Here is a 72,089-nt window from a genome sequence, read left to right as displayed (position 1 = left end):
TGGTGCCTGATGCGACTCAGCCTGATCCGGACCTGTCGGACAAAGCACAGGGCGATCAGGACAGCGAAGACCAGCCCCGCTCTGTCAGATCCTTTCACAACCGGGTGCTGAACATGATGTCTGTTGGAAGTCTGGGAGAAACCACACTCTGAACTGTTTGTCAACAAGAAAAATGACACGCGCTACAGGCTCCACTCTTTGGAAGAGGTGGCCTTAGCGTTGTGTTTGCCCCCACCCCTCCTCCATGGTAGTGGCAGCAGCCACTTTGCAATCCAGACCTGCGACATCATCTTCTATGACTACTACACAGGTTCTCACCAAAGAGAACAAGCTTCTTGACTCCCATGGGGGGAAGATTTTCGCTAATTCAGCCCTGCAGCTGCGTCAAGCCAATGCAGAACTGGTGTTAGTGGGGCGAATATGAAAATGTGGAAAGGTCTGTCGGAGTTTGAGGAGTTTATTCCCACTGAAAAGCTAGAAGATTTCAAAGCGGGATTGTCAGATGCCAGGGTCCTGGCGCAGGATTTGCTGGATGCAGCGGCGTATCATGTCGACACCTCGGCCTGGGGCCTTATGCTTGGCATGCATACCTCTCGTCAGGCTTGGCTGCATGCCACCAAATTCTCTAAGGAGGTGCAGGATAAGGTTTTGGACCTGCCTTTTGATGGCAAGGAGCTCTTTCATTCTACAACAGACATGGAGCTGACCAAATCTAAGGACAGCACTCCACATCTTTGATGTCCTGGGTGTTAGTGTTAGCAGTGCACGGTGGCGCGAGTTATGGTTGCTTATTTTACCATCACTGGCGAATTTCAGGGGTTTTTCGGTTTTACTTTGAACCATAACGTCCCTTTAACAAAGTTTTTTCACTGAATATATATATACATATATATATATTTTATTTTTTATTTTTTTTTTCTCATCAAAAAACCTTAGGTGCAAGGATGTTAAGGTGAGAACTTAATGCAGCAAAACCCTGGAAATTGAGCTAAAGCCACCTTAACTTCACACCCCCTGTTGTGCAGACTATAACCACAATGATGACCTCACAGATCACACAGCATTTAGGGCCATGGACTGTCTGCCATCAATGCAATAACCGGGGCCGACCCTGCTTAGTTTCAAAGCGAGGAAGGATCCAGCCCCCTCAGGCCATGTTTCTCTAAGTGTTCTTCTAAGGGGGGCCCACATATTAGGCAACATGTCCTTAGTGGGCTGACCCCTTCCTCACTTTGAAGCTAAGCAGGGTTCTTCCCAGTTACTGCAAGGATAGGAAACCCACTGTTGCTGTACAAATACCAGAATCCAATTCAGCAAAAGGCAAAACATTGTCTGAGTGCACAACCTTCCAGGTCTGACAGTAGCACAATTTAAAACAAGTAAATGATTCAGATGCCCATTTGGTCGCCCATCCATGCAGTAACCGGGACTTACTGTGCTTAGCTTCAAAGCGGGGCTGACCCTGCTTAGCTTCAAAGCAAGAAGAGGGCCAGCCCATCCCTCTAAGTAGTGTTGTAAGTTTTGTACATTTGGCTCATTTATCAGGCGACATGGCCTGAGGAGGCTGGCTCCTTCCTCACTTTGAAGATAAATGTGCCCACTGGCCACAACCACCACAGCATAATACGACCATGCACCTAAGAATCTGGCCACAACCATTATAATATGCCTACAGAAATTGTATCTCGCCACTGGATACATCCATTTTAATAATGTGTATAGTAATTACAGCTAGTGTACAGGAAGTATACACTATTTGTAACATGGTGACATAATACAATTGAAGTGCAAATAGTACTTATGATTGCTGTACCATTGAGGGTACAGGTAGTCCACCGGCAGAGGCTTGCCGGACAGCTTGAGACACTTATTTGGTGACTGAAAGTGGGCTTGGGTGGACAGCTTGAGACACACATTTGGGGTTATTTTGTGACTGAAAGAGGGTTTGGTCAGGGTGGGGGAGTGGAATCTAGATGATATGGGGATATTCTCATGGGTGAAAAATGGGGTTGGCGGTCCATTACGATGTCTGCAGACATCATTTGAATTGGGAGGTTCAGGGTGAGTTGTGGTGTGGTGGTTGTGACCGTACTATGGTGCGGTGCTTGTGGCTGGTGGCTAGATTCTTGGGTGCATGGCTGTCTGGCCACTGGCCACAACTATTTAATAATGTGTACAAAAAGTGAATCTGGACACCGGATACAACCATTATAATATGTTTATAGTAATTACAGAGAGTGTACGGGCAGTATACAGTATTTGTAACATGGTAACATAATACAATTGTAGTGCGATACTACTTATGATTGCTGTACCATTGTGGGTACAGGTTGAGTTTGTTGTACATGGTAATGAAGGAGACATATTTGCTTCTTTCTCTGTTAGGCAAGATAATGTACACTTATTGCAAACAATGTCACATATTCATCTACTTTTTAGACCCTCATAATTAGTACATTCCAAGTACTATGTTTGGAACAACATGACTGTTCTGCACAGTTTCTGTTTCTGTTTGCATAATCATTTGGGCATTGGGAAAACAAATCCATACAGGATTTTAAAAAACGTACTATATTTATGTGACTTTACCTTCCACAGTATGTTTGTCTGAAGTGTGCAGTACTTAAGGGAAATTTTAAAGTGCAGAAATAAGTGTGTTTGTTATTACAAACAGTGTTGCAATAGGAAGAATCGTAATGGTGTATTTGCAATGAAGTTTAATGAAGGATATTTTTGTAGTACTTAGATACCAGTTGGTGTATTCTAACTGTTTTGTAGTTCTGAAGGGTATTTTTGAAGCAGTTCGATACCTGTTGGCATATTCTATTTTGGTATTAAAAAGGAGCATTGCAGTATTATGGGTGCAGTTAGATACCAGTTGGCGTATTCTAACTGTTGATAGTTTCATAGTTTTTTAGGGTATTTTTTGAAGCACTTCGATACCAATTGGTGTATTCTAATTATGTTGTTTATCAAAAGTAGCATTGCAGTACCATGGATGCAGTTAGATACGAGTTGGTGTATTCTAACTGTTGATAGTTCTGTAGGTGAGTGACTAAACCTTGTAGACCCTCATAATACATACATTTTTATTATATTTGAAACAACATCACTGTGTTCTGCACAGTTCATGGTGCTGTTTGCATAATCAAAGGGTCATTGGGAAAATATCTATACAGAATATAAAATAACGATACTACATTTATGAGAGTTTAACTTTCACAGTATGTTTGAAGTGTGCAATAATTAAGGGAATGCTTAAAGTGCAGTAACTATTAATAGTTTCACAGGTCAGTGACTACAGTTATGTTTAAGGAATATTAAGTAAGCATTTGTTGGATTTGCTGATAATCTCTGTTTTACAGTAACGGAAGTGGCGTTGCATTCAACTAACCACATCTTTTTTTAATGTATGCAGTATATCACCTACAGTGGTTGTGGCACCAGTGTGGTAGATTATGCCTTCTGTTGTGAAGGTTTTCTTGCCAAGAAATACTTGACCGTGTGAAGCTAGTAAGCTTGCAGTTGTTTTTGGTACCATCTGCGTTGTACATTAAAAGCATTAGTATCAGATATTGGCTATATGAGTTTATGTGCAAGGTGGAACGATTGTCTGAATTGCAAAAGTGCATAATATGGCATGATTTGCATTTTGCACCAGCTGATGAAATGGAATGGATTCATAATTCGGTATAGATACATACACATATCGTTCATTAGGGGTGTGCTCTAGTGAAACATGGTTGCAGAGAGTGCATATGTGTTTACACGTGTATAAATCTGGAAGATTTCATTTATAGGTATGTTTTTGGTTTCCAGTAATTGCAGTAAGTACATTAGAAATTCCTGTTGCTCCTCCTGTTTGTTTATGGTGCATTTTACCATTCCTGCACAGCAGTCCAATTCTTGCCATATTCCTGAGACACTAAGTGTTGTCAGGATTATTTGTGACATTTGCAAACGCAACTGGTCTGAGCCATTCAAATAAATGTTTTAAACAATTGGTGGCAATTGGAACAGAAGATTGATTGCAACATTTGCATAGCAATTACACGGTTGTGTTGGAAAATTTAAATGGACCATAGAGTTCTGTCTCTGTCATTTGCTGGAGCTCCACTTGTTATTTTAAAATACATATTTCTCTGCATATCTGTGTCATGGTCATGAAGTCAGGGGCACATGCATGCAGGGGTTGCATGCACAGGAGACCTGGGTGGACACTGTCCTGGCGCCTTTGGCTCATGAAGAAAAGTAAACAAGAACATCCATTTAAGACCAAAAACTTTTTATTATGGACATAGCACTTCAGATGCATTAACCTTGAACACTCCATTCATTAAGCAGGATGCATTAACCTTGAACATTCCATCCATTAAGCAGCCCCAAGTGTATTCTTGGGTGTGGCTGCTAATGGATTGCCTTCACACATGCTCACTCTCTAGGAGTGGCAGGGTGTGGCTGGTAAGCCGGCCCTAATGGGCGTGCCCACCATCTCAGCTATAGAAGCTGCCCTGATCCTCAAGTCAGACGCTTTGCCTTATTCTGCAATTGCAAGCACCGTCGCCTGAGGTCAGATTTACCTTTGAAGATCCTGCTTCCTGGACATCCTGCTTCCTGCCAGCAAACTTACCAACTGGAGGAAGCTGTTCTTACCTGTACATCTCTTCAGCGAACCAAGTATTGATCTTTACACTTTCCGGAATGCCAAAATCTTCATCTTGGCACCGCAGCACAACATGCTCCATCGTCAACAGCAGTGCCTGCAAGGAAAAAACAGAAGACAAGGATTGACATTGAAAAAATTGTCAGTTTAAGGTTGCACTTCGCCATACTTCGCGCTTTTCCTTAAACCATCACTTACCTGCTGTCAAACATTGCGGTAGCATCCATCTTCCATCTGGCCGCGTCTCGCATCTCACAGCTGCATTGATGCCATATTTCCATCTAAGAGAAGAAAACAGAAGAGAGACATTATTGTGGGCATAAATAGGAGCAACATATAAAGACATTAAACAGAACGAACAGTATCACAAGAGCTCAATAAAGACTTACCAATCATAAGGAGAAGCATAGTTGCAGCTGGACTGGACAAATCCTTATCAGGGATCAGTGAAGGAACTAGATCCCATTCGACGCACCCCTGTCCGAAGTAGCAGACTTCCATAATTCACAGGTGAGCTTTATGGGCCGGCGTATGCTCACAGAAACCGTACTTTGGGGTGAAGGGTTCGAGAGGTACAACAATCACAGATTGGCGCACTCACACACTCTTATCGCCACGCAGGAGTAGTATCACCATGTATCACCACTGACAGCTTTTCTACTGAGGCAGAGGCCTGAAGGGGGTGATTCAAGTCCAGGGAGCTCTGCAACCGTGCCTCAATGCCTCCGCGGAGACCAGGTAAGCATAACAATCTGCTGATGGATGTGCAGTTGTGTTTGCAGTAGATAGTTTTGTGGTTGCACTATTTGATGAGTAGCATTTGTTTCTTGTTTCTTTTGTGGTACTATTGGGAGATCTCTTATTAGTTCTGTTTGCATTAATATTCTTTTTAAAACTGTACCTTTTTGAGGAAAAGGGTACATATCAAGATCGGGTGTGTAGAGTGCACATGGTCTGTTGTACTCTAGGATGCAAGGAATGTCAGCCTTGACTTTGTTTGCATCAAAATTGACCTTAAATAGTCCTTCGAGTGTATATAGACGTGAAAGTGCTACATAACTCATACCTTTTTTAAAGACTGTGCTGCCAATGTCAATCAGTGCCTGATCTAGGGTTAGACTTTGCGATGTGTGAATAGTGACTGCATATGGCAGAGAGAATTATTTGCTATGTACATACATGTCTTTGAAAAGAAGGAATTGTGCTGTTGAGCATCCTATTCTTTTAACTTCTGAAAGTTTGTCAAAGTGGCTATTGACCAACTGAATGTAGTTGTCATGTGGATATGTCTGAAAGTCAACAACTGTACCAATTGCTCCATTGACTAAACCTTGCTCCACGTCAAGGTTACATTTTAGAATTACTCTGCAGTTTAAACACATTAACATTTTCTCTAAACCAGCTGTGTTGGAGATACATTTTTCTTAGCTATTTAGTCATGCTGTTGCTTTTTGACACATAGGGAGTGTCATGCCGTGCACTTTTAGTTTGTCTGTGGAGCTAATATGCACTATTGGATGCATTTCTTTTTTTTTACATTGTCTCATTGAATTGCACACAGCTTGCGAGGGTTGGCATTAAGGACATATATTTTACATTTTATTGTGCTAATAGTTCCATGAAATCATGAGCAGATGTGTTTCGCCCATAAAGCTCATGGATGAGTCTATTTAATATGGATTGTGCATCTTTAGAACGAAGACCAGTTCTAATGCTTTTTAAAATGTTAACATAGGTGAGGTCTACAGACTGGCGCATGTTTTGAGTCAGTTCTCTGTATTGGAAATGTTGCCAGAGATTGTGGCACTGTTTGTGTCCTAAGGTTTTAAAAATAGGTGCACCTTTCACTGGTGTTCATTGTAGGAGATCTCCAAAAACAAAAATCTGTTTTCCTCCAAAGAGTTCTTCGTAGTCTGTTTTAAGGACTTCTTGCAATCTAAGGTGAATTAAAGCCAACATTATATTGGAATCCATGCTTACCTCATCTATTAGGAGCTTTTTCATTTATTTCAGAATTCTGAGTACTTCAGTAGCTGCTTCTGCTGATAGTTTGTAGTACTCCAATTTGTTTTGGTGTTCTACTGGAAGGAGCAGTAGTCGGTGTTAAGTGGCACCTCCTATGTTGTAGGCTGCTAAACCTGTGGGGACTGTTACAACAACCCAAAGGTGGTTGTTTATTATGTTTTGGAGGAATTTGCTGATGATTCTAATTAAGAATGTTTTTCCAGAACCAGCCTTCAATCACATGTGGAATAAATCTTTGTTTCTGATGCTGACACACTGGACATTGCAAAAAACACTGTTTTCACATGATACATCCACATGATACATGGTCACTTTATTATGCATCGACATTTTGGCAATATCTTGCCACAGTTCTTTTCCCCATAATTCTTTTACATGAATCTTCCACCCATTCTTCTGCCATGTTGGCAGCCAAACAGCTAGTCCATTAGCCACAGACCATGAGTCAGTGTACACATAACATTGACCAGGTGCTCCTTGCTTCAATGCCTGATACACTGCATACAAGTCCACAAACTGACAACTCTTTCCCTTTCTTGATGTCAATATTTTCTTGTTTTGGGATTGTATGACACTGCCTTTCAGTATCACTCGGTCCCCACATATTTAGCTGAACATCAGTGAACCAAGCATGTTCAAGTTGTTAAATTGTCAAATCCCCATAAGGGACTCCCCATTTTACAGGAGACTCACAGATTTCGGTCACGTCTGGTGGTTCCAAATCAACTGGTGGAACCCCAGCCACTTGCTTGTATAACCTCACAATTCCACGCTTCCCTGTTTTGGCACAATCTTGAATGTACCATTTCCATTTAATGAAACTAGCCTCTTGAGCATGTCCTATTCAATGTGTTTTAGGAGAGCTCAGAACCTATTGCATGATCGGAATTTCTGGTCAGATCAGTACATCATGATCCACTGTCATTTGCTCTCCGTCTACAAGAGCCTAAAAGCATGCCAACAACTGCTTTTCAGAGGGAGTGTATCTGTCACCAGCTTTGGGTAACTTAAGACTCCAAAATCCCAAAGGAACATGCTTCCTCTCCTGTTTTTGCCATAAACTCCAATTGGCGTAATTGTCATGTATAGACACATTTAATTCAACTTCTACTGCTATCAGTGACCACAAGTCGAGCACTTTTCGCTAGCTGAAACGCTTTCTTCTGCTCATCACCCCATTCAAAGTCACATTTTTCGTGTCGCTTTGTAAAGAGGCAATAGAACCTATCCCAAATGTGGTATATGCTGTCTACAAAATCCAACCCTATGAATTGTTGAGCTTGTTTCATATTCACAGGTGTAGAGAACTCAAGAATCTTTGGTTTGGCCTTCAGCACCATTTCACGATGCCCATTATGCCACTGAATTCCCAGAAAAATCACGGTCTCTGCTGGACCCTGAATTCTTGTTTCATTAATTTCCCAACCTTTTCTCAGTCCTTCAATAATTACTTCTAGGTGTGGCTGCAAGCTCCCCTCATCATTTCCCTGTAGCAATATGTCATCAATATAGTTTAAAATCATCTGTACATCAGGATTGCATGGTATCTTATCCAAATGCTCTGCCACCAGCCGGTGACAAATAGTTGGACTCTGCACATATCCCAACACATATTTTGGGGCCAAAGGAACCTGCACTGGTGGCATCTTCAATTTTCCCACTGTGACGGGGTTACACATCAATGCACTCACCCCAACTGATAAATCTTACCTCCTAGTCCTAAAGTCAATCCCTCCAGAATATAAAAGCCAATAATATATTAAGGAATGGGAACAATCAACACTTGATATTTATTCCTTCTCAAATGACTAATATTCATATCAACTTTTGTTTGAACTGCAGGTGACTTTCCCTCCAAGTCCAGTTATGGTAAAATGTCTACCATTAAATCTCAAAGGATGACCATGGATCAATGAGGCCTCCGCTCCGGTACACATCAAAGCTCAAACCTCTTGCATATTCCCCGATTGCCAGAATAGTTTCACATTCACATGAGGCCATCTGTCTACCTTAATCCGGGCAGACGCTACCGGAGTTTGACAACAATCCTTTTCATATTTTGAATGCATGTATTTGGACTCTGTCTGCAACATCGCACTCACCACTTTTTGCAAGTCTGCATAAGTCGGCTGATATGGTGAAGCCGTACCCAAGGACTTCTCATCCATCTCCTCTTCAGGCGACGCAGAAGGGGACTTGTCCCCAGCTGATCTGTTCACATCTTGTCTTTTTACCTGTTTTTACCGCTCTTTCCCTTCAAGCCCTTGCTTTTTATATAGCTGGTACATTTCCTGGGTTTCAATCCGGTCAATGTCTTCTTGTGGCACTCCATCTTTCAGCAGCGCCAAGAACATGTCTTTTCTCGATACACGAGAATCCCTGCAGTCGGATTACTTTCCAGGAGTCCGTTGGTCACTACGCCCCTCTCTCGATTTCTCTCACAGGGCCTTTCTTCCACTTTGTCCCATTCCCCCCTGTCTGCTAACTGTCTAATAGCATCAACCACCTCATCCATTCATTTACCTGTCATCCCCACCAGCAAAGTCATGATTACATTTTTATAAGTCGGTGGAGCAATTCTAATAATTGTATTTCGGGCTGAAACCGATAATGTCACCACCCCCATATGTTCTGGATCATCAATATCAATAGCCTCTTTCCTAGCATGCTCCCTAAATCTTTGGATTGCCTAGCTCAGTGTGTACCACCTCTTCTACTCGCTAGGCCAGTCTGACGTAATTGGATACTTGTGATTACACCCTTGAGCAACTAACTGAACAATGACGGTGTTGAATCTCTGCCGTGGGCATCAGGAGGCATCCCTGTGAACCCATAGGACGTTTATGCAAGGTAGCGCTCTATGGGATGATGGATGGGGATGCAAATTTTACTCTGACACCAATAATAAGACTGACTCAGGAAGTTGGCAAAACATAATTGTTTTTAATTACAATTGTCTAAAACAGGGAGTACAACGGGCATCAACGGACATCCTGCAGCATAAGTCTCAATGCATTTCATAAAGAACATTACTTTTATAGCAAAAACTCCTCATACGTGACGTCATACTATGTGGCAAAATAAGAAAACCTACTTGGAGTCGTGATAGGCTTAAGGGGAACATCTAGGTATGCTTTCTATGGGGAATAGGATTGTGATTGGATCTTTGAGGTCAGGTAGACAGCTAGGCCACCTGATAGTGCAAGTCATCTTCTGTGTCATAAAATACACAATCTTTCATTGGCTTTCAAACTGTAGGGATTTTCACTATATGGCTCTCTGATTGGTTGCCATGCGTGTACCCTTCTGGAATATTTCACTTGCTAGCAGCACGCAAGCTTGTACCCTAGGTGCTGGAGGGTTGGACTTGACCATACCTCCCAACACAATTAGCCCATCATCACTCCTGCTGTCTGCAATTCGATTTGTCTTTGACCTCGGCCTTGCAAAGGATCCCTGTGCCTGAGAATAAAAGGGAGTGTGAGCATAGTCTTATCTTCACATCTCAGTGTAGCTTGCCCAACGTCTATTTTCATCTTAACCATGTGATAGAAGACCGTGTTTTGAGCTCCTCCTTTCCATTTAACACTATTAAATTAATAAAACCTTGCACTTATTGTGTTTTTCTATTACACCTCAACAGAAGCTTGCCTCGCTTCTCACCTTCATTGTATCTTCTCAAATAGATAACCAGTTTATTGGCTGCCTCAAACCTTGACACTGGGCCAGACAAGCCTTCTTGAATCTTCCCTAGTTTGTCAGCTGTTTTCTTCTACTGCGCCACACTTTCATCCCTTCTGGTCATGGGGTTCTAGTTTGCTAATATACGTCGTGGAACATCCAGATTCTATACACACTTATATATATATAGAGGTGGCACTGCCTGCAGTCTTTTCACTATGTATAGCCAGCCTCCTTATTACTTAGTCAATTGTAAAATGGCTTGCATTTTCTTCAGTGCTCTCCTCATGTGCAATCTTCTTTCTGCACATGAAATGTTACTCAATTATTCACTTCACCATCCGATGTTATAAGGTCTATATACTCTCTTCATCACCATCTCCTCTGAATGCATCATTTCTGTTTCATGTGACATCACCAGTCTTCTCTTTCATTCATCTTGACACTTCTTCCAGAACCTCCTTTAAAATGCTGTAATTTCTCTGCAGGTACATCATATAGGGTTTTCTCAAAGGATACCTTGTTTTAAGGACTCTTAGTGGTATAGGTACCATCACTGGCATTGCGCATGTCGCAATTTTTGGTTTCCAACATATAGGCAAAATGGGGACAGGACCGCAGTTAGAGGCATTTGGCTCCTCGTCCACACTCCCCCCTCTGGTTGATTCATCAACCACTCTCCCATCAGTCTTCACATCTAGACATCTGCATCTGAAAAAGCACTTCTTTGGAGTCCATATCTTAATTACTCCTTTCAGAGATCCTGATGATGTTACTTGTTCATCAACACTCCAGGTCATGAGACTACATTGTCCATTAGGGCTGCAGTAGATCCATCTTCCTACATACTTCTTGTGGTTTCTTGGATACAGAAACGTTGTTCCCTCAGGTGCTAGAATACTTGCTTCTGTATACTTTCTGATTTCTTCATCCGTCGGCTCTTTGGGTCCAAATCCTTACTCAACATTGATCATGATCTTCATTCCTACTGTTTTCTTTTCTGCCTTCTTGCACTGTGTGATTATTATTCTGGTCACACAAAATCCAAACATGATCATCACCAACAATGCTCCGAGGAACTTGAAGATGTTCGCCACCCATTGTGGAACCCATCAGAAGATCGATGCAAACCAGCTGTCATCTGCAATGTCTTCTACTTCATCTTCCATCTTGATGTTCAATTTCATGAACATCGTTATGGCCTCTGTCAAGGTCCCATTCTCTTCATCGTGAGAAGGTATGAATATGCACCATGATTCTCCGATTTTGGCACAAACACCTTCATCCATATAGCTGTAATCATGTCCAAGACACATCTATTCTGCAGGGTTATCAGTGTTATGGCTCTCAATTCTTCTTTGATAGCATTGGATCCCTTTATGGTAGTGTTGATCATCTGCAGGAGCTCCCATCTGGAAATCTGTAACCATTTGGCATTAGTCATCATCTGGATCCCTGGCATGAAGATTGTCGCGAGTACTGCCAAAGTCTGACTGAACAACCTGTGTTCATATGGAATGGAATCAAAGGCCTCTATCGATTTAGCTGAAAAGTAGTTCTCCCTCTTGGTTCGATTGAGAAATTCAACTGACCTCCTTTTTCTCAGGTGAGCATTCTCTTTTGGAAACTCTCCAATGTTCAAGTCACTCTTTGGAATCACCAACGCTGGAACATGGACAATTACTATGGAACACAGCCCTCCCCAGTCCTTGGCCAACTTCATATATGCTCTGGATCCACAGGACCACTAGTGGTTCATTATCACTACTGTTCCATACTGCATTCCTGGTACATTGAAAATTCTATCACACTGCTGATTCATTCCGACCTTTCTTGTGCCATTGTTTCTGAAACATAGTTCTGCACTGGCTGGAGACACTATCTGCAGCGGTCCTCCTTTAGCCTTGACCCATGTCAGCAACTTTGCAATCTTTGACCAATGCTATTTGCATTAATTCTCTGCATGCCACACAATTGCTTCAGGTTGTCCAGGTTAATGCTGGTGCTTTACACACAATCAGGCATTCTTCCCATCCATCTGGAGAAAGTACTGTTCCCTTGATTTGCAGCTGACCTCTCTCCTTGGATCTTTTTATTTCTTCAGCATCCTTTCCTTGACATTTAAGCTTTTTGTTTATCTGCCATCTGATTCCTGCTCCCTTCATTCAGGGCAGTTCACATCATATCACATGATCTCTGATGTGTGCTCTCGCTCTTGTCTTTGAATCTTGCACATAATCATCATCTTCTGGAGCTGTCCACTCAGTCACCCATACCGAGGATGCTGTTTGACCCTGAAACTGACCTCTCGATGGCAGAGTGCAAGATGCTTCAAGCAGTGAGCTTTCTGGGCTTCTACTTCTATAGCTATGAAGATTTTGGAATTTCCCATAGCATTAGGTAGGAGAGCACAAACGTAGCAACTCTCCTTTGAGGTTCTTTCTCCCACCTATTTCATGTGCTGATACTACATGCTATTCCCCAAATGTTCTGTACTTTCTAGATAATTATTTAACTCATAATCCTCTTCTCTTGTGTCTCCCTCTTGCAAGGAGGGTGTGTGCATAATGCTCATGAAGTACATCAATAAGCGTCCTTCCTACAGAGGGAATTATAGGAGCACTTGTCAGAGAAATGGGTGACCTTACATGTGTCGCTGGTGTAACTATAATCACAAATGGCCTTGGTATTTCTGCAACAGATATTTCTGAATCAGTCACCGAATTTGGAAGAATCAAAGGGACTTCTACCTTACTTGGGCCAATGAAATAGACAGTATGGATTAGCAAAATCAGAAAAACAATGATAAATGTAGAGCATGCATATATTATACACCAGTACATCAGTCCCCACCATTTGCGATTCTCCACACGTCGTTGAGTTTGTTCACTTTCTGGAACTGTGCCGTTCTCAACATTTCACATTGTGCCTGTTTGCTACTTTAGGGAGGAAAAAACCTTTTTAATCAGACAGCCTTGTTAAATGATCAGGTAACTGCAGGATCTGTTCCACTATCGCCACAAGTATCCTCCTAATTGCAAGGCCATTTTTAGGATCTTGCAGAAAAACATGTATATTAGTACTAACCCCAACAAGAGCAGACTAGGCTCGGAGTATGTATACAAAGACAGCAAGAAGTAGTCTATGGGCATCGACATCTGACAGAACCATGAGATTAACCAAAGAGAAACTCTGTGAGGAAGTAATCTGGAAACTGCTCATGTTTTCAGTCATCAAACTCGAATTCCAGATTTGGCATACTTAGTACATCAACACTTTCTAAAGTCCAATTCAAAGATTTCTGCGACTTGAGAACTATGCTTTGCAATCCTGCTATAATATCTATAAAGAGTGTCTAGGGTGAGTCACAGTCCAAATGCATACTTTATTTATTTAGTCAACAACGTTTGCGTCCTTCTTCCTCGTCACCGCTCGAGTCTGCATACATAGCTCTCAACTCACCCGCCTTGCAAAGGGCTGACTCACCTGCCAAGCCTCCTGCATGCCCATTCATTCCAATGGGTGTCTCACCCGCCAAAAACAAAATCGGGTGATTTCACCCGCCTTTGCAAGACAAATGGTTGAGAGCTATGTGCTGAACAACTTCTTCTTGTCTTGCTTCCAAATCAACGGTTGGGGGTGCATCGGTCTCACCAGCGTAGGGGTTTACATCACTTAAGTGGATCCATGCACGTCTCTCTTGGACTTTTACTGCTGAGGGAGTAACATTTTCGACAATGAAGGGACTACTAGAACGGGGTTCGTGCCACCTCCTTGTGAAGTTAGGCACTAGGACTGAATCTCCAATATGCAGGAAATGGTTCTTGAAGTCTGGTTGCTGAATGGTTTTCATCTGTGTCCTGAGATCGACACCCCTTGCGCTTCAGTTGATCTGAAATGACAGAGATACTAGCAGTCATACAAGTCAAATGAGCACATAACACATTTCCTAACATTTCTGCAGTCTTCTGGGCATCACTTCTGCTCCTCGACGGAGGAGACAAAGGCGTTCTTATTCGCCTCACTGTCACTAGCTTGTGGGGTGTGAGGTGATGGTCCGACCCAGGCTGATTTCGGATCTCAGCACCTCACATAATCCCCATCTGGGAAAGAATTCTCAGATTAAAAACTTTGCTACGCAAGTGGCATTAGGGTGTGTACAAGGACCTGCTTCAATCCACCTAGAAAAGGGACACACCACCACTATCTTATACTTGTATCTACTACATACTTGCAGCATATCAACATAGTCAATATGCAAATGCTGAAAAGGACCATTCAGTGGAGGAATCACTCCTCTGATCGTTCGCAGTGTATGCCCAGTGGTCAACCTTTGATATACGATGCAATTTAGTACATAAATTGCAACATGTTTGAACAGGTTCGGTATGACCCAGTCCTCCGCAATAGCTGCTGCAATGTTTTCCATAGTTACATGCGCAGGGTAGTGCAGCTGTTCAAGCGCTACCCTTAACAAGGTTACAGGCATCACCGGCTTTCCAGTGCTGTCCTGTCAGCACAATGCTTCAGAGAGGGATAAAGATCACCCCCTTCACTTCCACAATTCTTGCTCTTCCTGTGGTGCACTGCATTTAACCTCCATCAACTGTTATTGATAAATGATTAAACCATTCATTTACAATCATGAATGTCACACATTTTTCTTTTACATCTTGAGTATCAAAACTTGAAACATCTGGTGAATATGCAACCCTTTTGACCTCTTCATCTGCGGCTTTGTTCCCGTGAGAGAGAGTAATTTTGCTTACTATGTGCTACGCATTTAACTATTGCGATGGATAATGGAAGTTGTAGTGCCTTAATAAGCCTGTTCAATAATGCTGCGTGTTGCACTGGAGTGCCATCTGCTCTGAGGTAGCCCCTTATTTTCCAAAGTGCTAGCCCAGCGTGCAGTGTTGACGTCACATAGGTAGAGTCACTGCACACCGTTACTTTTTGCCCTGAGTGTTTCTCGAGAGAGACAATGACCGCCACCAATACCGCTACTTGCACTGAAAAGTGATACAGTAGTCTTGCTACAGCCTCAATTTCCCCATTGGCACTGTGTTTTACCACAGCTGAACCTGAATGCCTTTCCCCATCAGTTTGATTGATTTTTGTAGACCCATCAATAAAGAGAATCTCCCTCTCGTCCACTGATGCATTTTCCTTTACACGTGGTATGTCGTCATAGAACTCCTCATAGTTAGCTCAATCATGCTCATGTTCACCCTCTGCCACAGGCTCAGCTACAAACGTGGCAGGGTTCGCTATTTTACACCTGACTATTTTGATTGCTGGATTCAATATAACTACCTCATATGCAGAAGCCCTCTAAGATGTCAATGCACCCTTAGGTTTCTTCAAAACAGCAAACAAAGCATGCTCAACAAACAATGTCATAGAACACCTCATCACAATACTAGTAGACTTCTCTATTGCAAACGCTGCTGCCGCCAGCAATTGTTCGCAAGGAAAGTGGCCTCTCATAACTGGATAAAATACCACTGTAATATGCCAGGGGTTTGTACCCCATTGTAGTCCTCTGTGTAAGTACTGCTGTCATAACTGTCCCATTTGTATGCGAAAACAAAAAGAATTCCTCATCATAGTTTGGAATTCCTAAAACTGGAGCTGTTCAAAATGCTTTCTTTAATTCTTCAAACCCTCCCTCCATTTCCACAGTCCATTCTATTCTTTCCTTTTTCACTTGTGCTTTCTTCAAAGCCTGCAAAAGGTGTCTTTTGTATGAACTATAATCAAATACCCATGCTCTAACATAGTTGCATAATCCCAAAAACTGCTGCATGTTTTATCGTGTGCAGTTTTGCTGTTTTCATAATTGCCTAAGCTCTTTCAGTTGTGACTTTCTTCCCCTTATGTGAGATTAAGTGATCTATAAACAATACCTCTTCTTGACAATATTACAACTTCTCCTTGTCCACTTTAAATCCCTTGTCTGCTAAAATAGTCATTAACTGAATCGAATCTTGCCTGCACTCATCTTCTGTAGTACTACAAACCAAAATTTCATCTATGTACTGCAGCACAACACTTTGCAAATCAATGTTGCTTAGGTCCATCTGTAGGACCCTTTTAAAGATCGATACAGACTCACAATACCCTTGGGCAAACAAGTGCTCTTCAGCTTAGTTTGGTGAAACATAAATGACGTAAGGTCTTGGGAGTCTGTATGCAACAGGATTGAGAAAAATGCATTTTTCAAGTCAATCACTGTGAAATATCGTGCCTCTGCTGGGATACAACATAGTATCAACGCCGGATTCCGAACTAAAGGAAACTCTGCCTCTACAATCTGGTTGTCGTTCTCATATCTTGTATTAATCTCCACGACCCTCCCTTCGATTTCTTCACAGGATACACCGCAGTGTTACATGGTGACTCTGACATCACTAAAATACCTTGTTCCATCAGGGCTGAAATAGTGTTAAAAATACTCCTATCCACCTCTTAAGACATTGGGTACTGTCTTGCTCGAGGTAGAATTGCTCCTGGATTCAGCTTAATCTTAACCTCTCCTATTCCCTTCAATAGGCCTATGTCATAGGGGCCCATAGTCCATAAAGAATTTGGCAACTTTTCCAAATCTTCATTAAATAATGCTGTACGCTGCCACACTATCACCATTCGCTGTGGGATTCCTCTTTTCTCTATTCTGATCCAATAGATAACACTAATCTCGAATATTACTTCATCATCTGATGGATCATCTCTAAACATATCTTCGTCAGTGACGTCAGTCAATCTGTACCCTTCCCTAATGGCGATCACTGTTCTCCATGGCCTGCCCTCGTCATCTGTTCCTTAGAGCATGGCCAATTCCCCTTGCACTATGGCTGCATTTACATCTAGGGGAATACTCTGTCCCCCCTCTTCGCCCATAGGTATCTGTGGCCTGAACAAAAACTCATCAGGCATTCTCATAATCTTTCCCACTAAGCCAGGTAGCCATGTCAGTAAAATGCATACCCCATAAAGAAAGACTTCTGCTCTAATGGCATTCCTCGCAGAGCCATTTGCCCCGTAAACCCCATTATAAATTCACCCACATTCATATAATGTATCCCTGGAGTAGAACACAACATGCCTTTATCGGTAAAAGAAATCGTCATATTAAGCTTTGTCATTAAGTCTCATCGTAGAACATTAACCAGTGTCTGCCTTGAATACAATAATGGAACAGACATGTCACACTCTCCTATAGAGACTGGTAATTCATCAGTAAAAGGAACTCTGCTTGTAGCTCCAGAGAAATCTTGTGCATTCATGCCATTTCGCCGACATTGTATATTTTCCCTCTCGTATTCATGAACGAGTAGACCCAGTGTCTACTAAAACAGAAAAACATTTGCCTACTATCGTCACATCCACCATTGGTTCCTCTTGAGGGTCTGGTGTCACAGATAGTACTGAACACATCAAGTCGCCCTGTGAGCTGTGCTATTGTGGGTACATGCTTATCCCTGTACCTGTAAAAGGATCCTCCCCACCACAGTGACACCCCCTACTCTAGGTGTCAATAACTGTCCTGTGTTTGCATTCTGCTGTATCTGCATGGGTGCATGCTGTGACCGCCCTTGCAGCGGATTCACTGGTGCTTGCTGTGGCTGCAATGCTTGTTGTATTTGCGGTGCTAGTGCTTGATACACTGTCTGATCTTGGGCAAACACATCTGTAACTTGTCAGCTATATGCTGGAGGATAACCTGTCCCCCCCTCTCGAGAATTACCCATTCTGTACATACCCTTGGCTTCCACATGTGCACCCGATGTGCCCAGTCATTCCATGTGTCCAACATACAAGAGGAGCTCTTCTGACCAGCCCCCCTTGGTTGAATCCACCTTGCACATTCTGATTATCTTTCTGCATGTTCTGAAAACCGCCTTGATTGTTCTGCAAATCACCTGGTTTATTCTGAAAACCACCCCTTCCTCCATAACCCATTCCTCTGCCTTGTTGCATAAACCCATTCCCTCCTTGATCCACCTGACGTTGATTGTTCGCCTATGATGTACCCACTGCTTGCTGCATTCCGAATCCTTCTCCGCTTGTCAGTACTGCCCCTTCTATGGCGTACTTTGACAATTTCTTCTGAACTAACTTGACTTCCTCAAGTTTTCTTCCTTCTTATTTTTCTCTTTTAACAGCCGGCAGTGATGCGCTATAGTCAACTGTTTCAAATGGACTGTGTCCTCCCACGTATTCCTTATCTTTGATATTTCCTAATATCCAGCTTGCTGCTTTGAAATTTTTTTTCCCAAGCAGAGGACGTCGATGCCTGTCTAGTCGATGTCCCTCGGAGGCCTCCGTGACGATCTCATCACAGGTATAAGTAGCACGCGCAGCGTCCGTTGTTCAGTTCCGTTTTTCCGCGCTTCACAGCTTCGGTAATGCAACACTTGGTTTCGTGATATTCATCAAATTTCTTCGATTTTTCCTGTGAAATTTCATCAAATTCTTTGACGAGATGGCCTCCTCATCGACTCAATTTACGCCTCAATGTGGTTTTAAACAATGCTGCGACTGCAGGGCTAAGATGTCCATTACAGATCCACATAGGGTCTGTCTGTGGTGCCTAGGGGCAGAGCATCCGTGTTACGAATGCGATGAATGCATGTCGGTGACGGCCAAGGCCTTGAGGGAGCGCAGAGGGAAGTTGGAAAGAGGTAAGCCTCAGAAGTCCATTACCACATCCAAACACAAATCCTCTGACGAGTCAAGACCTTCGTCTCCTCATCATAAAACCACTCCTGATCACGTTCTCGAAGTGGATAAAATCACTCTTCCTCTTTGAGGCATAGCAAGAAAAGGCGCTGTTGGTCGCTGTCTTCTTCTTCCTATAGTTTACCAGAGAGGGTCATTTGTCCCACGAAACACAGTTCCCTGGCAGAGTGGGAGGAATGCAGAAAAAGTATGTTAAATGTGTTTGAGAACACGGCCTTGCCCCCCTCGAAGACACCTAGAGGGGATACCCCAGGAAAAACACCTGGGAAGTACAGGAGCCATGAGTCTTCGACCTCAGCTGTGGAAATTCCTCGAGAGCCTGATAAACCATTGAGTCGAGAGAAAGCCTCTGTGACGCACAAGAAGTTGTCACTATCCACCCATACGGCAAAGCCGAAGACTGCGTCATTGGCGCCCTCATCGAAGGAGAAGCCATCAACGCCTCACATGGCACCCTCCTCAACGCGGAAGACATCAACGCTTTCATAGAAGTCGTTAACATTGATGTCGATTCCATCAGTGACTTCGGAGAGGTTGAAGCCGTTGACAGTTTTATCGAAGACATCTACGTCTTTGACGATTTTTACATTCTCTGCACCAATTGTGACGTCTATAGCGCCTTCTTCCATTTTTTAAAAGGTTTACACACCTCAGCCCCGATCAGAATATTTCAAGACCGTCTCCTCAATCTATGAGCATGCGGAGTCATCTGATGAGGAAAGAACTTTTGGACTTGAATATGGGACACCTTCTGTTCCAGAAGAGCTTGTGTCAGAAGAATCCCGAATGAAACTTTTGCACGACTCTTTACATGAGGCAAGTGGCATTGACACTTCCCCTGGAATTTAATTAGGTAGGGTGAGCTAGGAGATCATGCTGAAGGAAATTATAGAATGCTTATGTCTAGTGTAATGGAGTACATGGGGTGGTCTAGACCCACACCAGCTTTCGAGCAGTCTGACTTAACTGATATACTCGACAAAGGTCCGTAGGAAGACCCTCTTGTACCATTTCACAAAGCTTTACATAAAAGGGTATCATCCAACTGGGAAACACCTGAAGTTATCCCAGCAGTTAACAAAAGGTTAACAGCTAAATATAGAGCATTGACTTCGGACCCTCTGTATCCTTCAAAGCACCCAACACAAGAAAGCCTGGTTGTACAGGCTGCAACCTCTTCTGGAAAGCAAAATGCCTATTCCATAATCCCGCAAGATAAGGATCACAATAAATATGATGCCATAGCCATGAAGGTTTTCTCGGCCGGTAGTGTGGAGTTAAAGTCTGCTAATGCCACATGTATGCTGGCGAGGTTTAACCACACCCTTTGGGAGTGTATTTCAATGGTGGCTGATGATATCCCCGAACGGGAGGAACAGGACAGTTTCTTGAACCTTATCAAGGATGGAAAGAATGCTATGTGCAAATCCCTCCAGACTGGTCTCGACTCTGTTGCCAGCATCAGCAGGGCCATGGCGGCTAGTACAGTAATCCACAGGTTTGCATGGTTTCGGAAGTCAGGATTTGCCGCAGACGTACAGTCTAGACTTCTCAACATGCTCTTTGACGGCACACATCTATTTGGTAATAAAGCTGATGAGAGTTGGGATAAGCTGCAAACTTCCTAGATGGCAGCCAAATCCCTTGAAGCTGCTATAAAGCAAACTCCAAACCGCCCCACAAGCGCCCCCTGGAGGGGTAGGTAATTTCACTATTATTTTGCACTCGAAAGAGGCAGAGGACAGCCGGTTCAAAGAGGTCGAAGACGATTCCCCCATGGTGGACGGGGTAGAGGCATCTGCATCAACCGCCCCAAAACCTCTCTGAGGTCTTACATCACAGGACAGTAGTAGGAGGCAGATTAAGACAACATCTGACAGAATGTGTCATGGCCACCGGACAAGGGCCCAGGTCTTCTTCACCCCAGAGTCCAAATGGACCCAGTCCTGGCGCCTCTGGTGCCAAGCTCATGGAAAAGTGTGCTTTGCACACTTTGTGCCTGAGGCACGTGCATCTGGGCCAGGCGTAGCCATAGACAATCATTGGAAGGCACGTGCAAGGATCTGTGGGAGTGGAAAGGTGGAAACACAAGGTGGGGCCAAAGGGAGGGGCCGGGGCCAGCCTATTTAAGGCCAACCCGCCCGCATACCTCTGCTTCTCGTTATTCTGGTTTCTGCAGCGTAACGCTTACCGCTGTCCTTACCTGTTCCTCATCTCGTCGTGCATCTGCTTGATTCCAGCATCTCCATCGCTGGAGGCGCATCTTACCCGATTCCAGCATCTCCATCGCTGAAGGCATAGCTTACCTAAACCAGCTACCCCATTGCTGAAGGCGCACCTTACCCGATTCCAGCCTCTTCATCGCTGAAAGCGCACCTTACCTGATTCCAGCCACTCCATCGCTGTACGCGCATCTTACCTGTCTCCCATCGCTATCAGAGTCAGAGCCTTTTCTCACCTGATCTGGGCATCCAGCTATGCAGGAGCTCTGCTTCTCTTCTTCCTCTTCGCGGTACTTCCATCCTGCAGCCGCGTATCGACGTTTGAGCAACCAGACTCCGCTCGTCACTGCCAGACTTCTCCCGCAAGGGAAAAAGAACACAACAGTTTAGGAGTCACATAAATACCTAACTCTTGGGCGCTCCATACCTGAGTCTACAGATCTATCTTAAAGGCCAACCTACCAGCTAATTTGAGGGCTCCATCATCTTCAAAGGAATTCCCGGACTCGCTCCACGACTCTGATCAGTCATCTTCACACCTATTGGAGAGAGAAAAGACATTGCAAGAATGACTATTATAACCACGGCAAAAGGCGTTAAAATAAATGAACAATACTCATTGCCGAAAGACTTACCTCCTACATGGTTGGTCGCAGCCGGTCTGGATCGCCACTTTCACAGACTAGTGAAGCAACTAGGTCCACTCTACGCGCCCCTGCAACAAGAAGCAGGATGGAGAGCCCAGCATTACAAAACAATAGGTGAGCTTGCATGGAAAAACGCTTGCGCACTTCGTTTTGGCACAAAAGGGTCAAGGGGATTCACGACACCACCACACCATTCTCATTGCCTCTCATCTTCTCTCAGGGGCAATACCAGCATCCAGAACAGTTGGTTCCGCAGCAGCTGGGGAAGAGTCGATCCAAGGGAGCCAAGTCGAGGGAGTGCACCAACGGTTGAACCCAACGCCCCCACAGAGACCAGGTGAGCATAACAGAATGGCAGGCTATTACTTCAGATGTTTGCGCATTGGAGACAATTGCCCATGGTTACTGCCTACCTTTCCTATAAACACCTCTGAGTCATCCACCGGGGAACAACTCGTTGAAGGTTCCGGATCCGCTCCTTATGCAGGAGATTTTAACCCTGCTAGAGAAAGGTTCTATAGAAGCAGTACCTGTAGCGGAGAGGAACAAGGGTTGGTATTCCCTGTATTTTCTAATTCCGAAAAAGGATGGAGGATTGAGACCCATCTTGGACTTAAGAGACTTGAACAAGTTCCTCAGGAAAGACAAGTTCAAGATGGTAACCCTTTCCCAGATCCTTCAGGCCTTCAATCTTCATGATTGGTTGGTATAATTGGACCTCAGGATGCTTACTTTCATGTGCCAATCCATCTCAAATGCAGAAAGTACCTGAGGTTCACCATTGCCAACTCTAACTATCCGTTTCAGGTTCTGCCATTTGGGTTGACCTCCGCCCGAGGGTTTTTACTAAGTTTATGGCGGTTGTGGCAGCGAGTCTCAGGAGAGGGGGGGGGGTTCATGTCTAACCCTACCTAGACGTTTGGTTGATAAGGGCCAATTCCCTGGAATAAGCCCTAGATCATCTATGTTACGTTTACCGCTCCATCCACAGACTGGGCCTCTCCTTCAACTTCAAGAAGTCCCAAATGATACCATCACGAATACTCCAATTTATTGGAGCAATCCTGGCTGTATCTCTTTGAAAAGCCTCGCCATCAGAGGTGAGGGCTCAAGACATTCTACAGATGGTGACAAAATTCCAGACTGCCCAGCATCTTCCGTCCTATGACTTTCTGAGGTTGCTCGGCCTCATGGCATCCTGCATTTTTGTGGTGCCAGAGGCTTGCCTGAGTATGAGATCTCGTCAATGGGCTCTCAGGACCCATAGGTCACAGTTCTCGGGAAGGATGTTGGATCCCCTACAAATCCCAAACAGTCTCACTGGACCTTCAGTGGTGGGTCTGTCGGGAAACATTTTGAAAGGAGAACCTTTTTGGCAACCATGGAGGGCGATAACAGTAGTGACTGAAGCCTCACTCACGGGTTTGGTGAGCCCATACCAACGATTTGACCATCAACGATTGTTGGTCTCCATCAGAGTCCAAACTACATATCAACCTTTTAGAGCTGAGGGCAATCAGACTAGCGCTGAATGACTTCCTGCCATCTGTACGGGGAAAGAATGTCCTGATAATGATGGATAACACAGTAGCCATGTACTACATCAACAAAAGAGGTGGTGTAGGGTCACTGCCTCTGTGCAGAGAGGCAATGCAGCCCTGGTTCTGGGCAATACAAGAAGGAATCTCTCTGTCGGCAGTTCATCTAGCTGGAGAAAAGAACACAATGGTGGACGCTCTGAGCAGGCAGAGCACAGTCTCTCATGAGTGGGAAGTAGCTCAGGAAGTCCTTCAAGAGATCTTCACCCTTTGGGTAACTACTCAATTAGATCTGTTCGCGACCAATGTCAACCGGAAGTGCGAACTGTACTGCTCCAGGGAATTCCTCCCGAGAGGAGCTCTAGGAGACGCGTTCATAGTGGACTGGAAATTTCCACTCCTCTGTGCGTTTCCTCGAGTCCCTGTCATTCCTCACGTAATAACGAGGATCAGGAACACCATGATCCTAATTGCCCCCGATTGGGCCAGGAGAACATGGTACTCGGACCTTCTAGACATGTCCATCTGTCCTCTGATTTGTCTTCCAAAAAGAGGGGAGCTTCTCTCGCGAGAGGAAGGTCGGGTTCGCCATCCGGATATCAGGACTCTCCACCTTCACACATGGTTTTGGAGAGGCTGAGACACAAAGATTGGGACCTCCCGGACGACGTAATGGAGGTTTTGCTTTTGGCCAGAAGGCCAGCAACCAAATCTTTATACCGCTGACGTTGGAAAAAGGTAACGAATGAACAGGTTCAAAGGGAGTACCCATTAAAAACAGACTAAATTTAGATCCCAAAGGTGGACTTGAAAAGGAGTTGGGGGATAAACATTAGTTATCCCTTTCAAAAATTGTATTACAAGAGGTATTTTAAAGTAGGAAACTTCCTCAGCAGTGCACTTGAATATGGAAAGCGCTACTGGGCAATCTTTGATCGTACCAATCTGTAGTCCCAGATTTGCTAAATGCAACAGGAAAGATAACACCATTGGTGTATTGTATGAAAAAGGATCAACATTCTTATCTCTACACCAGCTGCAAAACTTTTTAAGACTTCTTACCCTCAAAACAGTCTTTTTAGTGGCAATAACATCTGCCCGATGGGTGAGTGAGCTACAGGCTTTGTCTTGCATGCCTCCTCACGCTGTCTTTCAAAAGGACAGAGTGGTATTAAAGGTGAAGCCTAACTTCCTCCCTAAGGTGGTTTCTGAATTCCACATCACTCAGAAAATAACCTTGCCATCATTTTACCCTCATCCACATCCGGGAAAAGAGGAAGAAAGGCTGCACAGACTCGATCCAAAGCGTGCCTTGAGTTTCTACATTAGCAGACTTGCTAAATTGAGACAAACTGACCAATTGTTTGCGGGTAAAACAGGTCATAAATTGGACCTAGCCATTACCAAACAAACCATCTGTGGATGGATTATTTTAACAATTGCAGAATGTTATAAATTGGCCGATAAAGACCCTCCAGAGCATATAAGGGCTCATTCAACCAGGGGTATCGCAGCTTCATCAGCTCTTCAGAGAGGAGTTCCAATAAAGGATATTTGTGCAGCTGCCACTTGGTCGTCTGCACACACCTTTACAGGATAATGTAGTCTCAATTCCTCCACAAGCCAAGAATCTAAATTTGGAAAGACAGTACTGCACTCTGTGCATACCTAAAAAATTAAAATTGTACTCCCTCCTCCTAATCATATTACTGCTTTGGGAGAGTATCAAAGATAAGGAATACATGGGAGGACACAATCCATTCGAAGAACAAGTTACTTACCCATGGTAACGTTCTTTCGACTGGATGTTCCTCCCATGTATTCCTTGTCGCCCCTCCCATCCTTACCTGCAGCACAACTTCCCTTGTAGTTGCAGTCTGTGCTCCCTCAAGGGTAGTAACCATCTAACTCCAGACTATGCTTCGCTATTCAAAACGGACGCTGCGTGCGCTACTTATACCTGTGATCACGTCGACATCGGCACAGAGGCCTCCGACGGACATCATCTCGACAGGCATCGACGTACAACACCCTCTATTGGGGAAAACATTTTTTGAAGCAGCAAGCTGGATATTAGGAAATATCAAAGATAAAGAATACGTGGGAGGAACATCCGGTCGAAAGAACGTTCCCATGGTTAAGTAATTTGTTCATCTCTGCCCATGGCTTCGCTTCCATTCCCACTCATTTCTTGAGCTGTCTCTGCACCTGCTCCGGTAATCCCTGACATAGGATGTGGTAAAATACTGCCACTGATTTCCCCAATGGCTCCCTCGTTTCAAGAGTCCACTGTTCCTGAATGCTTTGAATATAAGCTAGCAGATCTTCATCATCTTTCACTTTATGTGCCATAATTGCACCGATATCTGACGTATCACGATATTGTACCCTGAGTGCTCTCCAGAATTCCCTTTGCTTTCTCGCTTCTCGTCTAACCCTTTCCTCTTCTTTCTTTTCTATTTCCTTCTTTCATTTGCTCTATGCTTTCCTTCTTCTCTGCCTTTGCATTCTTTTCCCGTAATTTCTGTGCGTCCCCTTCTTCTCTTGCCTATCTCGTTCTTCGATTGGTCTCTGCCTGTTGCCATACTTCCTTTGCTCCTTTGCCCTTTCTCCCTTTCTTTGCTGTTCCTCCTGATACATCTGCTCTCATTTCTGCCTATTCTTTCTCTTGTGCTCATCTTCTTTCAGTCTCTTTCCTCATTCCCTGTCCTTTTTAGCATCCATTCCTCAGGAGGCGGATCCTCCCGCTCCTCCTGGTACATTTTCCATAACTCTAAAATAGCTAACCTCTATTTCAATTTCTTCCCTGTGTACGCAGCGTGCAAGTATGTGGTCATGTGTTGCAAAACCGCATTTGACAGCGATCCCCCTTGTGGCCATGATATGAATATCTTAGCTGCTGTGCCCGTCACCCACTCTGCACTATACTGTCTGTGAGTTTAGGTGCATGCTTTGGCAGCGTCTTGCACAAATGCATCAGTGGAGTAACAGCCCCCATTGTGACAAGTCTGAATTGACTGGCAATACTTACCGTTAGTTACAGAGATATGTTTCAGAAAAATTAGTGCGCTCTAACTTCGCAGCTCAAAGCCTCTACTTCTCAATTATCACAACATATCTTTCCAGCCGGTGCCGATAATGACTAAAAAATGATAGATAACTTTTTATTGCTTCTTTATCACTTCTTTAACCTCACAGTTTACTCTCGTTGCTCTTCACCTATTTTCAATTACAAAATACACAGATAGACTAATCTACTTTTCACATTTCATTTTCACCATGTTACTCCTTTTCTCCTAGCCCCTAAAATACCCCAATTGGAGTTTGACATTCCCTCTCATAGACCTGTTTATATGCTGCCGATTTACCCCCTTTGGGTTTTGAAATTACTCCTTCCAGACCTGCCTTGAGGTAGGAAACCGGGCTCTATAAAAAAGTTCCTCGTTTACACACTCCTTGTCATATACTTAACAAACCCTCTGTTACTTTTCTTCATTACCACAATACAATTCCCTTATTTTGCCAGTCCCCTCAATCTACTCACCATTCGCTTTTCAGCTCAAGAACTTCAGGATCGTCCCCCTCTTCCAATCGACCACTGTCGCCTTCAGTCTGCTCAGCGCCTGTGGAAACCAGTAGGGATTTCATCATAGGGACCCGTCCCACCTGTATCAATCTTCTTGCAAGAATTCTATATCCGCTTTCCAGAGGAAACTTTGCGATCCTTTGGCTAGATGGCATAGGGTGTTCGATTATCCGAAAACACTAAAGACCTACTAGTCGATGGGTCTAACCATCCTCTGCTACCACGTGAAGCAGTAGGCCCTTTAAACGAGGTATGGATGGATGGGGATACAGATTTTTCTCTGACACCAATAATAAGACAGACTCAGGAAGTTGGCAAAAACATAACTGTTTTTATTTGCAATTGTCTAAAACAGGGAGTACAACGGGCGTCAAAGGACATCTCACAGCCTAAGTCTCAATGCATTTCAATAAAAAACATTACTTTTATAGCAGAAACTCGTCATATGTGACATCATACTACGTGGCAAAATAAGAAAACCTGCTTGGAGTCATGATAGGCTTAAGGGGAACATCTAGGTATGCTTTCTATGGGAACAGGATTGTGATTGGATCTCTGAGGTCAGGTGGGCAGCTATACCCACCCCTAGTGTCTTCCGTATCATAAAATACGCAATGCTTCATTGGCTTTCCAACTATAGGGCTCTTCACTATGTGGCCCTCTATGATTGGTTGGCACGCTTGTACCCTTCTGAAATATTCCACTCGCTAGCAGCATGTAAGCTGGTACCCCAGGTGCTGGAGCGTTGGACTTGACCATACCTCCCCACCCAATTAGCCCAACATCACTCCTGCTGTCTGCCATTCGAATTGTTATGGTTAAGTTGCAATACTAAAAAACCTGTGAAATTCAATGGAAAAATGTTGTTACAGGAACATTATAGTTACAGGTAAAACCGGGAAAAAAAAAACAAAATTAGACAGTATGGTAAGCTAAGCAACCATAACTTGTGCCACCAGTGTGCACTGCAAAAACTAACACCCATGACATCAAAGATGCCATCACAAATCTCATTCATGACATCACTGTGCATTTAGTTTCAATAGGAAGCCTCCACAAGGGATTGTTATTGTAATGGTGGGCATTTCATAGGTTTTTAGTAGGGCACTTTAAGCATAATGTTGCTTTAGGGTTGTTTTTTTCAGTAACGGTAAAAGGTTTTTAGTAACATATATAGTCTTCACCTGGTTGGTGTATGTGGAATTACACGGTAAGTATCCGTAGGACTCCATTAGTGTCCCTTGGCTGCATCTTCAAATGCACTTTTAAGTAGTTGTGGAAGTGCACGTGTTTACGTTCCACACCTGACCCATGCATAGGTCATGCACAGTATGCTGATAACACGGCTCCTGTTACCAGCCCTATGTATTCATGCAGTAGGCTACCGCATTTAAAGTATTGCTGTGCACCTCGTGGCAGGCTCTGCAAACTTAGAAATGTGTGGCTAAAATACTCCTAACTGTATAAGGGCCACTGGTAAACAAAGAAAAGCAACCTGCACTGTGACGTGGGCGTGTTAAATGTGGCATTACTTTGATTTATCTGCTGTTTCCCGTTCCATGACCTGTGAAACTGATACATTGTGTGTGCACTCAGCAGTGTGACGGAAAGTATGAACAGGTTGCATGCCGGTTATACAGTTGAAGAAAACCTGTAACTGCAAGTGGGACAGTTTGTAGTTGGGCTGCAAAATTGCAAAGCTGGTGCACCTTCTGCACGCACATACTAGTGCATGTAAAGGCAAGTAAGGAAACAGCAGAATATGCAGAGCGCAAACAATCTTACTGGTGGTTAGAAAAGCACTGTATGTGCATGGGTTGCACAGAATAAATGGCTTTGTGGCATACATAAAGAAGCTGTGGTTGGCGTTGTTGTAAACATTCTTGTATTCCACAATGTATGTATATCAGTGAATGGTACCGCTAACAGTAATGGCGTAACATAGTGTTTGTAGTGCATGTGACTACAACTCAAATTAAAGGACAAAGGATCAGTGGGCCGGCTACTGCCTTTCAAAGAATGACGTTGGGTACTTTCATGTACAGCATTTGCCACATCGGCTGCGGGCAACAAGAGGGGCACTCCTGTAGGGTAGACCCTTACCGGCAAAGAGCATTGTATTGTACATGTAGTTTATTCTGCTACTGTAGACAATGAAAGTACTTGGAAGTGCATTGCAACGGTCATTACAGGAGCATTACAATGAGTGCTGCTGGTATAGGTGAGGGCCACCCAATAATTCTGTCTCCCGGGACGTCCCCTATAGTATCTAGGCAGGTGCTGCCCCTTCGGTACCAGACCTTTCCTGGCTTTCCTTCTGTGGCATGTATGAGAACACGATAATAAATAAAGATGCACTGGGGAATGAAAAAAGGTAAAAAAAGAAAGCACCTTTCAAAGATGAACAACAGAATTTCCAATGCACGCATGCAGGCCGGGAGGCGTGGCATTGTTGAGAACACTAGTTCAGTGGGTTACAAAGGAGTGCGCTGTACAAAGATGTTTCTTCACGTGTTGCAGATCATTTTCAAGAGCGTCACAGTGCAATACTTACACTAGCACTAGAAAATATCACTACTTGCAAGAAAGGCACCAAACCAAATTAGATGGGGTGTGCAGAAATCGAGATAGCTGACACAGTAAGATGAAGGTTGTAGGTAGGGAAAAGTATTTGTGCTGTGAAACGTCATAATGCCATGGGCGAAGTATGCCATTGGCACATGACAAATAAATGCACAAATACACTCTTTGCAATGTACCACACTGTCTCCATTGACGGACCAAATAGAAAATGACGCTGCCGCATCGGTAGCTGCATACTGCGATAGAAAGTTCTGCAAGAGATCGAGAAGAAACGCATGAACTGGGCAAGTGCCTCCTTTATCGCAAATCGGCAGTGAAACTCGTGTAACATGCTCTGCAACGTTCTCTGCACAATGAACAACAATAATATCATGATTGCGTATCACACACACGCACAAACCAAAATCAGGCACTTCATTGTACCTAGTCCATAGCACTGCACATGCACATCATAGATTGGTAAATGAGTAGCAAGTGCAGTATTTTGCATTCACTTTCACTGAATGTATGTCGGCATACCCTAAAATCTGCACGCTGTGCTTTGTAAAACACACAGCCATAACGGCACCCTCTGCATTTCAGTGAACAAATACGCAGTTCAGCACTGTCGGTCCGTACACACCACACCCACAAACTTTATTGCCCAATCCCGTAGCCTCTGCAGGCTCATTTCTATGGGCGTCATCTGCAAAAGGGGCATATGTACCACGTACCACCCTGCAACTATCGCGATATTCACTGACTTTTCGTGCTGCACGTGTGCAAGAGTGGGGGAATAACTTTCAACCAGGGGAGCGCACGTCGTTGGTTGTGATGGGTCTTAAAAGAACCTTTGTTTTTTTGTTTGTGTTCTCTGCAGTATACATGAGAAAAGCAAATTGGTAGTAGGAAAAATGCACTGCACTTCTTTCATCAAAACCTTTAGTTGACTGAACACACGGGAACAAGGCATGGAACCGAAAAAAAAAGCCTCCGAAGTGCAGAATCATAACATGTACAGTTGCTGAAGAGGCCACGCGTCGACAGTCTAGAAGCAGTCCCCAGAAACAGCACAATTCCATACCGCTCCACAAAACGTCCACTCCCTCCAAACCTAAATTGCTAGACAAGTCTTCTTGGAGGGCATACACGCACAAATCTTCCACAAAGTAATCACCCACAATGAAAACTGTGCATCTTGCATTGTTTGCCAGCCGTAGTACACAAAGTTCTGGAAATGTTAATGCATCCCTTTCCTGTGACGCACACCCAGAGCATCTGATTGGCCAAAGCCATAGTCCAATTTCCAATGGCCAGCCTCATGTCCCCAGCCCTCCAATATGTCAGGCTGGAGCCAGGCCACGATCACCCACATGGCCCTCAAGGGCCTCTCCATCCCTCCAAAGACCCACTTGGAGTCAGACTTGGCACTTGTGGCACCAGACTCACTCCCTCCCATAGGATAACATTGGGGATTAGACTTGTAGTGCATTGATGGGGACGAGATGGATGCCCCCACATATTCCGGTTCCCAGAACTGCATGTGAAGTCTAGTCTTTTGGGTGTGGTTCAGCCCAGAGACACCTGGGATACCCAGAGACTATTTAAGCCACGCCCAGGTTGAGAAACATGCTTTGTGTTTTCTGCACCTGCAGCGTGACACTCACTGTGTTCGGATCGGTCTCCAGTAGGCCTGTATCTTTCTTCTGCACTCAGCTCCTGCAAGAACAAGAACACCGTTAGTAACAGCCTTACCTTGCAGCGCTTCTGCCCATCATTCATAGCTCCTTCTGTTCTGCGGGCATCTTCGGTGGTGTCATTCCCATCCCGGCACACCGCTTCCTAAGGAAAAGGGAAAAGAACAGAAAAAAGGCATTAGTAAGCATTCAGCAAATCTTCGCTTATTTTTAAAGACTGTACGAGCTTCAAACACTTACCTGAATCCCAGCCGCTCTGGGGGAACTCTGTCTCCAGAACTTCTCATCCATCTGCAATAGGGAAGACACTCCAGGTTAGCGTGGAAACATCTAGAGGCTCCGCATACCGTGCTTACTCACTGCATTTTTTCTACATAACCGGCATCCACGCTGAAAGCGTCGCGGCACCTAAAAGACACAGAAAAAAAACTCAGTTCAATACAAATACGAAAGGGTCGCATTGCGCATGGCGCTCTCACTCACCTTCAGCGGTACTCATCTCAGCAGCACGTCGCCATCCCCGGACGCCGGCCATCATCTAAGGAAGGAAAGGAACGAAGTTAGAGAACTGTTCAAAAGATTCATTATACTTACCTGTCGGACTCTTGCCAGTGAAGTAACTAGGCAGCAACGAGCCTGCATCAATCAACGTGCCCCTGCGCTGAAAGCAGGACGGAGAGCACACTTTCTAAGAAAACAAGGTGAGCTGTGGATCAAAGGGAAGGGTTGGACCCCGGGGAAGAAGGGGTTCAAGCACACAGAGACAATAGGGAGTTAAACTCTACCAATCCTGTGTTTCAGGCCGAGTCTCCAGTCAAGTAGACTCCAGGGAAGGGTTTGAGGTCGTAAGAGGTCAGAACAGGCTGAGTGACGTCCCCGTGGATACCAGGTGAGCGTTACACCAACATGGTGAGAAGGGCAAAATGTGGCACGTGCCTTCCCCAATCACTGCGAGGGAGGTGCCTTGGTGAATCAAGAGGACTCCTTCTCCCTATTGTTGCTATTTTCTTTAACGTACACCCTGACCACCTGATTGGGACTATGACATTTGGCCATTTATATTGGCCAGCATGCTCACAAACGCAGAATGTGGCACATGCCCCAATAGAGCCACATGAGTGCTTCTTCCTATTGGCGCGCTTTCCTCTGATGCACACCCTGAGCAGCACATGATAGGGCAATCACTACAGTCCCATTTCCATAGGCCAGCATGGTGAGGAGCGCCAAATGTGGCACATGCAGGTCCCCAAGTATCTCGAGGGCCGGTCCACAGTGCAGCAGGAGTACCTCTTCCTACTGCCACACATCCTAAGCAACTCATTGGACAATCCCCACAGTTCCATTTTCGTGGCCGCCACCCACAAAATCCCTGCATGTGACTTTTGTGCTGCGTGCGGTTGTGGGGGAATAACTTGCAACCAAGGCAAGGGGAGTTCATAGTAAGGGGTGACTCTTAAGAGTCTGGTTTTTTTGTGTGTAGATCCTTCTACAAAAACACATTTTTTGTCTGTTTTTAGTAGCTTTCAGTAAACTTTTCACAGCACCTGTAGACGAGCAAACAACACTGCATTGCCAATGATGACAACAAAATGCCATTTTCTTGGAAAAAACTCTGCATTTCCACAAGTAATAAGGGAAGAATATTCCCAGAGCGGACAAAAAAAAGTGCACATGCTACTGTTGATGAGACACTTTCCTATGTCTGGCTCGGAACAACATCCACGAGCAGTAGGCCATACTCTTCACGGTATTATAGATGAGAAAAGCACCTTGGCGGTGGGAAAAAGCATCCTCATGACATCCACCAACCTCCTTAGTCTACGGAACAAATGAAAGCAATGCAGGTAAACCATATGCATGCTGCCATAATGAATTACGATAACATCTACTACTTGAAACGTGGTGAGGGCTTTGGAAAAGTGCATGCATATCGACGAAATGGCACTCATACACAGCGTTCCACAATGCGTCCACTCCTTCCAAACCAAAATTGCCATCAACATTTCTTTGCAGGGCATAGTTGCACAGATCTATTACGAAGGGATCACCTACAGTCAACACAATATGTTTCGCCATGTCAGCCAACCTCAGTACGCAGAGTATAATGTTTCACCTCCACTTCCTGTTAACCCACAGCCTTAAAGGCTGACTTAATGGCTAGGAGTTCTTTGTCTGTGATAGCGTAATTGAGTTCAGGGGGTGTGAATTTATGCCCACACTACCATATTGGCTAAGCCTCACACTGCCATGGCAATTGTGCAAGGTGGTGTAAGGGGCAGATTTTGGTAGGTGCGCCTCCCAAAGTTGTGCGTGGTCCTCACCCTTGTAAAACTGGAACAGTCCTTCTTCCCTTTGCACTATCTTCTCTGCAGCTCTACTTCATTGGGTTACTGGTAAATAGGCACACACGCATCCAACAATCGCATTAAAGCTGCCATCATCGAACACTGTACAACACTTGAAATGTACTGTTACACATTTACAGTACAAATGTGCCGCCCAAAGCATGTCCACTACAAAGTTCAATGAAAGTATGCATGATTTCTCCATCTGCATACATCCACATAGCCATTCAGGATGTGGCACGTGCCATCCTGAAAGTACCACGTAATCCACTACCTTTTTGTGAAAGTGGAGGTGGCGTGGGGGGTGCTAAACAATATGAAACTGGGCAGGGGATTCAGTCTTCCAGCATGTATAAAGGGTTTCCTTATTTTTTTTTATTTTTTTTACATGCGTGCGAGCAATTTGTTTTTGGTATTTTCTCTTTGTATGCGTTTCTGTTTGACTGTCCTCACATTTTCACAACATTCTGGTCAATGCTTCTTGAAAACGGCATTGCCAATGGTGCTCAAATAAATGCCATTTCTATGGAGCCACTGCATATTTTGTGACCTCTTAATCTCATAGTGGGCAGTGGGCAGAGAACATGCCAGCAGTCGGCATAAACTGACGCATACTTCTGTTTATAACACACCTTCCAACCGCTGGCTGGGGACAAATTACACCGTCATGGACCCACAGTGCTCTTGGTGTTATGCATGAGAAAACCACTGGGGCAGAAGGAAAAATACGCATCATTGCGGTCAGCAACCTCATAAGTAGAGGGATTAATCGTCCACACGACATGTAACCCAAATGTGCACTTCCATAGTGCACCACGACACGGTCCACGTTCGTGACTGACGCCACATATCTGCAAAGGTGAACCATCCCGCCGAAACTGCAGTCACCTGACAGGCGCAGAAAGCGTCCACTCCTTCCAACCTGAAATTACCAGCAACGCCTCCTTGCACGTACCACCTGTGCATATGGCGCATTAAGGTATCACCGACAATAAGAACTCTGCGTCTCTCCATGTCGACCACCCTCACGGCACAGTATTGTGACAAAATGGTACAGTCCCTTCTTATGAACCACGCCCTAAACTCCTAATTGCCTATTTCCCACAATTCCATTTCCATTTCCACCCTGCTTATAATGGGAGGATGTGCACATGCGCTTTCCCCATCTGCAGTGAGCGTCACGGCCCAGTAAAGCTCTGACAATACTTCTTCCCTTTGCACAGTCGCTTTTTACAGCACTCCCCAAATTGGGTGCTGTCACATTTCAAAATGTGCATGCACCAATCACATACAAAACCTCTGCATTGCACACTGTCATTTCTATACAACACTCCTTATTTGCCGTTAAACACTCTCAGTACACGTTCCATTTGATTGCAAAGCCACTCCACCAGAAATGTCTGCAAAATAAGACCCTATTGCAGCATCCACAAACATCCTAACACACCCCCAGCACACCTTTAGCTATGCACACAACATTGCAAACCTTTCCACACCCACCACAATACTACACATCCAAGCAGGCGACCATGTGGGCACCTACCATTATGCACAAATGTTACATACGTAGCACCAGTTCTACCCATCTCCCCAAACTATAAAACACCTATTCATGAAAATGTGTCCCACTTAGCAGAAGCCACAAACATAGCGTATCCTGCACCACCCCTATACACTACCATTCACATGTTATTGTGCCACTGCCAACCTATGCACACCACCACAACATTGGGCCTACTTCAATAAATGTTCACACAGCAGAGTAACCAACCACATATAAACTGCCCTTCAACCATACCCACTTCCATGCCCACATTATGTACGCACTGCACCCTGTGGCCACACTACCCAACTTCTCACTGCACCATCTCCTGCCGCACACCAAATACTGTGGCATGTTCCAACTATCACTACAACCATAGAATGCACAATACACGCTTTGCAACTCACTTGTCCTGCTGTAGCATGTCGACAATGTGCTCCACACGCATTCTCCAAAGATCACCACCCTGTGCCTCATAGACTGCCAAACCTGCATTGCTCCAGTGGGTCTGATCCTTGCACACATTCCCCCTCCCTAATTCAACAATGCATGTCAGCATATCACCAACTACCACTATGCACATATGCACCACTGGCACCAGCACTCCTAACCAACCTTGACACCGCAATGGACATACATATCATTACGTACAACTGTTACCATAATGTATAAATATTGCAATGTCTTCGGCACCCCTACGCCCTTTCATTCACATACTATTGTCTTGCCCACTTCCACTCAGAAAGGATTGTTTCACTGGCAACGTAAACACAACATGTTTAGAACATTGCCCAAACTGCAAGCATTGTGCACACAACACACTATCTAAGCAGTTATAAGCTGCCCTTCAACCACACCCTGTAACATACTGACAGTATACAAGCATTGCACCCAGTGCCCACACAGCGTGACTTTTCACTGCAGCATCTCCAACCACAAAGCACCGCCATAGAGGTATGCAGTAACAAATTTCAACAGTTAACATCATGTACAAACAAGACTCTCTCCTGCATACCTTTGCACTTTCATTCACATACTATGGGCGATCCCACTACCATTCATAAAGTATTGTGCCACTGCCAACCTACCCACAATCTATTTGCAACAGTGGCCTATAACGGCTTAAATGTGCTCCACACCCATTCCTTACATGTCACTACCCTCTAACTCATGCACATTGAAAAATGCATTACTGGCGTGCGTGTCCTCAAGGCCTAGGCTCTTGAATGCATGGTCTATGGCCTTCGGCCATGCATCCAATAGTCTAGGCCTTGAACACACTCATGGCAGCATAATGCCGCCATGCATGTCTCCATATCAACATCTGCAACAATCCACATAGACACCACTGCCAGCAACACTCCTACCCAACCCGTACACCGCCATGGTGCTACGCAGCAACAAATGGCAACAGTTCACATAATGGCAATGTGGGCAGCTACGATTTTGCACAAACGTGCCACACGTTGGTAGCAGCACTTCACCCCAACTCCCCCCATACCATAAAACACCCAATCAGGAACACAGGTTGCACTTACTAGAATGCACAAACATACCACATCCTCCACCACCTCTACCCACAGCCATTCAAAAAAGTATTGTGTTATTAACCACAACATTTTCCCAACATTCGGCCTTCTTCAACAATTCTGAACACAGAATAGGCCTTGAACATACTGACAGCGATGTAATGCCACCATGCATTTAACCATTTCACCAAATACGACCATTGACATACACACCACTGCCACCAGCAGTCCTACCTAACCTGTGCACCACCATGTAGCTATGCAGCAACAAATTGTAACAGATAACACAATGTGGAAAGAAAACACTCTCTCCTGCACCCCTATACACTTTCATTCACATGCTATAGGCATACCCACTCCCATTCGCAAAGTACTGTGTCACTGCCAACCTACCCACATTCAGTTTGCAGCACTAATGCTACTGCAATCAATCTGCACACACTGCACTATGCAAGCATCACCCTGTACCGGATTCAGACTAAAACATGCCTTCCTGCGGTGTGTATGTTGCAGGCCTACGCTCCTCAGTGCATGCCCTACAGCCTTCGGGCTTCGGCCATGCACCCAATAGTGTAATCCTTCCACAGACCCACAGCACCTTCATTCACCCATGCATGCCTACATGTGCCCAACTACCGCATTCCATCCGCAGCGTACCGCCACCCACGCTTCCACCCAAACTATGTCATGTGCAATTCACTCCTCATCTGCAAATTACCTACCACCACTCACCACAGAAAGAGTTCGCCACAAACAGGTCGTGGCAGAAGCTAAGGTACTGTTACAACAGTTGCCTCCAATCACCACAGGAAAAAACTAGCCTACATATGTCACATATAAACCACTTCTCACTCCCACAGCCATTCCTTCCTTTATGGCCGCCAACACAATGAATACGGTACATTTTCCAGACCCTTCCGCCGCCGCACTGTCCTCTGATACACCATGGCGGCTTTCCCCAAAAATGTTGACGCACAGCACACTACCCTCCAGCCAACCACCGGCCGCGTCCAACCTTCTCTGACACCACACCGTACCGCAATCCAATGACACTTCTGTCCACAGAGCGAACAGGGGAATGGGTCCGTGGAGCGGACCCAGATATCACTTATTTTTTGGGATGTATATTTTGGTGTTTTGTAAAAAATGTACCGGTTCGATTTCCACCGTACACACAAAAGGCACGCTTTCTGGCCCAAGCCCCCAATGCTGGCCCAAATTTGTTAAAAATCCGTCCAGCCATTCGACCTGTTTTGGGATCCCCCCTATAACTCCCCCCCCTTACAAAACATTGCCCAAGTTGGCGAAAGAATTCAGAGCCGCCCATGTACTTTTTTTGCAAAGTTTGGTGAGGATTCTTCCAGGAGGAGCGAAGTTATAAGCCACCAAAAAAGTGTTCTGCCTATGAGTTTAGCAACTTAACCATAGCTACCGCCGGCCGTGTTATATATATATATATATATATATATATATATACGCGGCACCACCTGCAGTCTGTTCACTACGTATAGCCAGCCTCATAATTAGTCTACTTGTGTTTCAGCCTCTGTACAATTGTAAAAACGGCTTGCATTTTCTTCAGTGCTCTCCGCCTATGCAATCGTCATTCCGCACATGAAATATTACTCAATTCTTCACTTCGCCATCAGATTCCATAAGGTCTATATACTCTCTTCATCTGCATCTCCTCTGGGTGCGTCATTTCTGCTTCATGTGACATCACCAGTTTTATCTTTCATTCATCTTCACACTTCTTCCGGAACCGCCTTTTAAAGACTGCCATTTTTCTGCAGGTACACCATATAGGGTTTTCTCAATGGATACCTTGTTTCACAGACTTTTCGCGGTGTAGGTACCATCACTGGCATTGCGCATGTCGCAATTTATGGTTTCCAACATATAGGAAAAATGGGGGCAGGAATTCCCGTAGAGGCATTTGGCTTCTCCTCTACACTTGCAAGCAATACCTCCTGAATATTAGTCTCATGGGACACGGTCAGAAATCGTGGAGAATCTGTTGAATCCACCAGGAGACCTGCTGCACCTCCATCAAATAACCCAACCATTAGGTTGAGAATAATCCTCCAACGTTGTCAAATCTACTAGACCACCCCTAGGATTGTGGGGATGTGGCCAAGCTTGTCTACGCGTAACAAGTTTAACAGTCACCTCTTTCCTGTCAGGCTCTGGTTTAGAAAAGGTTTCTCTGTCTGAACCACTCTCTGAACTAGTGCTGTTAAATACATCCCCATCCCATCGGTCACAATCCCAATCGACCCCTTTGGAGACAATCACTGTTGCCACCTTGCGGGTATTCACTCTCCCTCTTCTCTTTCGATATTTATATCGGGCAACTCTTACAGCAACTCTCTCGGCCACTGCCTGATATTCATCTGCCTTATCATGATAATTTCATCTGAAGCTGCTGCATTAGCGCAATCTTTTTCTCAGCAGCTAGCTCTTTTTCCAACCTCAAGACATTTGCCTGCAATTCCATTTCCCCACCATAATTATCTCAGTTTTGATACTTTTTCACCAGAACTTTATTAGCCCCTTTGATATTTGTTTTTTCCCCTTTTCAATTGCCATTTTTATATCACCACAAACAACAACCTTGGGATTAGATAGCATATCACAGCATTTATCTAATTTTTCGAAAAATGAATCCTCAAAATCTCCATCACTAATACCCTTTGGGTTTCAGTACAGGTTGCCAATCACATACCATGTGCATTTTTTAGAGTTTGTGAGATTCCTCTTCATCACCAATGTTTGTACAATGGGAATTGACTGCTTTAACAGCACTATCTGCATTTCAATCTCACTTTTGACTGCAATGATGAATCTGAGGTATAAGAGCTGTCTTGCCGACTCCATCTTTCAGTCGAATCTGTGAGGAACCTGATGGTGTCTCTCTGTCTAAACCTCGAGGATCCCTTATCCAGGTGGCCAGGACATGGCCATCACTATTGGATCCAGTTCCTGGGGGTGGACCAGTGAGGGAGGATCACCTGGATGGGTTCCTTGAGGAGTGAGAGTGGGACACTGACGGGTGAGACCTGATATCCCCATTCCTTTGACACCTTTTCCCAATCCTCTTTCGTAGGATATTCAAAAACACTGCCCCCCGCCCTTTTCTGACACGAACACATTTGCACCACACGATAGACAATGCAGTAATATGCACCCTGTTTAACTGACATGTCCCAACCCGAGGGTCAGGCAGAGTCAGGCAATGAACCAAAATCACACACACCTGATGGACCTTTCCTTTCCCCGCAGGGATAAAAGGTGGAGTAAGAAAGCACAATACGACCAAGGCAAGCACAGCAAACAGCATGACAAGATGGCTAGTCAAGCGCGGTAGTTCAAGAGAAAGAGAAAGGTGGCAGGAATCGAGAGGGTGGTGAGGAGAGAAGTGACCTTGCCATTTTCGTACCAGACCCGTGGAACCTTTGAGGAAGAAAGCCTAAGACCGCAAACAATAGCACAAGTGTTTTCCAGCAGATGTCAATGGTACACAGGGCAAGCCTACGCTGATAAGCAAGAGCGAGGAAGCTGCCGCGACCGTGGTACTGGCCTGGACTCTGATGAAGAAGAAAAGCCAAGCGGTTGATCACAGTCGGTGAGCCGAAGGGGAAACACTAAGAACTGAGGCTGTGTTGAGTGAGAATCGCAAAGTGGCAAGATTTGAAACAAGTTCGATGAACTATGAAAGAACTGTAAAGAGTGTAAAAGGGGAGATGAGCTGCAGAGGGGAAACCGGCACCTCGTGGGTGCTAACTCAAGAGACTGGTCGATCCCCATCTAAACGAAACAACAATTACCAGAAGGCCGTAGGAGGGCCAGCGAAATAGGTCAAAGTGGTCAGACAGATGGTCAAGCAAAATGCCTGTACAATCGAAAGACTTTGATCTACAAGCATTGTGAAAGAAAGGGAGGTGAATCCCACCAACATAAAACTGTGAAAAAAAGAGAACACTGAAAGTAGAGAGGGGTCAGTGCCCAGAAGAGGGGGACTCAGGGGGGGAGCCATGATCAACCTGATTGAGAGCAACAGTAAACCGGTTGATGGGAGGCTAAGAATCGAGAGGGGTTGGACCCCGGTAGGGGGGACCCAAAGGTAAAAAGTTGGTACCCCAAGATTGAGAAAAGTGAAAGTAAAAGTTAAGAGATGGCAAGAGTTAACCTGAAGGAGGAATGTCACAGACGAAGGGTCCAAGAGCCTGGCAGAGGGAGATCCAGAGAGGAAGCTATCACCCGAGTACTGACAGTAAAGAGGGGTTCGAGCCCGACCGAGGGAGATCCAGGGGTGAAGCTATCATCCAAATTTCAAGTAAGAAAAGAACTGACCTATCAATTGAGTAATACAATACGTGAAGGGTCAGCGCCCAGAAGAGGGGGATCCAGGGGTGAAACCATCACCCTATTTGAACTGTGGATTACAATTGAGAAGGGTCAGAGCCCAGTAGAGGGGAACCACGGGTGAACCAATATCACCATAAAGGAACTTTCATTTGGTTAAAGGCAAGGGAATTTCAAAAGAAACAAGACTTGGCCATCGACGGTCCTGAGAACTGCCATTGGAACTGTCGTCTCGTGCTAGAGAAGCCCGAGACAGAACTGTGCTCCAAGCTCCAACCTTACCCCGTGCTCAAAAGGTGGGGAATGAAGGCCCAGGCTACTTCATCCTAACATATTATTTCAGAACACTTCTTTCTTTTCTTGAGAACTATCGTACACCCCTTTTTGTATTAGCTGTGAGATTTGGCAATGGTTTTTGTAGTATAGGCCCTTTTCTTTTGACACAACGCCACTAGGACTGCCATATTTTTCATTTGATGGTTGACGCTTGCTCCCATCTTAGTTTTAGGTTTAGATTTTCAACCTGCATACAGCATTCGTTGTTAAATAAACACCATTGAACTGTGATCACTTGTGTCTGTCTTACTTGTTGCCACAATAAGTTCCTCAGAAATCCCAGGGTAAAGAGTCACTGTTGGAGTAAACTCTTGTTACCATCTTATCTAGAGGCATCATAGTTGTAAGTGGAGCTGTTGTACCCAACATAGATCTTATCTTAGCCTGGGATTCCATATCGACACCACCCCCCTACTTCTCTATTTCAACTCCATTATCACTCAAGCTGTTCCTTCTCGTTTGTCATTGCATTTATATTCTGGTCCATCTGGACACCCCTTATAGTAGCACCAGACTCCACACTTGCTCCATTGCTTGTTCTTCTTTTGGGGCCTGCCTCTAGTAGCTCTGTTAGCTGTGCAATTTTGCTTTTGAGGATCAAAACTAGTGTACCCTTAGTCTTTTCCACCAGAGAGTTTGCAGATGTCCCTTCAATGTTTCCGTTGATCATCTCCACAACTTCTTGATTAGGAAGCCATGCATGCTCTACCACTGGCATTTTGTGGCATGGACTAGCCAGCACTAATGCAGCTTCCTTGTTTCCCAATTCTATTTCGAGGCTCATAGAAGATTCTGGTGGCAATGCGTCTGCTATTTCCCCCTCGACACATAAAGGGAGTGAGCCTTTCGCTGGGTTTGGCCTGGCGTTTTCACCCATATTGTTCACATTGGTTCCCTTGAAAAAGAAAAAACATTGTCTGCCGGTAGTTTGCACCTTTTTTTGGTATCAGGTAATATTATCCCCATAAATAATGTCGCCATACATATAGTCGCCGGGAAACGGCATATGCAACATTATTTATGGGAATAATTTATGGGGTAAATGAGAGCAGGGGTTGCGGGGTGTTCCCCACTCCCTTTAAAAAAATATGGTGGTTGCAGGGGTGTCCCCCCACAGGTTCCATGGTGTATTATTGCCACAAAAAAACTGCACCATTCTTGTATGCGAAATATTTGCAGGGATATTATCACATGGAACCATTTTTTTCAATCATCGGTACACCTTTTAAGGTTTAGGCAACTTCAATCTGCTTATCACCCCCAGAATTCAATTTGCCATTGCTCCACAATTCTCCTGGCACTAGCATTTGTCACACCATCGTCCCCATTGCTAGCAGGATCATTGAATGTTTCATTGGTTTCGTGGCTTGTCTTTTTTATAACCTCAAGTGGCCCCACTATCATAGTTTTCTCTTCCTTAGTTACCCTGGCGATCTCTTCAAGTTGATAGGTCTTTTGAACTTTACATAAATCTTAATCTAGAGAGAGTCGCCTGGCTGGAACAGCTATAGCCAATGAAGGTTGCAAAAGATTACCACTCAAAACACAGTCAGACGAAACGTGCTCTGAACGTGAGATTGCTTTACTCTTGGCAGAGGGGCTTGCTTTATTTTTAGGAAAATGGCCGCTATGTCCAACATCAAATATAGAAACATTAGCCAAGTTCACATCAAAGTTCACTTCCAGTGGGGAGAAGGGGGATGAAGGAGGAGGAGGCGCTGCAGGATCAAAGCCAGATCGCCCCAAACAACACTTTCCTGGTTTGTGGTCATGATCATCTGTGTTGACAACACCACGGGTACTTTCCGTCACCGGAAGTGATGTCCGCCACAGGAAGGGATGAACAGAAATAAAGAAGGCAAGGAAGTACATTCATTTTAAGCACAGTAATGCGGCCATTAAAGACATTCCCTGAGTCGCCCATTTTTCCAAATCTGTTTCTTGCGTCTTAAAAAGGGGGGGATTAGCTGCAAATATATCTTTGGGTGAAGCAGTGATCCAAGCCCCTACGTATTCAATGGATTTGCTACCCCACCGGATTGGACAGAGGTATTGAAAGGAGAGAATTTCCTGTGACGTCAGACCCACCCCAATGCAAAAGATTTCCCATAATTTATTTCAAAGCCACTTGGCCGAAAGACCTAAGCTCTTGAAGGGCTGCTTGGAGGGAGGGCCAGATTATTGAAAGTAAAACATTGTTAGCATAAAAATATACCTTATGTTGAGAGCCCCGGATCATGATCCCCTTAATTGTCGGACTACTACATATGCGTTGGGATAGGGGCTCCATAATTAGGGCAAATAAATGAGGGGAGAGAGTGCATTCTTGTCATGTCCCATGGGGATGTTTGTTCCCAATTTATCCAGAGTAAAGTGTTTGGAGATATATAGTTGGCCGAAATCATTTTAGGGAAGCAGGGCCCAAATTGGAACGCCTCCAGGGTTAATTGGATAAAGGCCCAGTCCACTTCATCAAATGCCTTAGTGGCATCCAATGCAAAAAGGGCCAATGTTCCCTGGTCTGCTGTTGTTGTTTCTATCAAATTCAAATTCAGGGTTCGCCTAATGTTGTCCCCTGTTTTTCTCCCCAGTACAAAGCCTGATTGGTCAGCATCCATCAATGTATGGAGAAGTGGGCCAATCGATTTGCCAGTACTTTAAAGTAAATATTTGTGTCAATGTTTCACAGAGAGATTGTCCTAGAAGAGGCACAATCCTTTGGGTCTCAGGTGTTAGCAGCAGGATAGTAGTGGAGGTCTGCATAGAGGGGGTTATATTCCCCACATCTCTGAAGGAATTGAAGAGTGCCATCAATGGGGACTGCAATTGACTTCTAAAGAGTTTATAAAATTTAGTTGAAAATCCATTGGGGCCCGGGGCTCTAAATTTCAGGGATTTAATTACTGCGTCCACTTCTTCTAGCTGAATAGGGGATTCTAAGGCTTCTTTGTTCTCCTGAGAAAGGTGTGGCAAAGCAGCTTCTTCAATGAACCTCTTTTGACCCTGGGGGGACCTGACCGGTGCCACCATAGACTCTATCAAATGAGATTTTGCCAGCTGTAGCTTGGCCTGTTCCCCATATTGTGTCACCCCACCCCATGTCGGTCTTTTAGGCCTATAATAGTATTGTGTTTTTAGATTGGGCCAACTTTCTTGCCAATAAGTGGTTGGCCTTATTGCTCTTGACATAATACCCTTGTTTTGTCATTGAAAGGGAATGAGCTGTTTCTTTTGAGTGAAGCACCTCTAATTTGTTCCGGGCAATACGAAGGGCTTGGTGAAGTTCAGGGGACCAGCATGTCTTGAGTTTTCCCTCAATCTCCAAGACTTCCTGTTATAGTTGAGCTCGAGCCTGTTTTCCCCCCCTGTGGTAAGCCGCAAAATGGGCTATTAGGACTCCCCAAATAACTGCCTTCCTGCTGTCCCATGTCGTAGCTAGGGATGTGAGTTTGGTCGGGTTCTCCCAGAAATAGTCCCATATTGCTCTAGCTACCCCATCCCTAAGGGCCATGTCATTTAAAATTGGATCATATAATTGCCATGGAGGTCAGCGGCTGGATCCTAGATTCTAACCTGCAGGTGGACCGGGGCATGATCGGAAAGGATCGTGGATACAATGGACACCTTATCAATAAATGGCATAAATTGAGGGGACACTAACATTAAATCTATACGGGAAGAGGCGTGGTGGACATGAGAGAAAAATGTAAAGTCTTGTTCCCCTGGGTATAACACTCTCCAAACATCCACCAACCCCAAGGTCTTGAAAGAATGGAGGATACTTAAGGCCATCTTGAAATCTCTAGTCGAAGGGCCATGAGTTTTATCCATCACTGGTTCCGGGTCCCCGTTAAAGTCGCCCCCAATAATGGCCTGACCCTGCAAGAAAGGAACAATTATGTCTTCTAAATCATTGATGAATTGGTCCTGACCACCAATTGGGGGCATAGATCGAGACTAGGGAATACATCTGTCCTGATAACATACCTTTCGCTCCGATATATCGACCTTCCGGGTCTCGTATTGGTGTCCAGCTCCTTGTACGAGATGCCATTCGCTAACAGAATAGCTGTTATCCCCGTCTTCATTCCGATGTAGGTCAACGATTTTGAGGGAAATCCCTGTTTTGTACGCAAATAAAATCCAAAGGGAGGAGGTGGGTCTCCTGCAGATGGCTGGATTCCCAAGCGGACATGCGGGGCACATAATTGTACGTATCGCTATTGAGAAAAAAACATACAATCAGAGAGAGCCTTATTGAACTAAATATTGCCTATATACAGCCCTGAAGAAGGTTTATCCAAAATGCATTGGCAATTGTATATTATTGGCAGCCTGATATGATCACTCAACCTATTAAATTGACAAATAGCGCCACTTTAAGGAAAGTAACAGGAATGTGAATAAACATTTCCAGTTACACTTTTTGGACTAATTACTTGTTCAGAATCAATCTATTATGAAATTTTTGTTTGAAATTTGCAGCACCCCGGATCTGGGGGCTAACTGAGAAGCGCCAGTTCTAATAAGGTGTAGTCACCTTATTTTTCTTTTTTCGCATATTCAATAGGTCCTTGTGCAATGGGACCAGTTTGGGACTGGCAGCTCCAGGTCAAAGCATTAAGTCTACAGCTGTAGAAATCACTGGCACAGATTATACAAGGACTAACCGTGTAGTGCCCACCACTCCTCTTCTCATCTCCTGCAGATAAACCACTGACCCTTTCAAGTCTTTCAGACGCCGAAGGATAGACTTCCGTTTCACTGGGGAGTTCAGAGCTTTAATGTTTAATGACACAAAGCCCAGATTTTGATGAGGTAATGTAGGATCTTCCAGGGTGGTGTCTTCCATGGGGGGGGAAGGGGCGAGGTGACTTTCAGTCACCATCATGAGAGTATATCCACGGCCATGTTCCAACCAAGGTTTTAACCAAACTAACCAATAGAAGAACAGAACCACAAAAAAGAATAAAAGAATAAAAGAAATGCAGGGCACATCGCCCCAACGACCATCAGGTGACATTTCACTTGAGGCTGGGCATGAGCCGCATGAAGCCCCTCGGCAACTCAACGTTGCTCTGCGCCTCCCTGGTGTTAGTTGGTCATTTGCATATGCAGCAGAGCTCTATATGAAGCACTCCATGGTTCAGGTTTGTGTTTGGGGGCTTCCCTGGGTTGCGGCCTTTGTGTATTCTCGACCAGGTGGTACACTGTGTCTTTGGTTTATCGCTCCCCCGCCCCCTCGAGGCAACCAAGTAGGGAGCCGTCCTCTTCATTTGATGCATCCCCCAAGCAAACGATCTTACGAAAAGTCCCCTTGAACATAAATTGTAGCAAGGTGGGAAATAGCCAGTGATGTTTGATGTTCCGGTTGCACAAAAATAAGGTAAATGGCTGGAGAGCTCTGGGTTTTTAGATTGTAACAGTGGATAGGTCCTGAAAAACCTGCAGGGCTGAGCCTTGAAATGACAGGTGACACACTGCTAGAATTTCCTGCTTGGTGGTGAAAAAAGGATCTGAGTAATAACATCGGGAGGGGAATCTGGCACTGAACCCCTGCGAGTAGGCAATCTGTGGGTGCGATCTAGTAGGAGCATTGATTTGTCAAGATGTGGCAAAAGGGTTTGAAAGAAATCTCCTACATATTCATTCAGGGCTTAATCTGGAACCAATGAGCCTTACTCAATGCCAGATCCCTGGCTGCCCACCCCACAGAAATTGCTGACACTATTCTAACATATGATCTTGACTTCCTTGCCCTAACGGAAACATGGCTACATGAGGCCTCAGGACCACACTTATCGTTAGCCATTCCAGCCAACTACTCCATCCTTAGAGCTGACAGACCTAATGGTAAGGGCGGAAGCGTAGCTATCATCTCCAGATCTACACTAGGCTGCAGTCTAGTCTCCATCCTATCTCCTAAATCCTGTGAGTTACTCACAATCAAGTTACAAACCTCCCCCACTAGTACGATCACACTACACCTTATATATAGACCTCCAGGCCCTCCGGGATCCTTCGAGGAAGACATTACAGCGCTCATTACTGAAAATTCCAAGCCACTAGCACAAACTATTATCCTCGGTGACTTCAACCTAGGCTACGACCCCAAGGATGCACAAGCCGCATCCTTAGCAAACGCCCTAACTGAGCACGGATTCGTTCAACTTAGCACTTCACCAACTCACCAGAAAGGCAGAATTCTCGACTGGGTAGCAACTCTTAACTGCAACAACACCTGCACCTGCAAGGACCCCCAACCTCTTACATGGACAGATCACTACCTTATCCCACTCAAAATTCATACCAACCAGGCCACGCGCAAGAAACGCCCCCTGGCACCAGCCTGCCCAACCAGAAACAAGCGCAACATCACGGACGAAGCCCTACTACCTCTGGTCCTACCCACCCTCAACGCTCTACCGGACAATGCTGACCTTAACCTACTAGTCGACTCCTTCAACAACTCCATGGCTACCGCCTTTGATACCATTGCCCCTTTGAAACTACGTAAAAGTAAACCAATAAACCACCTCAATTTGTGGTACACTCCAGAACTCAAACTACTCAGGAAAAAGAAAGCCAAACTAGAACTTTTATGGAAAACTTACCCATCTCCTGAAAACAAATCCAATCTTAAAAACATCTGCGCGCTATACATAAGGGAGATAATTTGCACCAAAAAAGATACCTATAACGCCAGGATTGACCAGGCAGGTTCTTCCACCAAAGAATTATTTAAAATTCTAAAGGAGCTAGAAAACCCCAATCCCCCTCCAGACAACTGCTCAAAAGATAAACCCTGGTGCACCAGCACCCAGAATGCCCTCAACAATAAAATCACAGGACTCCAGACCAAAATCGAGAACAAACGTCAACAACACCCCAGCAACAAAACCGCCAACCCTAGCTTAAGCCCACCAAAACCCAACAAAGCCAATTTAGGCTTCACCTTTAAGAAGGTGACCATCCTAGAAGTCGAAAAAATCATCACTTCCCTAAAACCCTCTAATTGCAAAGGCGACAGCTGCCCTGCTCAAATAATAAAAGACGCTGCCAGAGACCTCTCCCCCTTTATCACTAAGTTAATTAACCTCTCATTTGCCAGCAATTCTGTCCCCAACAACCTAAAACAATCCTGGGTGCTCCCTCTCCTAAAAAAACAATCCCTGGGCCCAGCCATACCAACAAATTATAGACCCATCACTACTGTCCCTTTTCTGTTAAAAATCATGGACAGAGTCGCCTACATCCAGATTCAGGAGTACCTGGAATCCAACCAACTGCTAGGTATTCGTCAATCTGGCTTCAGACCTCAGCACGGAACTGAAACTGCCCTGGTTGACCTCAAAAGCCAGATTGATGAAATCAAAGACCAAGGAAATGCAGCCATCCTACTTCTCTTAGACCTCTCAGCGGCCTTCGACTTAGTCGACCACGAAATCTTATGCAACCACCTCTCCATCGCAGCCCACTTCTCCTCCTCTGCCTCCGCATGGATACAATCCTTCCTGGCGAATAGAACCATGCGAGTCTTCTCCACTACAGCTGCTGCTGACCCCATCCCCATCACCTGCGGAGTCCCACAAGGCTCCTGTGTATCCCCCACCTTGTATAATATATTTCCGAAGCCCCTATTCGACAAATTGGACCGTCTGGGTGTCACCTACACTAACTATGCAGATGACACCCAGATTCCCCTCACCATCTCAGGCAACTACAATGCGGACGTCACCCGGATCAACAAAATCTTCTCAATCATTCAGGCATGGATGGCCACCCACGGCCTCTGCCTGAATGATGAGAAGAGGGAGCTTCTGCTGGTCGGCTCTCCTAACAACCTGTCTAAACTCAGTCCCATCTACAAGAACATTATCATAGACGGTAACACCATCCCTATCGCCAAAAGCGTGAAAACCTTAGGTTTCCACCTTGATGCCAACTCCAACCTCTCCAAACAATTCAATTCAACATCCTCAGCCGCTGCCTATACGGGTAAGCTAATCAGGGCAAGCAGACCCTTCCTATCCCCCGACAGCTGCCTCACTCTGGCCAGAGCACTCATTCAATCCAAACTAGACTATTGCAACAGCCTGTACCTAGGAGCCAACCAATCTATAACTAACAAACTCCAGGTTCTCCAGAACAATGCTCTACGCGCAGCACTCAACATCCCAAGGCGCGAGCACATTTCCACAACCAGGAAAGCGTGCAAATGGCTCTCCATACAGGAAAGAATTGACCTCAAAACTATCTGCATCACCTACAAAGCCTTAAACAACCTAGCCCCACCGTACCTCTACAACAAATTCACTCTAAAATCCACATCCAGAACCACTAGATCATCCAACTCCCTATGCCTGCTAGTGCCCAGATATGCCTTAAAAAGAGCAGGAGGCGTGAGTTTCACTGTACTAGCCTCCCAACTCTGGAACACCTTACCACTCAAAATTAAAACCACTGAGTCCTTCCCGATCTTTAGGAAACTTGTTATTGGCTGGTTACTGAACAAAGAGTAGCATCCACCATCATCCCGAATATCTAACAGCCGCAACCATACCTGCACTATATGTAAATTGTTGTACTATGTACATTTTTGTAAATTGATGTACTTGTAAATGTAAATGCATATCTTTTGCCTGTAACCGTGTTCTTAAGCGCCCTTATACCCACGGGTCCGGAGCGCTCTACAAATAAACTAAACAAACAAACAAACAAATGAGGGCACTTCTCTGATGCGTAAATAATTTCTTCGAGCGCTGTGCCCCATGTCCTTCTGCTTATATTTCAAGATCTCTTTCCTTCTTTCCAGTGATCAGGTATTTTGCTGTAGGTCCAGCAGTGTGGTTCAGTGGTCCAGGACATGGTCATCCATTTCCCCTAATCTTTGTTCTACTTCCACAACTTTCTGGTCCAAATGCTCTAACTTGGTGGAGATCTCAGACATGCAGTTCAGAAACTTTGCTTTGATGTCCATTATAAAAGATTGTATGTCCTCCTTAGTGGCTAGTTGACCAGCAGGGCGATCTTGGGTCTGAGGTGAAGATTTTGCCAAGTCTGCCTTTTTCCCCTTATCTGAGGGCAACAACATTGTGGAAATATCTTAATTTTTCTGGGATTTGGATTGTTTTGACATGGTAGCTCACATTGCAGGAGGGAGACCACACCCATGTGGTGCCACCCCTGGACTGAATGTGGTGGTCACCCTAATGCCCAGCCAGCCAAAATGATCAGGGGGTCCAAAATCTAGGAGGCTATAGGGTCCCAATTGGCCTCAGGGGGGGAGTGGTCGCAGAGTCGCAGAGTCCATGCAGGAGTGCTCTCAACAGGGGGGCATCATCTTATATGCAGAACCCCCAGGGGGCACTCACAAGGTTTTCCAGGCAAACAAAATACAGGACCATCTGATGTTTAGGAGGGAGATTGTTCTGCGTACCTGTCTACTGATGTCTCCTTCTAATTCGTAGCATTCCAAAATTCAAAGCAGGACTGTGTTTCCTTCACCCACCGCCTGCAACAGTATTGCCACAAAGTCCACTTGGCTCCCAACTGCTCTGCACGGAAGCAGATGTTCACCCTCAGCAGCTCCAGTCCCATTCTCCAGCCCCGTTTTCGCCCCACTTGCTTGATGTCACAATCGAGCTTCGATTCTCTCTGGGTGGGAGGAGCGTGGTGGAGAAAGAACGAGGAGCGGGCTCTCCGCTTGGCTCAATTCAATTTATACCGCCACCAAAGATTTCGCCTTGGTTACCACTCACCTATGGAAGAGTGGTACAGGACAGATCCGGCAGGCACTCCACAGTGCCATGATGGATTTTCGCCGGGCAGCCGGTGCCCTGCAGCAGTTGGGGCATATCTCAGCGCTCGGGCAAGGTCCCATCCTACCGGTCTCCGCAACCATCCCTCACTGCTTCCCCCACTCAGTCCTCGGCATATGAGCTTCAACAAGAAGTGGGAAGCGACATTTGTTTAAATCCTGGGCTTCATGCGGAGGGCATTAGCAGAGTGTCTTCATCGACGATGCTGCAAGCCGAGCCCCCACACTGTCTTTTTTGTCACACGCTCTAACTCTGCAGCTGCAACTTATCACAAGTTCAACCACTAATGCAAGATCCGCCACTCCTCTCTCCTTCGCGTTCTCCCTCACAGTGGCTCCATTTTGTGCACTCTCTTGCGACATATGACATATTTGCATGCCACATATAAGGGGAAGAAGTTACAGAAAAGGCTGGATATTTTAGAGTTATGGAAGATATATCAGAGCGTGAAAGAAGATCCAGCTGAGGAGGAGTGGCTGCTTAATCAACATAAAGGGGAGGATGTAACGCCTTCAGTTCCCCTTTCCCCTCCTAAAAACAAGGGCATAAAAACAGAGGAGGGATTTTATCCTTTAAAGGAATTGAAAGCAGCGGCAGGGTACTTAATCCGATATATGAGCCCCCGCTAACAGCAGTGAGGACAATGTGGAAGAGCGCAAAAACAGAGAACGAAAATATATATCAACATGCAATGAAAGTAAACAGCGTGATGAAATAAAAGACAGGCAAGACAGACAGATGGAGATAGAGGAAGAGGCAAGGAAACAGAAAGAAATAAGGGATAAAGTTAACAACAGTACAGAATGAATGGATGTGAGGACAGATTTTGCTTAATTTGGACGACAAGGGCATTGATGGAGGTTTGAGAAAGAGAGGAAAGAGAAGAGCAGGAAAAGAAAAAAGGAAAGAGAGCGAGCATACAAAGAAGAGAAAGAAAGAGGGCCTAAGCAAAGGGAAGAACAAAGAAGGTACAAGGCAAGGAAAGAAAAGGAGAGACTAGGAGAGAAGAAATAGGATGAGGTAGAAGCACAAAGAATGAAAGTAGGTTGAAAAGAAGGCAAAAGGAAGATATGAATTGAGGGAGATGAGGAAAAGAGAAGAAGAAAGGAACCGGAGTAGGGGATTAGAAGATGACAAGATAGAATATTTATGTCATAGAAGCATGGTGCCCATCTAAGCACAAGAACGATTTGAGGAAGAGAGAGGATCATAACAGCCTTGTAGGGAGATTCAAGGAATGCCGAGAGTATCAACATGAGCTGACGAACAAGACATAGAGAATGTAGGGAAAAGAAATGGGCACTTATATAGGCAAATGAGGGCTAAAGAAGGGTATAAAACCCAGGAGAATATAGAAGGATCTTCATTGAGGGAAGCGAGAGGCAGGTCAGATGATGTTATAACAGACCAGCATAGAATGCTGTCTTTAAGCAGATTACATCTTGATGACATAGAAAAGGATATCAGTCATACACATGCCTCACTGACCTCTGCAACTGTTTTCACTCTCCCCTCTGCTTCTCTGCTCTTTTCACTGTTTTATTTTCTGTTCTCTTCTCCTCTCTCTTCCCCCTTCTTTGTCTCCTCCCCCTCTTTCTTTTTATATGCACTTAATCTATCTGATTGGTCCTGGACCTATTATAACAGTAACTTTGTTCATCTCCTCCCCTCCTCCTTACTTGTTTTCCCCCCTCCCCCTTCCAGCACTATCTGAAATGTCGTCAGTCCTAGTACGATAGTTGCTTGTTTTGTTCCTCTCCCCTTTCTCCTCCCCTCTCCCTCACCTTGTGTAATTCTCCGGCTCTACCAGAAATGTTGTCAGGCCTAGTACGGTAGTCGCCTGTTTCCCTTTCCTTCCTATTTGTGTCTTAGCACTTGCACTATCTGAAATGTCGATAGGCCAAGTATGATATTTTTTTCACATTCTTGTTGTTCATGGCCTGTAAGAATGTTTTGTATTTTTCCCTTATTCCCTCCCTTTGTCATGAAGCGCTTTGAAACACATTGTGTATAGGCGCTATATAAATAAACCATTATATCATATCATATCACGTTGGGGCATAATGATGTCAGTCGAAGAAAGGGAACAAAATGAGAGAGCGCAAAGGCAGATTTTCAAAAGAATCAAGTGTAGAGAAAGGGGTAAAATGGTCAGATCTAGAGGGCCCCAAAGAGAGAACACCAGAACCAACACCATAAACTGAGCGACCACAAGCACGATTGTGCAGTGCATGTTCTGTATACCCGCCTTATGTAAGTAGATTAAGGTCACTACTAGAACGGAGACAAGCGGGCAAGACTAGCCCAGCCTAGAAAACAAGAAGTCTAGGCGGGTATGATTATGGACAGGGATTTCACACAGTTTCCATTATTAGAGAAAGGGGGAGGATGACTGCATTATATTCCATGGCCACAAATGGATAAAGACAATTTAAAATGTAAATTACAGAGTTTATCTTGAGGAGCTAGAAAATTGATTTATGAGTTAGATAGAAATACATCAGGAATGATGCTAGCAATAGGTGACGTAAAAAAGGCCTGCTAGCAGCTATTCTAGGGGAGAGCTGACAACATTTGGAATAGAGCAGGGTACGTAGGTGTGACTGCACAAAACACAACACATGATGGAGCACCATTTAATAGTTGCAGAAGAGATATATGGCGGGTGCTCAGAGTACAATACCCTGATACATCAGATATGGGTCCGATTATGACTAGAAAAATGGAGGAGGATGAAGACCCTGTTGCCTTTGTTGAATATGTACAAGAAAGTTGGCGTCTTTAGACTCGTGAACTGTGGGATAAAACGGTAGCATTATTTTATCACATTTTGTGTCGGGGACTGCCTGAACCAGTCCATCCACAAATGAAGGTGGGAATGGAAGCAAAGCCATGGCCAGTAATACAACTGATGATCATGCTTCATTGCTGATTGTTGCAAGAGAAGAATAGGAAGAAATCTGAGAGCAGTAAGAGGTGAAGTTAGTTCAGAAAGAATTGTCAAAATTAGCAATAGAGGGAGCAGTATTGACGAGTAATGAAGGTATGAGGACACAGGAGATGCAACCAGTGCAAGTACAGCAAAACAACAGCGTATCCCATGGATCAAGGTGGGTACAATTTGTGGCCTAGTGGAAGAGGGGATGTGCCTAGAAGAGGAGGGCAAGGTGGATTTCTGAACCCTCAGGGAAGAGGAAGATTTACTGGCAGATAACCACAACAATGTTGAAATTGTGGAAAGATAGGGCACATAGCCAGAACATGTAGAAGCAGAGGAGGCATGCAGCAAAACTGGTATGCTCCAAGAGTGGGGATGGGATATGCTCCACAATATAATACAGAACCACCAGAGTTTTATGCCCAAGATCACATGCAGGCTCAGACATATGTGCCGCAACCACAGTAGATACAGCAAGTGCCAGTACAAATGCAAGCACCACAAGGGCAATCTCAGCAAGTGCCCATGCAATCACAATAGGCCATGGTACCGAGGTGGAAGAAGTTAGCCCCATGGCTGTCAAATTGAAAGGAAGAAGAGCCTGGCTGTATCTGCATGACACCAAATCGTATAAAGGAGAGACATGTATCCCTCCTGCAGCTGCCCACAGTGAAGCAAGAGAAGAAGTTCCGCGCCTGCTGACTCGCTCGATGAACAAGAGCAAAGATAAAGAAAATGAAGAGCACAGAAGCATGTCATAATCTGTGCTGTGCCTGATTATGGCTATGAGTGTTGTGTTGGTTGAAGAGAGGGACATATGTCATAATCTGTGCTGGGTTTGATTATGGTTATGTGTGTTGTGATGGTGGTGATGTCACTAACATTCTAGGTGGAGTGTTGGTGTGGTGATGTCACTGGGACCCTAGGTGGAATGTTGATGTATGTTTGGTGTGCAGGGTTCCGCTGGTGTCAGTTGGACCTAAGGTGCTGGGCTAGATGGATGTCCCAGTGCTTTCTCTACTTTATAACTAAGAGAAATAAACCTACATGTAAACTAATTACCTTCTGATGTTCCTGATTGGTGATGGAGGCTTAGTTTATATCACTGGCGACGAGGATGGTTCCTGTGATGCTGGGAAGGGGCAGCTGGTGAGAAGTGCTGCCTTCCAAGGTGACATCCATCCAGTATCAAGGAGCTGCAGGCCGGGCGGTGCAGTGAAGGTTCAGGCCAGGATCAAGGTTGGGGATCCTGAGGGTCAGGTTTCCAGGCAGCCAGAGGTCGTGGCTGTGAGTGTCCTGCGAGCCAGGCGTGCAGGACTGGAGGAGGTCCATTTACAGGGGTCAGCAAGGTGGGCCCTAGGCATCTGGAAGAGCCACATTTGCTTGGTATTCAATGGCGGGCGCCATGCACTCGTGTCTTTGGGAAGTGCAGGCGTGGGATTCTGGGGCTGAAGTGGCCCAGCTGTTACAGATGGGCATGGCGGAGGTGTGGCGTGGCCTGGTTGAGGTGGCTGGGTGGAGCTGTTTTGGATCGTACAGTTCTGCTGTGAAGAAGGGCCACAACACGTTCGGATAAAGGACTCTGCGGGCTGGCAGCAGTATGAGGCGGCTGCTGTCAAGGCGGCTGCTGTCAGCGGGTCCGCGGTGGCTTGACGGAGAGAGAAGCTCATGAGGTCGTGTGAGCCACAGGTATACCAGAGGTGCTGTCAGGAGCTTGAGGTGGCCTGGAGGGACAGTAGCTGGACTGCGGGCTGGCAGCAAGCTTAGGTGGTTGTTGTCAGTGGGTACACGGCAGCGGCAGGTTGGTGTTTTGAGCTGCCGTAATGGATTTGATGGCTGCGGGGGAAGGAAGGCTATGTCGGTGTTGGAAGCGGATGTCGATTTTCGCTCTCCAGTGCCTGAGGAGTGAATGATGACGTCAGTGGGCAGAGAGCTGGTGGAGCGTCAGGAGTTGCTGGAACGCAACATTGAAACCAGTAGCAACGTTCACATGGAACGCAACGTTCTACAGGAATTTCATGCAGGCGCTGGGTACGGGGGCCGCGCTTCTCCAGGAAGACATTTGAAGTGTAGGATGTTGTTACAAACTTATGTTAAGCACAACACTGGAGGGTTTTCACCATTTTATGGTATGGTAACTGGTACATCACGGACCAGATTTAAACTTGGCAGTCGTGGTAAGCTCGCTGTGTTGGAGAGTGCGGATGTTGTAACAGGACACAATGATCTGACAGGAATGTTGGTGAGGCGCCGAGTGCTGGATCCGGACCAGTGGGGTATATGTAACATGAAAAAGGAACTAACGAAGGACTAAACAGAGGTATGTGTTTGGTGAGGCCGGTTTTAATGGTTAATGCTCTTTGTATTTACGTTGTGGCCTCCGGGGTGAGAAAATATTTGGGTTTGGTCATGGGTTAATGTTAGCAGTTTAAGGCCTGTAATTTGTGTACTGATGTTGTGTTTATGTATGTGGCCTGCTGTTAGGACATGTCCTTGGGTTTTCAGTATGGACTCGTGGGTGTGGGGTCCATGGGACATTGTAATGTTTGTTTATGCAATGTTTGCTTTGCAGGTTGGCTGAAGTGGACATGTGGGTGGGGGTATGGTGCAGGGACTTTAGCGCCATGTCACTTGCATCCATTTTTGCATTTACAATTACTTGCCATGCATTTTGTGTTTTGCATTTCAGGGACATGTTGGGGTTTGGTGCAGGGACTTTAGCGCCATGGACTTGATCTGGTTATCGCTTACTGTGGGGTTTTACATGTTGTCCTGTGGTGTTTTGTTTGTCGTGTTCGTAGGGGCATGTCCCCTGGTTATGTGTGGATGATGCCAGTGTTTTGTTTTTTAGGGGCAGTGAGGTGCTGTCTGGGTCATTTTTAGGGGACAGTGAGGTGCTGTCTGGTCATGTTTTAGGGGCAGTGAGGTGCTGTCTGGGTCATTTTAGGGGGCAGTGAGGTGCTGTCTAGCGGGCAGGGAGGTGCTGTCTGGGTCATGTTAGGGGGGCAGTGAGGTGGCGTCCAGCGGGCAGTGTGGTGCTGTCTGGGTTGTTTTTAAGAGCAGTGAGGTGCTGTTTGAGTAAGTTATGGGGACAGTGTGTTGTTATGGAGTTTGGAAGTTGGATCAAAGTTGGTTCGAGTTTTTTGTGTTGAACATAGACATCGTGGCCACATGTCTGTGTTGGGATTATATGGTGAGTGGGTTAGTTTTGGTTGCTATGCAAGGGGTCTCTGCGGTGAAGGACTTATTGTTGGTGCTTCCATTGTTGTGGTTCATTCAGCGGGTTTGTAGCTGAGTGGGTTCAGGTTCTGGGGAGAGCCTGTGGTTTGAGTTAGTTTTTGTGTTTTCCACTTTAAGATCTTGGTTAGATGTTGGGGTGTAGCGGTTCGGCTCAGGGGGAGTAGAATGGTTTCTGAGCTCTAGCTTTTCTGGTAATATTGCACCTGTGATGGGTCTCTACCATGGCCATGAGTGTTGTGTTGTTGAAGAGAGGGAGATATGTCATAATCTGTACTGTGCCTGATTATGGCCATGTGGGGTGTGTTGGTTGAAGAGAGGGACATATGTCATAATCTGTGCTGGGTTTGATTATGGCTATGTGTGTTGTGATGGTGGTGATGTCACTAACATTCTAGGTGGAGTGTTGGTGTGGGGATGTCACTGGGACTCTAGGTGGAATGTTGATGTATGTTTTGTGTGCAGGGTTCTGCTGGGGTCAGTTGGACCTAAGGTGCTGGGCTAGATGGATGTCCCAGTGCTTTCTCTACTTTACAACTAAGAGAAATAAACCTATATGTAAACTACTTACCTTCTGATGTTCCTGACTGGTGAAGGAGGCTTAGTGTATATCAAAGCCCTTTAAATTGAGGATCAATATCTTCCCAATTTTGATAAGGGACAAATAGTTCATTGTTGCAGCTCTTTATATAAAAGTGTGATCTATAAAGAGTAAATGAGTTACATATTGAAGTCAAAACAAAATGAGGAGGTTTCAGAATATAAGAGGGGCATTGCCATCAAGAAAGGCAATGAGTTGTCATGGAATATTAATAGCAGTATCATTCTGTATTAAGAACCCCCCCCTTTATTATTATGTCATTTCAAGATGTTATAAAAAAGCAATGCAGATATGGGGGTGAAACATTTACTGTTAGCCCTGATGAGATCACAAACAGCATTTTTTATATTACTAGGCACCTGTTTTGATTTAAAAGGGATGTGGGAAAAGATCATGAAGATATAAATACATATCTTGATAAATCGGCTTATTTAAAAAATATGAAGGAGATGGGACAGAGATTGCAGATGAAAGCGTCTCTGTCTGTTCCTTAATACCGTATGCCATGAACTCAGCAAGGACATATATTTCCAAAGAAATGCCTGCACAGGATGCAAAATGTCTCAGTAATCTAGAACCATGTACAGAGGGCGGTTCGAAGGAAAATGGGCAACTTTACGATGGCGACCAAGAGGGACATTTCCATATGAAGATACTTGTGTGAAAACAAAGAGGATGGAAAGTGGAATGGGGTGGATACATAAGAAGCTTATGTTTCCATCCCAGATTGCAGAATGAATAAATCTTGTCGAGATGAGGCAGAAGAATTGCTCGGACATGACTGAAAGATCAGGAGAACCATGATGCTGGGAGAGACCTCAGCTATTGATGTATGTGTGTGTTGCCACCAGTACCGGATGGAAAGATGGACTATTTTCTTGAACAAAAGGAAAAAAATTCCACGACTGTCCGCCATTAGGTGTTGGTTGTGGGCCTCATCACGAGTTGGCCAGTAACGCTGGCGCTATTAGCGCCTGCGCTAATAGCCCTACCGCCAAACCCCCCGGCGCTATTAGCGCCGGATCGCGGGTTTGGTGGAAGGGTTATTGCCCATTCCCCATTGGGCCCATTTGGGAATTCCTCATTCCCCATTAGGCCCAATGGGGAAAATTTGCGCTATTACCGCCAACGGATTTCCCGCCGGCGGTAATAGCGTGAATATTCAGCGGATTTCCCCCCAGCTCAGAGCTGGGGAGATATCCGCCAAAGCCCTGATTTGGCGGACCCTTAAATCCGGCGGTAATAGTGTGACCGCCGGATTTAAGGTTACCGCCAAACTCATGATGAGGCCCTGTATCTTTAATGCTTAGTATTCAAAATCCGGTGTAAATGAGTGTGCCCTTTTCTCGATTACACGTGTTTCGGCTCGCTGAGCCTTTATCAAATCAGGGCTATGAATAGACAAAAAAATAACAAAGTATATAAAAATATATACAAATACATTAAAGATATTTTGATCATAGTAAAGTCCAAAATCAAGCATTTCAAATCCAGACAGTAATCAAAATTTAGGTCATAAAAAAATATTTAAAGCATATTTTCCACATGTAACAAAACCATTGAGACATTGGTAGTAAAAGACAGAGATTCTGGGTTGGTAAAGGGGAGCATTGAAAAGGTTATGAAAACAAAAGACAATAAACACAGGAGAAATTATAACAGGATTTAGTTAGTCAAATAAAAACAATTTCAGGACTACTTAGATCTGAGTTTAAATACATATTTGTAGCTCTTAATTCAGAGGGGTTTCTTACCCGAAAATACTTGCAACGGATTGATCCGAATGTTTATTAATAGCAAAACTTGTAAGTGGGTCTGATCCCAAAGTCCAAGTTCCTAAAAATGAAAGCGTTAAATTAGCCCACACTCCAGGTCGAGCTTTTCTTTTTAGAAAACATCTTTTTTTGGCCATCTAAACAAAGCTAAACCCTTAAAAATAAAAAAACAAGAAATTCACAGAAAAAATATTTCGGCACTTTTGATTCGACATATTTGTATGTCGAAAAAATGTTTTCGACATAATGACCGGATACCGCTTTTTATGTCTCCTGCTGCCAAAGGACCCCCTCTGTCTGTATCTCGAAGGTGTACATCCACTTCCCAGCCCTGGCAGTAAAGGGCTGGGAGCCCCTAGATCAAATTATTTGTATCCATTTTCACCCATGGCACATAAGTCGCCCTCCCAATCCCCTTGTGTATTAGTGGCATTTGCTTGCCTAGTCCTCGCCACGCTCCGCGCTCGCCACTTTCCTTTTTCCTTGCCACTGCTACCAGCCGAATCTGCTCCTCAGTCACTCACCCCACAAACCTTCTACCCTTGGTGTAATTTCTGGAGCCCCTTGCGCCTCACCTCCCTCATCCTCAAACTCTTCTGAACTGTCCCAATCTCCTTTTTGTCCCTCTTCATGCACCTCCCTGTCTGACCACACTGTCCCATGACCTGCACCTTCCGCCCCTCAATCTTTACTCGTGCTTCTCGATACGTAAATCCTTAATGGCTGTGCTGTCCAATCTCAACAAAATGTCCCCATACATCCTGCTCAACCTTCTCTGTGAAAACCTGGGTATCACTGATCAGGCTCTGGCCTGGCTGACCTCTTTCCTCTCAGATCGACCCTCCCAGGTCCAACTTGGGTCCTTCCTTTCATCTATTTTCCTCTCTACCTGTGGTGTTCCCCAGGGGTCTAACCTCTCGCCCTGGCTTTTCTACCAATACCTGGCAACTCTCACCCACTGCATTGCCACTTTCTGCTCAAATTTCCAGTGCTACGCTGACGACACTGAACTCATTTTCAGGCTGCCCTCTGCCACCTCCTTTCCCTCTCTCATCTCTGATTGCCTAAATGCCATTCAAGATTGGTGTTCCGCCAATGATCTTTGGCTGAATACCAGCGAGACGGAGATCCTCCGCATCGGCACACCTTCACCATCCTTTCTCCTCACTCTCTGGCCGGCCTCCCTTGGCCCTCCTCCTACCCCCATCTGCGAGGCTAAGAAGCTCGGGGTCAGCTTTGACTCCACCCTTTTTTCCCCGCCCACATCTCTGAGGTCTCTAAAAAGTCAAATTTCCGACTGCACCTCCACAGAGGTACTCTGCCTTTCCTCCCCTTCCCCCAGAAGCTCCTGGTATCCCAAGCTCTGGTTCACTCTAGCTTGGACTATTGTAACAGCCTCTTTCTAAATCTACCTGCCTCTACTCTCCGCCCTCTGCAACTAATCCAGAAGGCAGACAGTGATGTAACTTACATACAGTGCAAACCCGCGTGGCTAGTTGGTCATTGGTCCCAGCCCCTTTTGTCACCCTTCTTCCATGTGGGTTCTTCCTTTTCCGTCATTGGGCATGAAGCTACCACTGATTGGAAATTATGTGAAAAAAACCATACAAGCTTTATCTCTAACTTGATGTGCACCAGGTACTGCAGACATGGGCTAAGAGGATACTTTGAGGCAATCGCTTCTAACAAACTACAGCTCGATGCCAGACACGTTGGCACCCGACCAAAGACCCCACCCTCATTTTGGCTATGTTGTTTCATCCCTTCCGGCACCTCACAGCACAAATCACGCAACCTATGGTGAAGGCTGCTGATCCTTGGTGTCAGATCTTTTCTGATTGATTTGGGGCCTGACAGGTTTATGGTTGGTGGTCTGGGGCTGACTGGTACCTTGGAATGCCAGGGGTCTTGGGACTGGGGCTTTCGGGTGCTATTACTTAGAGCTGGGACAGGAAGGGTCGGAGGCTCGTGCCCTCCTTCTGGTGGGATGCCTTTTCACTGTGCGTTCTCAATTCCCCCTGTGGCCATATAGGGCGCATTCTCCTTCTGGGATATGAAATGTTGGCAACTTGAGACAATAAAGCGTCTATGAATCTCTCCAACTCTGGCCTTCCTCACTGGTGCCCAGCTACAATCTATTACCCTCTGCATACACTTTATTTCTATGTGTGTGATTCGGGCCTGCATCCTTGGCTTCAGTGCAAAACTAGGCCTCGATTCCAATATGGCTGCTACTTTCTAAGATGGTATTTTTATTCCCCATGCATTACTAGAGCAAGACATGCACCCGCCTCCTCCCTGCAACCTCCCTTAGCCCCTACTACACTTTCCCGGGCCTCTGTTTCATATGAAAGTGCTGGGGGGTCTGGGCTGGGGTCTGGGACGATCGCCCTTCGTTCCCAACATTTGCTAGTGAAAAAGCCTGTAAGGGCTACATTATTGGTACAAGATTTGTGAGATGTGAACACAGTGCTTTTGCTTACATTCCCAATTGCCCAAAATCCACCAATCATACTTTCTTGTATTCCACCTACAGCACCTAATTTTTCAGTTGTTGATTTGTGTTCTTCTCTATTTCTATACATCTTGACAGGCAGGCAATATAAATGTGCATTTATTAATTCTGGCTTGCAATATATGTGGGCAAGGCTTCCACAAGGGTGCACAGAACTCCTAACACTTTTTTCATAGATCCTCAACAAAGATTTGAATGCCCTACATCGGTTTGGTGATTGTTTAGTATGTGGGTGGGTTATGGTGCACTTAATCGCCAGAGCCTCTAACTCAAGAGTCACGTGGTTTTTCTCCCTTGGGAACAATTTTCTACTTGTATAGTTGATGGCATGCTGTATGCTCTCATGACCTTGTGTATGAATTGTCCCCAGGCCAGTATGCGAAGCATCCAGTTGTACGATGAACTCCCAGTTGAAATATGCCACCTTCAACACAAATTTGCTACGCAACATGTGTTTGAGTTTGTCAAAACACAACTCATCTTCCTCTTGCCATTTAAATTTCTGGGGTTCCGCATTTTTTGAGTTTCTCATTAAGACAGGATGTGATGGATGAGAAATTGGGGATAAAACATCTGTAATATGCTAGTAAACACATAAATAGCTCTCAGATCTTTCTTCTTCTTGGGACTTGGGGTTTATTTAACTGCCTTGACTTTTTCAGTTTGGGGCTGGACCAGTCTGTTTCCTATTACAAGGTATTTCACTGCTGATCTAGACAAGTGGCATTTCTTTGGTTTGCCTGGGAGCCCAGCTTATTTTAGTGCTCTGGTGACTAAATACAGGTGATAAACATGCTCTCTCCAGCATGTGCTATGAATGATGATGTCATCGATGTATGCTCCACAGAAAGAGGCATAGGGAGGGAGGATTTGGTCCATAAACCTTTGAAAGGTAGCTGCTGCCCCACGCAAACCAAAAAGTAGCACATTAAACTGAAAAAAGCCCAATGGGAGTAGAAAAAGCTGTGTTTTCCCAATCTGCTGGATTAACAGGGACTTGCCAGCACCCTTTTGTCAGATCAATCGTGGAGAGAAAAATGGCAGACCCCAATCCATCAATAAGATCATCAATTCTGAGCATGAGTTAGCTGTCAAATTGGGAGACTGCATCTACCTACCTGAAATCAATGCAGAACCTCCACGATTGATCTGGCTTTGCGACTAACACAATTGGGGATGACCAGGGGCTCTGAGAGGGCTCAATTATATCTGTCCTTAACATATTTTGTATTTCTTTCTCAATAATGTTCTTTCTGGCTTCAGATGTCCAATATGGTTTTAAATGGACCGTCTTTCCTGGGGGCTGTATGGATGTAATGGTACATTCCTTCTACTTGACCTGGTACAGCTTTGTAAACATCAAGGGACTATTCTAAGAGGTCTATTAAGGCCTCCTTTTGATTTTGAGCTAAATCGGAAGGAATCAGCATATTCGTAATGGTTTCATCAGACAACAAGCTGGTTAATACCACAGTAGTGTTTTCAATGGGAGTCTCCCTCCACTTTCTAAGAAGATTCATGTGATAGATGTGAGTCTTGATCTTTCTGCCTGGTTGCAAAACCTGGTAATCATAATGTCCTGTCTTCTCTATTATTTCTTAGTGGCCGTGATACTTAGAAAGCATTTTATTTTCAGATGAAGGGAGGAGAACTAGGACTTTTGCCTGATAGAGAAGGATCTTAAAACAGCGTTTCTATCATAATAACCTTTTTGATATTCTTGTATTTTAGTCATGTTAGCTCGTACTATGGACCTAGCTGCCGCCAAATGTTCCTTTAGTCTCTGGGCAGTTTAGGATAGTGGTAAAGTAGCCTCCTCTTGTTCCTCCCAGGTTTCACGCAACATATCAAGTACATCTTGCAGTTCCCTCCATTTTAAAAGTTCAAATGGGGAGAACCCTGTTGAGGATTGTAGTGTTTTCCTAATGGAAAAAGTTGCCCATTGTGTCATAACATCCCAATCCTTTCCATTGGCTTCAACCAGTTTCTTTAAAATATGTTTTAAAGTCTTGTTGAACCATTCCACTAAATCATCAGTTTGAGGGTGATATAGAGAAGCATGCAAAGGTTTGATTTGGAGAATTTCCTTTACTTCTGACATGAGTTTAATCATGACGATAGATCCTTGGTCTGTTAAGATCTCCCTCAGAAACAAAACTCTCGAAGAAAATGAAATGAAATGCTTGAGAATTTGTTGTGTCATGTTATTCTACAAAGGAAAGGCTTCAGGGTAACAAGTTGGATAGTCTAATGTCACCAGTATGTATCGGTTTCCCAATTTTGATGGCTCAAGGGGTCCAACTATATTCATAACTATGCATAAAAAAGGTGTGTCAGTGAAGGGTAGAGGAGCTGGTGGGGCATGTGGATACTGGTCTTCTGAGCAAGTGAGCACAACGTACTTTACATTTGCATGGATCCTGGGCCAATAAAATGGGTTCAGGGTCTGTGCTTGAGTTTTGGTTGTCGATAGATGTCTGCCTGTCAGGTGAGAATGGGCAATTCCTAGTACAATTTGCTTGTGACTTTTAGGTACTATAATTTGCGATCTAGGGGTACCATCTGGCCCACTATCTCCTCAATATAACAACCCGGCCTTTAAGTCAAAAATGGTTCACTTTTCTTCCTCCCCTCTTCTTCGGGTAAGACCTGAAGAAAAAGTTCAGCAAGCAAAGGATTGTTCCTTTGGGCAAAGGCGAAATCAGGGATAACTTCAGGCTCTTCTTCAGTCGTTTGAGGTGAAGCTTCCTCTGGTGTAACATGAGACTCTAGGTCTGCCTCCCCAAAACCCTTGGTCCCTCTTTTGTTTTTATCAGAGGTCTTAACTTCCTGGGGTTTAGAAAACACAGCCTTTTCCAGATTCCCTTAGGCTATTCTCGCCCCTATTTCACTTGATAGGCCTATTTTTCCCCAATTTTGCATCAGTGTTTTTATGTCTCCTCTATATTCAGGTTCTATGATGTCTGCAAACATATCCAGGCCATGCTGCCAGGCTAAACCTGACTAAGAGTCAATTCCAATGTAGGTTCTGAGAGGGGTAATGAGGACTAAATCAGTAGGTATCAAATCTTGGTCCCCGGGTTGAATCAGTTCTCCCCTGCTAGTGCACAAGTCAAATCCGCTGGAGTTTTCTGTGGCAATTGATGGATTGGAAGCTCAGTTAGAGAGTTTCTCGAATCTAAGTGTTCCCCAGTTTATGTAAAATGAGCCCAATCCCATCTGACACCATATGTGGAGGGTCAGAAATTAAATCTGGACACAAAGTTGTCATGTTTTTGGTTAAAGACATTTATTAAATAATAATGGGTCTGTAAAATGCCTCTCTGACCCTAATCTAAATACAAACTTCCCTACCTGAAAACAAAACTAAGGATCTGTGTGTGTCAGGATGTCAATAAATGAAAAGCTGTCCTTGTGTCCAAAACGTACTATCCTGACCCTCACACTACTAACAAAACAATGAAAGGTGCAAGGAAATGTCTTCAACTTGATATTGGCAAAAATGTGTTCACAACTGAAAATAAAAATGTTCTCGAATGTGGAAGCGCTTGGACCTAGAGGGTGTACCCCTTCCGCTGGATTCTTAAGTAGGATGGCAATATTCTATTTTATTAATAGTTCCTTTGTGTGTCTCCTTGATTCACAAGGTTCCCGGTTAGGCAATGTGTTCTGTAACAGTCTTTCTTTAACACAAATGTCTCCTTTGTTTAGAAAACACTGTCTTTCTTTAGTATTTCTGGAAACTGCCTGGTATACTCCCTTGCCAGGACTCTCTTGCCAGGACTCTATGTATTCCAACTGCCTGGTGTACTTTCCTACCAAGACTTCACTTGTGGTTTTCACTTGCCTGGTATACTCCCATGCCAGGACTTCTATGTGATTCAATTGCCTGGTTTCCTTCCCTTGCCAGAACTTCTCATGCAGTTCAATTGCCTGGTGTCTTTCCCTTTCCAGGACTTCTCATGCGGTTCAATTGCCTTGTGTCTTTCCCTTGCCAGTACTTCTCACGTGTTTCAATTGCCTGGTGCCTTTCTTTGCCAGGTCTTTTCACAGTTTCTCTGTATCACCAACACTGTATATATTGCTCTTGGATTGGTATATATGTTTGTGGTAAGGTTTGTTCAAGCTTTGCCCCACACTTGCATCTCGTGCATCCATAGCTCATTGGGGATTTGCGTTGTCTTTTCTGCATTCAAACAATCTTCTTGTAGTTTTAAGAAGGGTACCAAATTGTCATTGGTGCAGTCTCTGGAATGCCCTGGGGTTCCCTCTGGCTTTGGGTAGACTCACTGGTTCTCTCCAGCATCTCCGGTTCAGTGTGTGCTTCTGCGGCATGATGCTTTTACACGGTTTCCACACTGGCGTGTGCAGACGTCCTTCCGGCTTTCTTTGAGGCTCCGCAGTCACACACCTGTTTCCCTTCATGTCCCGGAATGGAGAAAGGTGCCTCTTCAAGCTGCCGAGCACCCAGGACCTCTCTTACGGCTCCCAGCATCTCCACAGCACTTTCATCTCTTGCACAGAGTTTCTCCCTCTGTCTCGGGGGCCTTCTCTGCTCTGCCACACCGGTACGTGATGCCCGCATTTGTGAGCCTCTGCATAGGAGCCAACATCTTATCCTGCACTGCCACTCTCAGTAGTGTGGTTGCCATATTTAAATGTCCCGCACACAGGTGTTTTGGAAAAACAACTAGACTGCATGTTGTGCTTTGAGCTCTTGGTACCTTGTTCAAACTCCTTCATCCTCCTCGTTCCAGTACTTGGGTGATTCTTGAAGTTGAACTCCATGGGTGTCATAGAGCACATGGTGTTTAAATAGTTCTTCCAAGTGTTGTTACATAAAGGTACCTCAGAAGCAAAACGTGTTGTGTTGGAGCTTTGTGTGTGTGTGTGTGTGTGTGTGTGTGTGTGTTTTGTGTCTCATAGGTGGGTGTTTGACCAGAAAAATATGAAGTTTACTTCCTCTACAAGGGGAAACAGGCAGCTGGCAATAGGCCATTAAGGTCTTGGGAATTAGAGGGTCTTCCCCATGGGAAAGGGGGAGATAACATGTCTCATCCAATGAAGTCATGACATCTCCCCGGTAGTTGGCTTCTTCCATGTGATTATCCCTCATAAAGCCGCCCACAGGATCAGGATCAGGTAGCGGCTGCTGTCCCCTGCCACCTGGGAGGAGGTCACCACCGGGGAATCTTTGATAACTCCATCATCACACATCACATAAAACATTCTAACAAATCTCATATTTAACATCCCTTCTGCAGGTCAAAGGATTGAGTAGGATATTGCATGTGGTGAAATCCAAGACTACCTGAACGACCAACTAAGAACGATTCAAGATGACATCTTTCCTCAATCCTGGCCAAAAGTACTGAATTAAGCTTTCGGAGTACTGGCTATGCTGTGGCACAGCAACCATTGCCGCTAGAAGCACAGCTGTATTCACTCCGCCCTGCATCCTCTAGACCTACCAGGCCAATTCCTCCAGCCTGAAGGACCCGAAAGCTTCTGAGTCGATCCATGCAACCCAGTACCATGGACATCTCATAGTCCTGAAAATAATTAAGGATTCTCAAGCACAGCGTCACCGCTGCAACTCTAGCAGACGTTCATACCTTTTGGCTCAAGAAGAAGGGATGGTGATCCCGAAACGCGTCAGCCTTACTATTTGAACTATATATGTACATGATTGATACTCACCTAAACAGTATTGACAGTTTGACATTTGTTTTGTTTTGTTTTCTGCATCCAATAATCCAATGACAAATAATTTGTAAAATTAATTAAACTATTATGTTTTATCTAAACTAAATGTCTATACTTCTGTTTGCTCTTAGAATCACTTTACCAAAGAGTGCTGATTTAGATGTTCTAGAAAGTATTTTACTTGACCATCAGATGATGGGATACTAACAGTGTGCAGGGGACGGGAGGGCTCCTACGTTTGGATCCTCTTTTCTTTTCTCTACATATATGTATTTGTGGTCCTGTCCCAGGGTCACGTTTCCTCCCCTGCACCTTAAAAGAATATAGAATTAACCTACACATCCTGTTAACGATACAAAAGGTTAGGAGTGTGCATCTACAACCCTCGCATATGCTGTGGCACTGGCCTAATCTGTTGACATATTTTAGCTGGCAGTGTGATGTCTAGACAACACAATTCTCATTCAACCCATATGGGCCTGCCAAGGGTGTGGGTGCCCAAATGTATCAAATAACACCTGGCTAATGGCCAGACTGCAGGCGGGACTTTGTGCTCCATTGTGATGAATGCTGGGGTAGTCGATAAGGGTCACACGAGTAAAGAGAAATTTTAATTGTATGCACCATATTGGTGGCTGGGGTGACAGCGATGTTGACATGATGTTGCAATTTAGCATGAATCCAGTGTAGCTAATGGGAATGAGATATTTGTTATTTTAGTGTTTTTTTGTGTTTTAGTTGATACATTTTTCGCATTGCATGTGCGCAGCAAGATAAATGTCAGAACTACTGATACAATATAAACACAATATAGGTGTGTCATGCCACGTAGCACCTAACAATTGGGCAGCGAGGAGCTCCACATGTACACGCGAGGTAGGAGATATGCAATGGGAAAATCAGTTTGAGAGGATGTGGTAGTCCATACATGTATAGGTAGGTACACATACATTGGGGTCTATAGGGAAATAGGTTTTGGCCAGTATGAATATACAGATCAGTTTTCCCACAGAGTTCTCTGATAAGTTAGGAATTGTGCTGCCCGAAAACCTTGGGAAATTGAATTGAATTGTGCCCTAAGGAGATGCAGTTCATGCCAGTGAAGGGGGAGGGAGCGCACAGAGATCGATAATTTTTATTCAGACTGTAAAACAAAGCAATCCATTTAAAAATGTGTATGAGAATGTGTTGATCTATTTCTCTCTTGATTTTGGTGGTATATGTTCTCAATAGTAGGAATGTAAATGGATCTGAGTTATCAAGTACTATGGATATGTTAGAAAAATCATTAAGAGCTCAGTAAGACCTTGAAATAGATTTTGTAAATAATGATGATGATGTAAATTTAAAAATGGTAAATGACGCACACGGCTTTGCATCAAATAATTTGTGGTATCATTATATGAAGAGAATGTTGGGAGAGAGAGTGCCACAGAGTCGTGTTATATTTGCTCTCTTATCCTCCATGCTTCTGGTGTCCCTAGATCATTTATTCCCGATAAAGTAGAGGTAGCAGAGGCACGATGTCTAGTGCACCTAGACTTGTGCAGGGTCCGAGGGCAGTTTCAGGGGCAATCTGTAGCAGCTTTTATCCTTCCAGTCGAAGAAGAATGTTTACCATTATATGGGAAAAAACAGAAGGATGTCTGTTGTATGCAAAAAGTACAATTCAATCTTGAAGGACTTATCATTGTGAGCAATAAATGGGAGCAAGGGGTGAAGAGTTGAAGAGCGGGAGGATTGGTGGGACTTCCTGAAGAAGGGGTGGCACAAATAAACTTAGTATGTGGAAGTGTATGGAAAAATTATGTGAACTTTTTAACATGGCTCAAGGAGCCAGAGAAACCTGTTAAGATCCAGTTACTTACACATTTTTCTCTGTGTTTTAAGGGTGTTGGCACAGTGCCCGTAGGCACAAATTGAAAATGCAGCTTCACGCTATGCATCGCTGATCTGGCTGGAGGTACGGCAACACTTCTCGACTTGTACTGGTCCTGTGGACCCTTTTCCTACAAGCATTTACCTCTAGCCTGGCGAGGCATATGCAGTCTCACCACCCCGCATGTGAATGTCCTTGTGGTTCCCCAGTGCCACCTGAGATTCGCAAATTCAATATCTGAGTTGACATTTGTGCCTCCTGTGTCCCCTGTGCCCCTTGTATCCCGTGTGCCATCAGATATGGACAAATCATGGACTTTACAGTCTTTCGGAGAAACGGACGCCTTGAAACGATCGAGAACATCAAACTACATCTCATCAGCATCCACTGAGGCTCTCATGAACATTCCTGAACAATTTTGACTATTCAGCCATATGGAAATGTTTTTACTTCCCTTTTGGCCCCGGCGTACAAACGTTGGTGAATTCAAAATGGTTACAAATTGTTCGCTATGAATTATTATCATTTATGAATTCCTCTGAATCAGCATTTAGTGCAATCAAAGAAGAACTCAGGGCCTTGGGGCTTGCAGCATTGCAGAATCGATATATCCTCACCCTCCTAACGGCTATGGAGGGTGGGGTTTGCCAGAAGATCGGGAGTATGTGTTGCACACACGTATCTCCCAATGATTTGGGCAATGTAACTCTGGCCCGAATAATTACTGCATTGCACAACCTGAAGGGGTGCCATGAAAAGGGAGGTGGAAATTGCTGATGACTCTTTTTTGGATTCTCTTTTTTCTTGGGTTCCTTCATGGATGGGCGCAAAATTCTCATGCCTATTTTTATCTTTTTTTTAATTATCTTTTGTTCCTGTCAACTATGTCTATGGGGCTGCTCTACCCAAATGCCCAGAGCCGTTGCTATGATGGTTGTGACCGTGTCTAAGGCTAGGGCCATTCCAACTAACATGAGTACTCAGACTGATTCTCAAATTAATACAGGAGTGGTCTTGTGTTGAATATGTAGATCAATAGGTAGATGGTGGAATTGGTGGAAGGGCGAATTGGGATTGTCCAGCAGAGGAGCATTGTTGCAAGGGGACTAGTATGAGAGATGACTGTAAGGTTTAATTCCCTAGAGAAAGTGAGATTGATGAGCTGGAAATGGGTTTGTTATTTTATGTATTAACTAAAGGGAGGAATGTTGGGGTAGTTGATAATGGTCCTACGGCTAAAGGGAAGTTTGAACTGAGCACGCCATATTGGTGGCTGGGGTGACAGCGATGTTGACATGATGTTGCAATTTAGCATGAATCCAGTGTAGCTAATGGGAATGATATTAGAGTTATTTTTAGTGCTTGTGTTTTATTTGATACATTTTCAATTTGCACGTGCGCAGCAAGATAAATGTCAAAACTGATGATACTATATAAATGCAATATAGGTGGCGTGCCACATAGCTCCTAACAATCGGGCAGCGAAGAGCTCTACATCTGCATTTGAGGTAGGAGATTTGCAATGGGAAAATCAGTGTAAGAGGATGTGGTAGTCCTGAACACATATGTATAGGTACACATACATGGGGGTCTCTACGGAAATAGGTTTTGGGCAGTATGAATATACAGATTTGTTTTGCTGCACAATTCTCTGTTAAGTTAGGAATTGTGCTAGCTGAAAACCTGGGTTGGGCAATTGAACTCTGTGTGACTGAGAAACTAGTTTTACAAGGTTGTGGAAAAACAGCAGCATTTGCAATGAATATCAGATGGTCAGTTTTGGGCAGGCCTCTTTATGGCTTGGTGCATTGTGAAGGGGGAATGCAATCTCTGTAAGTACATGGGAGTCTGTTATTGAATCGCAAAGGGATTCTGGCCACCTGCTAGGGCTGGATTTTAGGGCCGGACAATTAAACCTGATGCAGGTTACTTGCAGGGAAAGGAGCACCGATAGATCATGGATTTTCAATTTAATTGTCAAGGTATGGTTTGGGACCATGTAGGCTGGAATGATAAGTCGCATAATTTAGAGAGAAATGTGGACGCAAACACATTTGGGCGATAAAACCAGCATCAACAGATCAAAAGGAAATGTATTTTTTCCCCTCCTCTTCACATCAATGGAATTTCTTT

This window comes from Ambystoma mexicanum, chromosome 3p (genome assembly GCF_040938575.1).
Source record: "Ambystoma mexicanum isolate Mex_15411 chromosome 3p, UKY_AmexF1_1, whole genome shotgun sequence".
Lineage (NCBI taxonomy): Eukaryota > Metazoa > Chordata > Amphibia > Caudata > Ambystomatidae > Ambystoma > Ambystoma mexicanum.
This window is presented reverse-complemented; position numbering follows the sequence as displayed.